This window comes from Lichenostomus cassidix, unplaced genomic scaffold, assembly GCF_008360975.1.
Source record: "Lichenostomus cassidix isolate B80296 unplaced genomic scaffold, HeHo_3.0 HiC_scaffold_37, whole genome shotgun sequence".
NCBI lineage: Eukaryota > Metazoa > Chordata > Aves > Passeriformes > Meliphagidae > Lichenostomus > Lichenostomus cassidix.
In genome coordinates, this window is record NW_028147279.1 from 1,143,517 (window position 1) to 1,211,282 (window position 67,766).

A 67,766-nucleotide genomic window follows, 5' to 3' on the forward strand; every position below is an offset into this window, starting at 1 on the left:
TTCTGGGCCACCTGTGTCACCTCCTGGGAAATCTCCTGGGCCACCTGTGTCCCTCCTGGGTCATCTCCCGAGTCACCTTTGTCCTTCCTGGGCCACCTGGGTGACTCCTCGGCCACCTGTGTCCCTCCTGGGCCACCTCTGTCCCTCCTGGGCCACCTGGGTCCCTCCTGGGCCACCTGGGTGACTCCTCGGCCACCTCTGTCCCTCCTGGGCCACCTCTGTCCCTCCTGGGCCACCTGGGTGACTCCTCGGCCACCTCTGTCCCTCCTGGGCCACCTGTGTCCCTCCTGGGCCACCTGGGGACCTCCTGGGCCACCTAAGGACCTCCAGGATATCTCTTGGGCCACCTGGGCACCTCCTGAGTCACCTGTGTCCTTCCTGGGTCATCTCCTGGGTCACCTGTGTCCCTCCTGGGCCTCCTGGGCACCTCCTGGACATCTCTTGGGTCATCTGGTCATCTCCCAAGTCACCTCTGTCCTTCCTGGGCCACCTGGTCACCTCCTGGTCACCCCGCTGTCCCCCCCTGTCCCCCCAGCCCTCCCGGCCATGTTGGCAGCTCTGTCCCTCCTGGGCCACCTGGACATCTCTTGTCCCCCCTGGTCACCTCCTGGTCACCCCGCTGTCCCCCCAGCCCACCCGGCCATGTCGGCAGCTCTGTCCCTCTTGGGCCACTTCTGTCCTTCCTGGGCCACCTGGGCACCTCCTGGGCCACCTCTGTCCCTCCTGGGTCACCTGGTCACCTCCTGGTCACTCCCCTGTCCCCCCAGCCCTCCCGGCCATGTCGGCAGCTCTGGTGCTGACCGTCTACATCCTGACCTTCACCGTGGGCTTCCCAGCCAACGTCTTCACTCTGGCCGTGCTGCTGGCCAAATCCCGCCGCCGGCCGGCCGCCAACGCGGCCACCAACCCCCCCGGCGCGGCCACCGCCGCCACGCTGACCACCACCGACCTGCTGCTGCTCAACCTGACGGCCGCCGACCTGCTGCTGCTGCTCTTCCTGCCCTTCAAGATGGCCGAGGCGGCGGCCGGCATGGTGTGGCCGCTGCCGGCCGCGCTGTGTCCGGTGGCCAATTTCTGCTTCTACACCAGCATGTACCTGAGCAGCCTCTTCCTGGCGGCGCTGGCCGTCCGGCGCTACCTGGGCGTGGCGTTCCCGCTGCGGCTGCAGGGCCGGCGCCGGCCGGGGCGCGTCCTGGCGCTCAGCGCGGTCATCTGGCTGGTGGCCGGAGGGCACTGCTCGGTGGTGTTTGTGGCCGAGTACCACGGCCGGGGGGACGGTGGGGACGGTGGTGGTCAGCGGGGTAATGACAGTGATGTCGTGGAGCCAAAGGTTGGCGGTGTTGAGCCCACTGACCACCAGAGCTTCAGCCTGGTTGACCCCAAGGTCAACCCCATTGACCACCAGACCTTCAGCCTGATTGACCCCATTGACCCTATTGACTACCAGAGCCTCAGCCTGGTTGACCCCAAGATCAACGCCGTTGACCCCGTTGACCACCAGGCCCTCAACCTGATTGACCCCATTGACCCCACTGACCACCAGAGCTTCAGCATGGTTGACCCCATTGACCCCACTGACCACCAGAGCTTCAGCATGGTTGACCCCATTGACCCCACTGACCACCAGAGCTTCAGCATGGTTGACCCCATTGACCACCAGGCCAACCCCATTGACCACCAGAGCCTCGACCTGGTCGACCCCATTGACCACCAGAGCCTCAGCCTGGTTGACCCCGAGGTCAACCCCATTGACCGCCAGACCTTCAGCCTGGTCGACCCCATTGACCACCAGAGCCTCAACATGATTGACCCTGAGGTCGACCTCGTTGACCCCCAGACCTTCAGCCTGATTGACCCCAAGGTCAACCCCATTGACCCTACTGACCTCAAGAGCCTCAACCTCCCCAGGACCCCTGACCCCAAAATCCCCAAGATCCCCAAAATCCCCAACTCCACTGACCACATTGACCCCAAAGCCAACCCCAACCTCCCCAGGACCCTCAAACGCAGAGCAGCCGAGACCCTCAGAGTCACTGACCACAAGTTCAACCCCAAAATCCCCAATCTCCCCAAGACCCTCAACATCGCTGACCCCAAGATCAACACCACTGACCATGATGACCCCAAGACCCCCAACTCCATTGACCCGAAGATCCCAAACTCCATGAACCCCAAAATCCCCAGAGCTGTTGACCCCAAAACCAACCCCATTGACCACGATGACCCCAAGACCCTCAGCCCCAAAATCCTCAAGACCCCCAGATCTGTTGACCCCAAAACCAACCCCACTGACCCCAAAACCAACCCCACTGACCATGATCACCACAAGACCACCAACCCCATTGGCCACGATGACCCCAAGACCCTCAACCCCAAAATCTCAAAGACCCCCAGAGCTGTTGACCCCAAAACCAACCCCACTGACCATGATGACCCCAAGACCCTCAACTCCATCAATCCCAAGACCCCAAACTCCATCAAACCCAAGATCCCCAGAGCTGTTGACCCCAAAACCAACCCCACTGACCATGATGACCTCAAAACCCCCAACTCCATCAACCCCAAGACCCTCAACCCCAAAATCCTCAAGACCCCCAGAGCTGTTGACCCCAAAACCCCAAACTCCACCAACCCCAAAATCCCCAGAGCTCTTGACCCCAAACCCAACTCCATTGACCCCAAAACCAACCCCATTAACCATGATGACCCCAAGACCCTCAACTCCATCAACCCCAAAACCAACCCCAACCTCTCCAAGACCCTCAACTCCATCAGCCCCAAAACCCCCAGAGCTGCTGACCCCAAAACCAACCCCATTGACCATGATGACCCCAAGACCCTCAGCCCCAAAATCCTCAAGACCCCCAGAGCTGTTGACTCCAAAACCAACCCCATTGACCCCAAAACCAACCCGAATGACCATGATCACCCCAAAACCCCCAACTCCATCAACCCCAAGACCCCCAGATCTGTTTACCCCAAAACCAACCCCAGTGACCCCAACACCAACCCCATTGACTCCAACACCAACCCCATTGACCCCAAAACCAACCCCACTGACCCCAAAACCAACCCCACTGACCATGATGACCCCAAAACCAACCCCATTGACCATGACGACCCCAAAACCCTCAACTCCATCAACCCCAAGACCTTCAACCCCAAAATCCCCAAAACCCCCAACCCCCTTGACCCCAAACCCCCCATCCCCCACCCCAAATCCCCCAAACCCCCTCCCCCTCCCCGCGGCCCCGCCCCCTCCCCTCCCCCTCCCCGCGGCCCCGCCCCGTTCCGCTGCTACGACGACTTCTCGGCGGCCCAGCTGCGCTTCGTGCTCCCGCTGCGCCTCGAGTTCCTCGTGGTGCTGTTCCTGCTGCCCTTCGGGGTGACCCTGCTCAGCTACGCCGCGCTGGTCCGAGCCCTGCTGGCCCGCCCCGCCCTCCCGCTGGCCCGGCGGCGCCGCGCCGTGGGGCTGGCCGTGGCCAGCGTGGCCATCTTCGGGCTCTGCTTCGCGCCCTACAACGTGTCGCACGCGGTGGGGTTCGCCGAGGGGCGCAGCCCGGCCTGGAGGGTGTACGCCACGCTGGCCGGCGTGCTCAACGCCGCCGTCGACCCCCTCGTGTTCTACTGGTCATCCCGAGCGGTCAGGGAGGCCGTGGGGGGCGTGGGGGAGGGGCTGAGGGGGGCGTGGGGGAGGTGGGGGTGGAGGGGGAGGGGGTGAGGGGGGAGGGGAGGAGTGGTGATGTCATTTTTGGGGTGGTGATGTCATCGTTGGGGAGGTGATGTCATGGTTGGGGTGGGGTTTGGGGTGGTGATGTCATTTTTTGGGGCTGTGATGTCATTGTTGGGGAGGTGATGTCATGGTTGGGGTGTGGTTTGCACTGGTGATGTCATCGTTGGGTGGAGTTTGGGGTGGTGATGTCATCATTGGGGAGGTGATGTCATGGTTGGGGTGTGGTTCGGGGTGGTGATGTCATTGCTGGGGCTGTGATGTCATTCTGGGAGCAGTGACGTCACGGTTGGGGCGGGGCTTTCGGGCAGTGATGTCACCATTAAAGTGTGTTTCGGGGCGGTGATGTCATCGTTGGGGTGGTGACGTCATGGTTGGGGTGTGGTTCGGGGTGATGATGTCATTGCTGGGGTGTGGTTTGGGGTGGTGACGTCATGGTTAGGGTGGGATTTGAGGTGGTGATGTCATTGCCGGGGTGGTGACGTCATTGTTAGCGTGGGGTTTGGGGTGGTGACATCATCATTGGCATGGTAATGTCATAGTTGACGTGGTGATGTCATCATTGGGGAGGTGATGTCATGGTTGGGATGCGATTTGGGGTGGTGATGTCATTGTTAGTGCGGGGTTTGGGGTGGTGACGTCATCTTTGGCATGGTGATGTCATCATTGGGGTGGTGATGTCATCGTTGGGGTGGTGATGTCATCATTGGGGTGGAATTTGGGGGGGTGACGTCATGATTATAGTGGAGCTCAGGGTGGTGACGTCATCATTGGGGAGGTGATGTCATTGTTGGGTGGGGGTTTGGGGTGATGACGTCATAATTGGGGTGGTGACGTCATTGTTTACGTGCTGATGTCATTGCAAGGGTGTGGTTTGGAACAGTGACGTCATCGTTGGGGTGGTGACGTCACAGTTGGGGTGGTGACGTCATCGTTGAGGCGCTGATGTCATTGCAAGGGTGTGTTTTGGATCAGTGACGTCATTGTTGGGGTGGTGACGTCATAGTTGGGGGTGGTATTTGGAGTGGTGACGTCATCATTGGCATGGTGATGTCACAGTTGGGATGGTGACGTCATCATTGGGTTTGGTTTGGGGTGGTGACGTCATGCTGGGAGCAGTGACGTCACGCTCGGGGGTGGGGTTTAGGGCAGAAGTCTAGTTGTCTAATAATTGTCTAATTGTCGAATTAATTTAATTAATTAATTGATTAAAACGAAAAAACAAATGAAACGAAAAAGAAAATATGTGAAATTTTAAAAATAAAAGTTCGATTTACTTTAAACAATTGAATTCATTTAAAAATTCATTTAATTTAACTAATTTAATAAATTTAACTCACTTATTAAATTAAATAAAATAAAATTAATTAAATAATTAAATTAATTAAATTAATTAAATTAATTTAATTAATTTAATTAATTTAATGAATTATTTAATTTAATTAATTTAGTTAAATTTATCTTTAAATTTTAATTTATTTAGCAAAACAAACCCAAAATCTCTCTCCGCAGCCTCTCCGGTCTCTCCGATCGCCTCGCTCCTATCGCGACATGCCGACAGCCCCTCCCCCTCCCCCTCCCCCTCCCTCCCCGCCGTTGCCATGGCGACAGTCCTCCAGCCCCGCCCCCCAAGATGGCGCCGCCCAGCCCGGCCGCTCCGCCCCGCGCCCTTGGCCTCTCGATGGTTCCGCGACCGGAGCGAACCAGCCAATGGCAGCGCGCCGGGGGCGGGGCCAACCCCGCGGGAACCAATCAGAGCGCGGGACACCCGGGGGGCGTGGCCGGAAATCCGCGCGGAGGCTCCAGCCAATGGGAGGAGAGCAGGGGAGGGAGCGGGAAGGGATCAGCCAATGGGAGGGCGCGGGGTGGGAGCGGCAGCCAATGGGGGCGAGGGGGCGTGGCCTGGGAAGGGGGCGTGGCCTGAGCTCGGCGCTCTCCGGCTGGCGCCGCGTGAGTGAGGCGTGGGGGGGGAGAGAGGATTTGGGGAAATTTGGGGAATTTTGGGGATTTTTTGGGGCAATTTGGGGATAATTTGGGGAATTTTGGGGAAATTTGGGAAGGATTTGGGGGATTTTGGGAAAGTGGGAATTTTTAGGGAGATTTTGGGGAAATTTCGGAGTGGATTTTTTAGATTTTGGGGTTAAAAAAGTGGGAAATTTCTGGAAGATTTTGGGGGAATTTGGGGTAAAAGCAGGAAATTTTGGGAGGGGGATTTGGGGGAATTTGGGGGGACAAGAGGAAATTTGGGGAGGATTTGGGGGGAATTTGGGGTTAAAAGTGGGAATTTGGGAAGGATTTTAGGGGAAATTTATGGAGGATTTAAGGGGAATTTGGGGAGGGGGATTTGGGGGCAAAGGTGAGAATTCGGGGAGATTTTTGGGGTCAAACGCAGGAATTTGGGGTGGATTTTTTGGGCTAACTTTAGGGTTAAAAGTGGAAATTTGGGGAGATTTTTGGGGCAATTGATGGAGGATTTTGGGGAATTTTTGGGGTCAAATGTGGGAATTTGGGGAGGATTTTTTGGGGGGAATTCGGGATTTTTGGGGGAAATTTGGGGTAAAAATTGGGATTTTGAGGAGGATATTTTGGGGGAATTTTGGGGTAAAAATCTGGAATTTGGGGAGGGGGATTTGCGGGAAATATGGGAATTTGGGGAGGATTTTGGGAGAATTTGGGGTCAAACACGGAATTTGGGGAGGGGATTTGGGGAGATTTTTGGGGAAATTCGGATTTTTGGGGGAATTTGGGGTCAAAATTGGGATTTTGGGAGGATTTTTGGGGTAAAAATTGGGATTTGGGGAAATTTCTGAGGATTTTGGGGGCAATTTTGGGGTCAAAATTGGGATTTTGGGAGGATTTTGGGGGAATTTATGGAGGATTTTTGGGGGGATTTGGGGTCAAAAGCAGGAATTTGGGGAGATTTTTGGGGGAATTTTGGGGTAAAAAGTGGGAATTTGGGGAGATTTTTGGGGTCAAATGCGGGAATTTGGGGAGGATTTTGGGGGAAATTTGAGGAGATTTTTAGGGGAAATTCGGGGTTAAAAGTGGGATTTTGGGGAGGATTTTTGGGGGAATTTTGGGGTAAAAATGAGAATTTGGAGAGGATTTCTTGGGGGAAATTTGGGATTTTTAATTTTGGGGTAAAAATGAGAATTTGGGGAGGATTTTGAGGAAATTTGGGATTTTGGGAATTTTTGGGGTAAATTTTGGGGGAAATTTGGGGAGATTTTGGGGTCAAAAGTGGGAATTTGGGGAGGATTTTTGGGGAAATTCAGGATTTTTGGGGGACTTGGGGAATTTTGGGGTAAAAGTGGGAATTTGGGGGCAATTTTGGATTTTGGGGAGGATTTTGGGGCAATTTCTGGGGATTTTTGGGGAATTTTGGGATTTTTGGGGTGAATTTGGGAGGATTTGGGGAATTTTGGGGATTTTTGGGGGAAAAATTGGGGATTTTTGGGGGAAATTTGGGATTTTGGGGGAATTTCGGGTTAAAAGTGGGAATTTGGGGAGATTCTTGGGGAATTTTGGGATTTTTGGGGGAATTTGGGGGAATTTTGGGGTAAAAGTGGGAATTTTGGGATGATTTTGGGGAATTTTGGGGTCAAGATTGGGATTTTGGGAGGATTTTTGGGGAAATTTGGGATTTTTGGGGGGAATTTTGGGGTCAAAAGTGGGAATTTGGGGAGGATTTTTGGGAATTTTGGGGTCAAAATTGGGATTTTGGGGAGGATTTTTTGGGGAAATTCAGGATTTTTGGGGAATTTGGGAGGGGGTTTGGGGAGGGGTCTCACCCCCTCCCCCTCTCTCTCTCACCCCGCCCCCCTCTCCCCCCGCAGCCCCTCCCCCACCGCCATGGGCAACGTCCTCGCTGCCGGATCTCCCCCTCCCCCCCCCGCCGCCCCTCCCCCCCTGCTGCCCCTCCCCCCCCCCGCCTTCGGGGGCTCCCAGCCCGTGGGGGGAGGGGCGGCCGCGACCCCCCGCGGCCCCGAGGGGGGAGGGGCGGGAGGGGGAGGGGCGGAGCAGCTGCCCAACCCGGGAGCCTTCGAGGAGTGTCACCGCAGGTGTAAAGGTGAGGCAGAAATGTCCCCAAAATGTCCCCAAAAATGTCCCCAAAATGTTCTGAAAATGTCCTGAAAATGGCCCGAAATGTCCCCAAAATGTCCTGAAATGTCCCCAAAATCTCCTAAAATGACCCCAAAATGTCCTGAAAATGTCCTGAAATGTCCTGAAAATGGCCTGAAAATGTCCAAAAATGTTCTGAAATGTCCTGAAAATGGCCTGAAATGTCCTGAAAATGTCTTGAAAATGACCCAAATGTCCCAAAATGTCCCAAAAATGTCCCAAAAATGTCCCCAAATGTCCTGAAAATGTCCTGAAATGACCCAAAATGTCCCCAAAATGTCCCAAAATGTCCCCAAAATGTCCTGAAAATGACCTGAAATGACCCCAAAATGTCCTGAAATGACCCCAAAATGTCCCCAAAATGTCCCCAAATGACCCCAAAATGTCTTAAAATGACCCCAAATGTCCCCAAATGTCTCCAAAAAGTCCCAAAATGTCCCCAAATGTCCCCAAAATGTCCTGAAATGACCCAAAATGTCCCCAAATGTCCTGAAAATGTCCTAAAAATGACCTGAAAATGTCCTGAAATGACCCCAAAATGTCCCAAAAATGTCCTGAAATGACCCAAAATGTCCCAAAATGTCCTGAAAATGTCCTGAAATGTCCTAAAATGACCCTAAATGTTCTGAAATGACCTGAAATGTCCCAAAATGTCCTGAAATGACCCAAAATGCCCTGAAATGACCCCAAAATGTCCCCAAATTCCACCCAAAATGTCCCCAAAATGTCCGAAAATGTCCTGAAAATGTCCTGAAATGTCCCCAAAATGTCCTGAAATGACCTAAAATGACCCGAAATAACCGGAATGACCTGAAATGACCCCAAAATGTCCTGAAATGACCCCAAAACCACCCCAAAATATCCCAAAATGACCTGAAATGACCCCAAAGTAGCCTGAAATGACCCCAAAAATATCCTCAAAATGTCTTGAAATGACCCCAAATATCCTGAAATATCCTGAAATGACCTGGAATGTCCTGAAATGACCCCAAAAATAACCCGAAATAACCCAAGATATCCTGAAATGACCCCAAAATAAACCAAAATCACCCAAAACACCCTGAAAATAACCCAAAACAACCCTGAAAATACCCCAAAATAGCCCCAAAATAACCTGGAATGACCTGAAATAACCCGAAATATCCTGAAATAACCCGAAGTGACCCCAAAATCCACCAGGAATGACCCCAAAATAACCCGAAAATACCTCAAAATCACCTGAAATGACCCAAAAATACCCCAAAATAACCCAAATGTAACCCAAAAATACCCTAAAATAACCTGAATTGACCCAAAATAACCGGAAATGACTCAGAATGACCCCAAAATAGCCTAAAATGACCCCAAAATGTCCTGAAATGACCTGAAAATACCCCAAAATGCCCCAAAATGCCCCAAAAATACCCTGAAATAACCCAAAATACCCTGAAAATAGCCCAAAATAACCCAAAATACCCCAAAATACCAAAACCCCCCAAATTCCCCCAGAATTCCCCCAATTTCCCCCAAATTACCCTAAATTCCCCCAAAATCCCCCAAATTTCCCCAAATTTCCCTAAAATCCACCAAATTTCCCTCAAATTCCCCCAAATTTCCCTGAATTTCCCTCAAATTCTCCCAAAATTCCCCCAAAATGTCCCCAAAACTCCCCCAAATTTCCCCAAATTTCCCAAAATTCCCCCAAATTTCCACCAAATTTCCCTCAAATTCCCCTAAATTCCGCAGATTTCCCCAAATTACCCAAAATTCCCCCAAATTGCCCTAAAATTCCCCCCCAAATTCCCCAAATTCCCCAATCCTCAAAATTCCCTCAAATTCCCCAAATTTCACCCAAATTACCCTACCCTCCCCAAAATCCCAAATCCCCAAAATTCCCTCTGAAATCCCCCAAAATCTTCAAATCCCCAAATTTCCAAAATTCACCCAAATTCCCCTAAATTTCCCAAATCCCCCAAATTCCCAAATTTCAAAATCCCCCAAAATTTCCCAAATTTCAAAATTACCCAAATTCCTACCAAATCCCCAAATTCCGCAGATTTCAAATTGCCCTAAAAATTCCCCAAATTCCCCCAAATTCCCCAAATTTCCCCCAAATTCTTCCAAAATTCCCCCAAATTACCCTACCCCCAAAATCCCAAATTTTCCCCAAATTTCCCAAAATTCCCCAATCCCCTAAATTCCCCCGAATTACCCTAAATTCCCCAGATTTCCCCAAATTACCCAAAATTCCCCCAAATTCCCTCAAAATTTCCCCAAATTTCCCTCAAATTCCCCCAAAAATCCCCCAAATTTCCCCTAAATTCCCCCAAAATTCCCTCAAATTTCCCCCAAATTTGGATTCCCAGAGCTGTTCCCAGTGCAGATGGAAGGAGTGAAGCTCACAGTGAATAAAGGACTCAGCAACCATTTCCAGGTGGGAAATTTGGGGAATTTGGGAAAATTTGGGGGAAATTTGGGGAAATTTGGGGGAAATTCAGAAAATTTGGGGAAAATTTGGGGGATTTGGGCGAGTTTGGGGGGAGAAATCCCCGGATTTGGGGGAGAAAATCCCAATTCTGGGGGGGAAAAATCCCAATTTTAGGGTAAAAATCCCAATTTTGGGGGGATTTGGGGAGGAAAATCTCAATTTTGGGGGATTTGGAGGGGAAAAAATCCCAATTTTTGGGGGATTTGGGGTGGAAAAAAATCCTAATTTGAAGGGAAAAAAATCCCAATTTTAGGGGAGAAAATCCCAATTTTGGGGGAAAAAAATCCCAATTTTGGGGGATCTGGGGAGGAAAATCTCAATGTTGGGATTGGGGAAAATCCTAATTTTGGGGATTTGGGGTGGAAAAAAATCCTAGTTTGGAAAAATCCCAATTTTAGGGGAGAAAATCCCAATTTTGAGGGATTTGGGGGGAAAAAATCCAAACTTTGGGGGGAAAAAAATCCCAATTTTGGGGGATTTGCAGAGGAAAAATCCCAGTTTTGGGGGAATTTTGGGAGAAAAATTCCCAATTTTTGGGAATTTTGGGATTGCAGGTGAACCACACATTTACCCTGAGCACTTTGGGAGAGAAATTTGGGGAAAAAATTCCCAATTTTGATGGATTTTGGTGGAAATTTTCCCAATTTTGGTGGAAATTTTCCTGATTTTGATGGATTTTTGGGAATTTTTTGGAAAATTTTGGAAAATTTTGGGAATTTTGGGAATTTTGGGATTGCAGGTGAACCACACCGTCGCCCTGAGCACTTTGGGGAGAAATTTGGGGAAAAAAATCTGAATTTTGATGGATTTTGGTGGAAATTTTCCCAATTTGGGTGGAAATTTCCCAATTTTGATGGAAATTTTCCCAAATTTTGGTGGAAATTTTCCTGATTTTTGGGAATTTTGGGGTTGCAGGTGAACCTCACAGTCGCCCTGAGCACTTTGGGAAGAAATTTGGGGAAAAAATTCCCAATTTTGATGAATTTGGGGATAAAAATTCCCAATTTTGATGGATTTGGGTGGAAATTTTCCCAATTTTGGTGGAAATTTTCCCAATTTTGGTGGAAATTTTCCCAATTTTGATGGATTTTTGGGAATTTTTTGGGAATTTTTGGGAATTTGGGGATTGCAGGTGAACCTCAGATTTACCCTGAGCACTTTGGGGGAGAAATTGGGGGAAAAAAATTCCCAATTTTGATGAATTTGGGGATAAAAATTCCCAATTTTGATGGATTTTGGTGGAAATTTTCCTGATTTCGATGGATTTTTGGGAAATTTTTTGGAATTTTTTTGGAATTTTTTTGGAATTTTTTTTAATTTTTGGGAATTTTGGGATTGCAGGTGAACCACACCGTCGCCCTGAGCACTTTGGGGGAGAAATTTGGGGGAAAAAATTCCCAATTTTGATGGATTTGGGTGGAAATTTTCCCAATTTCGATGGAAATTTTCCCAATTTTGATGGAAATTTTCCCAAATTTTGGTGGAAATTTTCCCAATTTTTGGGAATTTTGGGATTGCAGGTGAACCTCAGATTTACCCTGAGCACTTTGGGGGAGAAATTTGGGGGAAAAACTCCCAATTTTGATGGATTTGGGGGGAAAAATTCCCAATTTCGGTGGAATTTTTCCCAATTTCAATGGATTTTTGGGAATTTTTTTGGAATTTTTGGGAATTTTGGGGTTGCAGGTGAACCACACCGTGGCCCTGAGCACTTTGGGAGAGAAATTTGAGGAAAAAATTCCCAATTTTGATGGATTTTGGTGGAAATTTTCCCAATTTGGGTGGAAATTTTCCCAATTTCGGTGGAAATTTCCCAAATTTTGGTGGAAATTTTCCCGATTTTTGGGAATTTTTGGGAATTTTGGGGTTGCAGGTGAACCACACCGTCGCCCTGAGCACTTTGGGAGAGAAATTTGGGGAAAAAATTCCCAATTTTGATGGATTTGGGGGGAATTTTGGTGGAATTTTTCCTGATTTTGGTGGAATTTTTCCCAATTTCGATGGATTTTTGGGAATTTTTGGGAAATTTTGGGAATTTTGGGATTGCAGGTGAACCACACAGTCGCCCTGAGCACTTTGGGGGAGAAATTTGGGGAAAAAATTCCCAATTTTGATGGATTTTGGTGGAAATTTTCCCAATTTCGATGGAAATTTTCCCAATTTTGGTGGAAATTTTCCCTATTTTGATGGATTTTTGGGAATTTTTTGGGAGTTTTTGGGAATTTTGGGATTGCAGGTGAACCTCACATTCACCCTGAGCACTTTGGGGAGAAATTTGGGGAAAAAAATCTGAATTTTGATGGATTTTGGTGGAAATTTTCCCAATTTGGGTGGAATTTTTCCCAATTTCGGTGGAAATTTCCCAAATTTTGGTGGAAATTTTCCCAATTTTTGGGAAATTTTGGGAATTTTGGGGTTGCAGGTGAACCACACCGTGGCCCTGAGCACTTTGGGAGAGAAATTTGGGGAAAAAAATCTGAATTTTGATGGATTTTGGTGGAAATTTTCCCGATTTGGGTGGAATTTTTCCCAATTTTGATGGAAATTTCCCAAATTTCAGTGGAAATTTTCCCAATTTTTGGGAATTTTTGGGAATTTTGGGATTGCAGGTGAACCACACCGTGGCCCTGAGCACTTTGGGGGAGAAATTTGGGGAAAAAATTCTGAATTTTGATGGATTTGGGGGGAATTTTGGTGGAAATTTTCCCAATTTTGGTGGAATTTTTCCCAATTTCAATGGATTTTTGGGAATTTTTTGGGAAATTTTGGGAATTTTGGGGTTGCAGGTGAACCTCAGATTTACCCTGAACACTTTGGGGGAGAAATTTGGGGAAAAATTCTGAATTTTAATGGATTTGGGGGGAATGTGGGGAGAAAAATTCCCAATTTTGATGGATTTGGGGTGAATTTTTTGGAAATTTTCCCAATTTTGGTGGAAATTTTCCCAATTTCAATGAATTTTTGGGAATTTTTGGGAATTTTGGGATTCCAGGTGAACCTCACAGTCGCCCTGAGCACTTTGGGGGAGAAATTTGGGGAAAAAATTCCCAATTTTGATGGATTTTGGTGGAAATTTTCCCAATTTTGGTGGAATTTTTCCCAATTTCAATGGATTTTTGGGAATTTTTTGGGAATTTTTGGGAATTTTGGGGTTGCAGGTGAACCACACCGTGGCCCTGAGCACTTTGGGAGAATCCAATTATCATTTTGGGGCAACTTATGTGGGAACCAAACACCTGAGCCCCACCGAGGTGAGAAATTGGGGGGAAAATGGGAATTTTGGGGGATTTTGGGGAATTTTGGGGGATTTGGGACTGAGGGAATTTGGGGATTTTGGATTTGGGAATTTGGATTGGGGATTTGGGAAAATGGGAATTTTTGGGAATTTTGGGAATGGGATTTGGGATTGAAGGAATTTGGGGATTTTGGGAATTTGGGGATTTGGGGGATTTGGGATTTGGGAAAATGGGAATTTTGGGGAATTTTGGGGAATTTGAATTTGGAATTTGGGGGATTTGGGACTGAGGGAATTGGGGATTTTGGGATTGAGGGAATTTGGGGATTTTGGGGGATTTTGGGGGATTTGAGATCAAGAAAATTGGGGTTTTTGGAGAATTTGGGGGATTTGGGAAAATGGGAATTTTGGGGGCATTTGGGGGGATTTTGGGGAATTTGGGATTGAGAGAATTGGGGATTTTGGGAATTTGGGGGATTTGGGATTGAGGGAATTTGGGGATTTTGGGGAATAACGAGAATTGGGAATGGGGATTGGATCCCAAAATTCGGGATTTTTGGGGAATTGAGGATTTTGGGGAATACAGACTCAGATTCCTACCGATGGAAATTCGGGATTGGATCCCAAAATTTGGGATTTTTTGGGAATTAGGAATTTTGGGGAATTAGGAATTTTGGGAATTGTGGATTTGGGGGAATTTGGGATTGAGAAAATTGGGAATTTTTGGGAATTAGGAATTTGGGGAATTGTGGATTTGGGGCAATTTAGGATTGAGGAAATTGGGAATTTTTGGGTTTTAGGAATTGGGAATTTTGGGAATTCCCAAAATTTGGGGATTTTGGGGAATTGGGGATTTTGGGGAATGCAGAATCACAGTCCTGACAATGAAAAAATCAGGTTTGGATCCCAAAATTTGGGATTTTTTGGGAATTGAAGATTTTGGGGAATACAGACCCAGAATCCTACCAATGGAAACTTGGGATTGGATCCCGAAATTTAGGATTTTTTGGGAATTAGGAATTTTGGGGAATTAGGAATTTTGGGGAATTAGGAATTTTGGGAATTGTGGACTTGGGGGAATTTGGGATTGAGAAAATTGGGAATTTTTGGGAATTAGGAATTTTTGGGAATTAGGAATTTGGGGAATTAGGAATTTTGGGAATTGTGGATTTGGGGGAATAAAGAATCGAAATTCTGACAATGAAAAATCAGGTTTGGATCCCAAAATTCGGGATTTTTTGGGAATTGAGGATTTTGGGGAATACAGACCCAGAATCCTACCGATGGAAATTCGGGATTGGATCCCAAAATTTGGAATTTTTTGGGAATCCAGGCGTTCCCAGTGCTGGTTGGGGACATGGACAACAGCGGAAGCCTCAATGCTCAGGTGGTTCATCAGCTCACCGGCAGGATTCGCTCCAAGGTGGCTTTCCAGGTGAGAATTCCTGGAAATTTGGGGATTTTGGGGGAATTTGGGATTTTTGGGGATTTTTTGGGGGGATTTTTGGGATTTTGGGGGATTTTTTTTTTTTTGACATTTCCAAGGATTTTTTTTTAATTTTGAGGGGATTTTTTAGGATTTTCGGGGAATTTTTTGGGGATTTTTTTTTCGGTGGGGGGAAATTTTGGGAATTTTTTTGGAGGATATTTTGGGGGATTTTTTGACATTTCCAGGGATTTTTTTTTTTAAATTTTGCAGTATTTTGGGGAAATTTTTGGGGATTTTCTGGGAATTTTGGGGATTTTTGGGGAATTTTTTGGGGATTTTGGGGGGATTTCTGGGAATTTTGGGGATTTTCTGGGAATTTTTGGGGATTTTCTTGGGATTTTTGGGGATTTTTTGGGCGATTTTTTGGGGATTTTTGGGGATTATTTTGGATTTTTTGGGATTTTTGGGGATTATTTTGGATTTTTGGGGATTGGGGAGTTTTGGGTTAATTATTTTATTTTAGGAGGATTTTTGGGATTTTTGGGGATTTTTAGGGATTATTGGGGAATTTTGGGGGATTATTTTTGGATTTTTGGGGAGTTTTGGGGATTTTTTGGGAATTATTTTGGATTTTTGGGGATTTTTGGGGAGTTTTGGGGATTTTTTGGGAATTATTTTGGATTTTGGGGGATTTTTGGGGCATTTTCTGGGATTTTTGGGGGATTTTTGGGGATTTTCTTGGGATTTTTGGGGATTTTTTGGGGGAATTTTTGGGGATTTTTGGGGAATTATTTTGGATTTTTGTGGATTTTTGTGGATTTTTTGGGAATTTTGGATTTTGGGGGATTTTTGGGGATTTTCTTGGGATTTTTGGGGATTTTTTGGGCGATTTTTTGGGGATTTTTGTGGATTATTTTGGATTTTTGGGGATTTTTTTAGAATTATTTTGGATTTTTGGGGAATTATTTTGGATTTTTGGGGAGTTTTGGGGATTTTTGGGGATTTTTTGGCAATTATTTTGGGGGATTTTTGGGGATTTTGGGGATTTTTTGGGATTTTGGGGGATTTTTTTGATTTTTTTGGGATTTTTGGGATTTATGGATTTTGGGATTTTTGGGGGATTTTTGGGGGATATTTTTGGATTTTTTGGGGGATTTTGGGGATTTTTGGGGGTTTATTTTAGATTTTTGGGGATTTTTTGGGATTTTTTGGGATTTTTGGGGGATTGTTTTGGATTTTGGGAGATTTTTTTGATTTTTGGGATTTTTGGGGAATTATTTTTGAGTTTTGGGGATTTTTGAGGATTTTATTGAGATTATTTTGGATTTTTGGGGATTTTTTTTTGGATTTTGGGGAAATTTGGGGATTTTTTGGGGGATTTTTTTGGGATTTTTTGGGGATTTTTGGGGAATTATTTTGGATTTTTGGGGATTTTTGGGGACTTTTGGATTTCTGGGGCATTTTTGGGGAATTTTTTTTTGCATTTTTTGGCATTTCCAGGGTTTTTGTTTTAAGTTTTGGAGATTTTCTGGGAATTTTGGGGATTTTTTTTTTGCATTTTCAGGGATTTTTTTTTTTTTTTAATTTTGGGGATTTTTTGGGGAATTTTTGGCATTTTCTGGGAATTTTGGGGATTTTTTTTTTCTTTAAATATTTGGGGAATTTTCTGGGAACTTCCTGGGATTTTTTGGGGGTTTTTTTGGGGATTTTCTGAAAATTTTGGGGGATTGTTTTGGAATTTTCAGGAATGCGTTTTGGGGTTTGGATTGTGGGACTTTGGGATTTTTGGAATTTTTAGGATTTTTGGGGGATTTTTTTTGGGATTTTCAGGGAATTTTGGGGGGTTTGGGGGGATTTGGGGAATCAGAGATAGAATTTGGGATTTTTTTGGGAATTGGGGGATTTGGGGATTTTCTGGGATTGAGGGAATTTGGGATTGGGGGAAAAAAAAAGGGAGAAATCCCTAAATCAAGGAAGGAATCCCAAAAAAAGGAGGAAAATCCCAAAACAGGGATTCCCAAAAAAAAGGGGAAATCCTAGAAAAAGGGGAAAATCACAAAAAAAGGAGAAATCTCAAAAAAAGAGAGAATCCCAAAAATAGAGGAGAATCCCAAAAAAAAGGGAGAAATCCCTAAAAAAGGATTTAGGAAATCCCTAAAAGAAAGAATTTTTAAAAATCCCGAAAAAAATAATCCAAAAAAAGGAGGAAAATCCCAAAAAAACAAGAACTCCCAAAAAAAGAGAAGAACAACAAAAAAAGAACTGAATTCCCCAAAAAAATGAATCCCAAAAGAAAGGGAGAAATCCCTAAAAAAAGCATTTAGGAAATCCCTAAAAACAGGAATTAAAAAAAAAAAAAACCCTTAAAAAATGATTTAGAAAATCCCTGAAATAGGGATTGAAAAAAATTCCAGGAAAAATTCCAAAAAAAGTAGGAAAATCCCAAAAAATCCCCAAAATTCTGATTTTTCCCTACAGACTCAGCAGTCGAAGTTTGTCAATTGGCAGCTGGATGGAGAATATCGAGGAGGAGATTTCACTGCAGCTCTGACCCTCGGGAATCCGGATATCCTGCTGGGATCAGGTCAGAAAATTCCCTAAATTCCCAAAAATTCCACCCAAAAAAAATCAAAATCCAAAAAAAATCCGACTGAGAAACTCCAAAAACCCCCAAAAAGCCCAAAAAATCTCTCGGGAATCCGGATATCCTGCTGGGATCAGGTCAGGAATAACCAAAATTCCCTGAATTCCCAAAATTCCACCCAAAAATCAAAAAAATCAACCCAAAAATCCCAAAATCCAAAAAAAATCCAACTGAAAAACTCCAAAAAACCCAAAAACCATCAAAAAAAGCCCAAAAAACCTCTCGGGAATCCGGATATCCTGCTGGGATCAGGTCAGGAAATCCCAAAATTCCCTGAATTCCCAAAATTCCACCCAAAAATCTAAAAAATTCCACCCAAAAATCAAAAAAAATCAACCCAAAAATCCCAAAATCCAAAAAAATCCAACTGAGAAACTCCAAAAAACCCAAAAAACATCAAAAAAAGCCCAAAAAACCTCTTGGGAATCCGGATATGCTGCTGGGATCAGGTCAGGAAATCCCAAAATTCCCTGAATTCCCAAAATTCCACCCAAAAATCAAAAAAAATCAACCCAAAAATCCCAAAATCCAAAAAAATCCAACTGAGAAACTCCAAAAACACCCGAAAAAGCCCCAAAACCTCTTGGGAATCCAGATATCCTGCTGGGATCAGGTCAGGAATTTGTGCCCAAAAGTCCCAAAATTCAGGAAAAATCCAAAAAAATCAACCCAAAAATCCCAAAATCCAAAAAAATCTGACTGAGAAACCCAAAAAAACCCCAAAAAAACCCCAAAAAAGCCCCAAAAACCTCTCAAGAATCCAGATATCCTGCTGGGATCAGGTCAGGAAATCCCAAAATTCCCTAAATTCCACCCAAAAAACCCAAAATAAAAAAAAAATCACCCAAAAATCTCAAAATCCAAAAAAAATCTGACTGAGATACTCCAAAAATCCCAAAAAACCCTCAAAAAACCCAAAAAAATCTCAAAAAATCTTGGGAATCCCGATATCCTGCTGGGATCAGGTCGGGAAATTCCCAAAATTCCACCCAAAAATCCCAAAATTCAGGAAAAATCCAACTGAGAATCCCCAAAATCCCCCAAATCCACCCAAATTTTCCCAAATTCCCCAAATTTTAGGGATCCTGGTGGCTCAGAGGAGTCTGTGGGGATTCAGGAATTCCCGAATTTTCCCAAAATTCCCAAAAATTCCCAAAATTCCCAAATTTCCAGGGATCCTGGTGGCCTGGGGGCATTTTGGAACATCCAAAATTCCATTTTTTTCCCAAAATTCCCAATTTTTCCCCAATTTCAGTTATCCTGGTGGCCTGGGGAGGTCTGTGGGGATTCAGAAATTCCCAAATTTTCCCAAAATTCCCAAAAATTCCCCAAAATTCCCAAATTTTCCCCAAAATTCCCAAATTTCCAGGGATCCTGGTGGCCTGGATGGATTTTAAGAGCTCCTGAAATCCCAAATTTTCCCAAATTTCCCAAATTTTAGAGATCCTGGTGGCTCAGAGGAGTTTGTGGGGATTCAGGAATTCCCAAATTTTCCCAAAATTCCCAAAATTCCCAAAAATTCCCAAATTTTCCAGGGATCCTGGTGGCCTGGGGGCATTTTGGAACATCCAAAATTCCATATTTTTCCCAAAATTCCCAATTTTTCCCCAATTTCAGGGATCCTGGTACCCTGGGGAGTTCTGTGGGAATTCAGAAATTCCCGAATTTTCCCAAAATTCCCAAAAATTCCCAAATTTCAGGGATCCTGGTGACTCAGAGGGGTTCGTAGGGATTCAGGAATTCCCAAATTTTCCCAAAATTCCCAATTTTTCCCCAATTTTTAGAGATCTTGGTGGCTCAGAGGAGTTTGTGGGGATTCGGGAATTCCCAAATTTTCCCAAATTTTCCCAAAATTCCCAAATTTTCCCCAAAATTCCCTAATTTCCAGGGATCCTGGTGGCCTGGATGGATTTTAAGAGCTCCTGAAATCCCAAATTTTCCCAAATTTCCCAAATTTTAGGGATCCTGGTGGCTCAGAGGAGTCTGTGGGGATTCGGGAATTCCCAAATTTTCCCAAAATTCCCAATTTTTTCCCAATTTTCCAGGGATCCTGGTGGCCTGGGGGCATTTTGGAACACCCTAAATTCCATATTTTTCCCAAAATTCCCAATTTTTCCCCAATTTCTAGAGATCCTGGTGGCTCAGAGGGCTCTGTGGATATTCAGAAATTCCCAAATTTTCCCAAAAATTCCCAAATTTTCCCCAATTCCAGGGATCCTGGTGGCTCACTACCTGCAGAGTGTGACTCCCAGTTTGGCTCTGGGAGGTGAACTGGTTTACCATCGGCGGCCTGGGGAGGAGGGAGCAGTGCTCAGCCTGGCGGGCAGGTACACAGGTGAGACACCCCAAAATAGCCCCAAAAATATCCCAAAAGTATCCTGAAAATCATCCTGAAATTCTACCCAAAATTCCCAAAAAATTCCAGTGAAAAATTCCAAAAAAATCCCATAAAAAACAAAAAAAATCCCTAAAAAAACCCATAAAAAAACCAAAAAAATCCCCAAAAAACCACCCAAAAATCCCCAAAAATTCCAGTGAAAAATCCCCAAAAATCCCAAAAAAATCCCCAAAAAAACACCCAAAAATTTCAATGAAAAGTCCCCAAAAAATCCCATAAAAACTGAAAAAATCCCAAAACAGAGGAAGGAGCAGTGCTCAGCCTGGCGGGCAGGTACACAGGTGAGACACCCCAAAATAGCCCCAAAATATCCCAAAAATTACCCCAAAAATACCCCAAAAATCTCACCCAAAAATCCTGAAAAAATTCCCAAAAAATCCTGTAAAATACAAAAAAAATCCTAAAAAAATCCATAAAAATCCCAAAAAAGAGGAGGGAGCAGTGCTCAGCCTGGCGGGCAGGTACACAGGTGAGACACCCCAAAATAGCCCCAAAAATATCCCAAAAACACCCTGAAAATACCCCAAAAATCCCCAAAAAAATCCAGTGAAAAATCCAAAAAAAATCCCCATAAAATACAAAAAAAATCACCCAAAAACCCCAAAAAAGAGGAAGGAGCAGTGCTCAGCCTGGCCGGCAGGTACACGGGTGAGACACCCCAAAATAGCCCAAAAAACACCCCAAAAATACCCCAAAAATCCCACCAGGTGACCCCAAAATCCGAATTTCCGCAGCTCCGTCGTGGATCGCCACAGTGACCTTGGGGCAGGCAGGAGCTCACGTGACTTACTACCATCGGGCCAGCGAGCAGGTAAGGGGAGCTCACCTGGGCAGCCAAAATATCCCAAAAAATTATATGGGGAGCTAAAATATCCCAAAAAATTATATGGGGAGAGCAGAAATCCCAAAAAAATTATCTGGGGAGACAAAAAAACTCACTTGGGAAGACAAAAAATCCCAAAAAAATCACCTGGGGAGACAAAATGTCCCAAAAAAATCACCTGGGGAGACAAAAAATCTCAAAAAATCACCTGGGGAGACAAAAAAACACATCTGGGGAGCCAAAACATCCCAAAAAATCACCTGGGGAGACAAAATATCCCAAAAAATCATCTGAGGAGACCAAAAAAATCCCAAAAAAATCACCTGGGGAGACAAAAAAACTCACCTGGGGAGACAAAATATCCCAAAAAAATCATCTGGGGAGACAGAAAACTTACATGGGGAGCCAAAAACATCCCAAAAACTCACCTGGGGAGACAAAAAATCCCAAAAAATCACCTGGGGAGCCAAAATATCCCAAAAAATTACCTCGGAAAACAAAAAAACACACCTGGGGAGGCAAAATATCCCAAAAAATCACCTGGGGAGACAAAAAAACTCACCTGGGGAGACAAAATATCCCAAAAAAATCATCTGGGGAGACAGAAAACTTACATGGGGAGCCAAAAAAATCCCAAAAACTCACCTGGGAGCCAAAAAATCCCAAAAAATCACCTGGGAGCCAAAATATCCCAAAAAAATCAGACAAAAAAACACACCTGGGGAGGCAAAATATCCCAAAAAATCACCTGGGGAGACAAAAAAACTTACATGGGGAGACAAAATATCCCAAAAACTCACCTGGGGAGCCAAAATATCCCAAAAAAATCATCTGGGGAGACAAAAAATCCCAAAAAATCATCTGGGGAGCTAAAATATCCCAAAAAATCACCTGGGGAGACAAAAAAACTCACCTGGGGAGACAAAATATCCCAAAAAAATCATCTGGGGAGACAGAAAACTTACATGGGGAACCAAAAAAATCCCAAAAACTCACCTGGGAAACCCAAAAAACCCCAAAAACTCACCTGGGAACCCAAAAATCCCCAAAAATTATCTGGGGAGACAAAAAAACACACCTGGGGAGGCAAAATATCCCAAAAAATCACCTGGGGAGACAAAAAAACTCACCTGGGGAGACAAAATATCCCAAAAAAATCATCTGGGGAGACAGAAAACTTACATGGGGAGCCAAAAACATCCCAAAAACTCACCTGGGGAGACAAAAAATCCCAAAAAATCACCTGGGGAGCCAAAATATCCCAAAAAATTATCTGGGGAGACAAAAAAACACACCTGGGGAGGCAAAATATCCCAAAAAATCACCTGGGGAGACAAAAAAACTTACATGGGGAGACAAAATATCCCAAAAACTCACCTGGGGAGCCAAAATATCCCAAAAAATCACCTGGGGAGACAAAAAATCCCAAAAAATCATCTGGGGAGCTAAAATATCCCAAAAAATCACCTGGGGAGACAAAATATCCCCAAAAAACTCACCTGGGGAGAGCAGAAATCCCAAAAAAATTATCTGGGGAGCCAAAATATGCCAAAAAACTCACCTGGGGAGACAAAAAAAACCCCGAAAAATCACCTGGGGAGCCAAAAACACACCTGGGGAGACAAAAAAACTCACCTGGGGAGCCAAAAAATCCCCAAAAAATCACCTGGGGAAACAAAAAAACTTACATGGGGAGACAAAAAATCCCAAAAACTCACCTGGGGAGAGCAGAAATCCCAAAAAAATTATCTGGGGAGACAAAAAAATCCCAAAAAAATCATCTGGGGAGACAAAAAAACTCACCTGGGGAGACAAAAAATCCCAAAAAATTATCTGGGGAGACAAAAAAACCCCGAAAAATCATCTGGGGAGCCAAAAAATCCCAAAAAATCACCTGGGAAGACAAAAAAACACACCTGGGGAGCCAAAAACATCCCAAAAACTCACCTGGGGAGACAAAAAATCCCAAAAAATCACCTGGGGAGACAAAAAATCCCAAAAACTCACCTGGGGAGACAAAATATCCCAAAAAATCATCTGGGGAGACAAAATATCCCAAAAAAATCATCTGGGGAGCCAAAAAAATCCCCAAAAAATTATCTGGGGAGACAAAAAAACACACCTGGGGAGCCAAAAAATCCCAAAAAAATCATGTGGGGAGACAAAAAAACTCACCTGGGGAGACAAAATATCCCAAAAACTCACCTGGGGAGACAAAATATCCCAAAAAAATCATCTGGGGAGCCAAAATATCCCAAAAAATCACCTGGGGAGACAAAAAATCCCAAAAAATCATCTGGGGAGCTAAAATATCCCAAAAAATCACCTGGGGAGACAAAATATCCCCAAAAAACTCACCTGGGGAGAGCAGAAATCCCAAAAAAATTATCTGGGGAGACAAAATATCCCAAAAACTCACCTGGGGAGACAAAAAATCCCAAAAAACTCACCTGGGGAGACAAAATATCCCAAAAAATCACCTGGGGAGAGCAGAAATCCCAAAAAAATTATCTGGGGAGCCAAAATATGCCAAAAAACTCACCTGGGGAGACAAAAAAAACCCCGAAAAATCACCTGGGGAGCCAAAAACACACCTGGGGAGACAAAAAAACTCACCTGGGGAGCCAAAAAATCCCCAAAAAATCACCTGGGGAGACAAAAAAACTTACATGGGGAGACAAAAAATCCCAAAAACTCACCTGGGGAGAGCAGAAATCCCAAAAAAATTATCTGGGGAGACAAAAAAATCCCAAAAAAATCATCTGGGGAGACAAAAAAACTCACCTGGGGAGAACAAAAATCACCTGGGGAGCCCAGAAATGTGAGAAAGACCCCAAGAATTGATTAAAAATCAAAAAAAAATCAGAAAAAATTGATAAAAAACTGGGAAAAATCCCAAAAAACTGGGGGAAAATAAAAAAAAATGGGGAAAAATCCAAAAAAATTGGGGAAAAATCCCAAAAAATTAGGGAAAAAAATCCCAAAAAATCGGGGCAAAAAACCCCAAAAATCAGGAAAAGGAAATTGGGGAAAAATCCCCAAAAATGGGGAAAAATTAATAAAAATTGGGGAAAAAAAAAAAAAAATTAGGGAAAAATCCCCAAAAAATTGGAGGAAAATCTGGAAAAATCAGGGAAAAATCTCCCAAATTTGGGGAGGGTCTGAGGCCAGCTGTGCTCCAGCTGCAGGTGGGGTGGGTTTGGGATCCCAAAAATGGGGAAAATACTAAAGATTAGGAGAAAAAACGCAAAAAATCAGGGAAAAATCCCCAAAAAAATCAGAAAAAAATCCCAAAAAATTGGGGAAAAAACCCCCAAAAATGAGGAAAAAAATTTTTTAAAATCGCGGAAAAATCCCAAAAATGGGGAAAAATTAATAAAAAATCAGGAAAAATCCCAAAAAATCGGGGGAAAATCGGGAAAAATCCCCAAAATTCGGGAAAAATCCCCAAAAATTTGGGAAAAATCCCAAAAATGTGGGGAGGGTCTGAGGCCAGCTGTGCTCCAGCTGCAGGTGGGGTGAGTTTGGGATCCCAAAAATGGGGAAAATCACGAAAAATTGATAAAAAATCAGGAAAAATCAATAAAAAATCAGGAAAAATCCTAAAAAATTGGGGAAAAATCCCCCAAAAAATCAGGAAAAAATCCCAAAAAATCGGGGAAAAATCCCCTAAAAATGAGGAAAAATTTTTTAAAAATCGGGAAAAAATCCCAAAAAATGGGGAAAAATTAATAAAAAATCAGGGAAAAATCCTAAAAAATCAGGGAAAAATCCCCAAAAAAATCAGGAAAAAATCCCAAAAAATCAGGGGAAAAAAAACCCCAAAAATGAGGAAAAAAATTTTTAAAAATCGGGAAAAAATCCCAAAAATTGGGGAAAAATTAATAAAAAATGGGGGAAAATCCCAAAAAATCCAGAAAAAATCCTAAAAAATCAGGAAAAAATCCTAATAAATCAGGGAAAAATCCCCAAAAATCAGGGAAAAATCCCTAAAAAATTGGGAAAAATCCCAAAAATGTGGGGAGGGTCTGAGGCCAGCTGTGCTCCAGCTGCAGGTGGGGGTGGATTTGGGATCCCGAAAATGGGGAAAATGACGGAAATTAAGGGAAAAATCAGTAAAAAATGCCCAAAAATCAGGAAAAAATCCCAAAAAGGCAGGAAAAACCTCCCAAAAAATAAGGAAAAAATCCCAAAAAATCAGGGGAAAAAAAACCCCAAAAATGATGAAAAAATTTTTAAAAAATCGGGAAAAAATCCCAAAAAATGGGAAAAAATTAATAAAAAATCAGGAAAAAATCCTAATAAATCAGGGAAAAATCCCAAAAAATCAGGGAAAAATCCCAAAAAATCAGGGAAAAATCCCCAAAAATTGGGAAAAATCCCCAAAATTTTGGGAAGGTCTGAGGCCAGCTGTGCTCCAGCTGCAGGTGGGGGTGGAGTTCGAGGCCAGCACCAGGCTGCAGGACTCCAGTGTGGCTTTTGGCTACCAGCTGGAGTTGCCCAGAGGGAATCTTCTGTTTCGAGGTGAGAAAAACCCCCAAAAATGCCCAAAATGAACCCGAAATTTTGGGGGTGGGGAATGGGGAGGGGGTCCTGAAAAAATGGGGGGAGAAAATCCCAAAAATTGGGGGAAAATGGGGGGGAAAAATTGGGGAGAAATCTCTGAAAATTGGGGAAATGGGGGAAAAATAGGGGAGAAATCCCAAAAATTGGGGGGGGAAAAATTGGGGAGAAATCCTGAAAACTGGGGGAAATTGGAGAAATCCCAAAAAATGGGAAAAATACGGAAATTGGAGGAAAAAACTGGGGAAGAAATCCCAAAAATTGGGGGAAAATTGGAGGAAAGGGGGGAAAAAAATGGGGGAAAAATATGGGAAATGGGGGAAAAAATTGGGGGAGAAATCCCTAAAAAATGGGGGGAAAATTGGGGGAGAAATCCCAAAAATTGGGGGAGAAATCCCAAAAATTGGGGGGAAATTGGGGGAGAAATCCTCCAAAAATGGGAAAAAAATGTGGGAAATGTGGAAGAAAAAACTGGAGGAGAAATCTCAAAAATTGGGGAGAAAATTGGGGGAGAAATCCCAAAAAAACGGGGAAAAAATACAAGAAATGGGGGGAAAAACTGGAGGAGAAATCCCAAAAATTGGGGGGAAAACTGGGGAAGAAATCCTGAAAAAATGGGGGGAAAACTGGGGGAAAAAATCCCAAAAATTGGGGGGAAAATTGGAGGAAAGGGGGCAAAAAATTGGGGGAAAAATATGGGAAATGGGGGAAAAATTGAAGGAGAAATCCCAAAAATTGGGGAGAAAACTGGGGGAGAAATCCTGAAAAAATGGGAGGAAAATTGGGGGGAAAATTTGGGGAGAAATCCCAAAAAAACAGGGAAAAATCCCTAAAACATAGGGCGGAAATTAGGGGAGAAATCCCAAAAATTGGGGGAAAATTGGGGGAGAAATCCCAAAAATTGGGGGGAAAAATACGGGAAAGGAGGGAAAATAATGAAGGAGAAATCCCAAAAAACTGGGGGAGAAATCCCAAAAAAATGGGGGAAAAATTGGGGGAGAAATCCCAAAAAATGGGAATGTCCCTAATGTCCCCGATGACCCTAAATGTCACCAGTGTCCCCAATATCCTCAACATCCCCAATGTCCCCAATCCCAATAATGTCCCCAATGTCCCCCAATGACCCTAAATGTCTCCAATCCCATTAATGTCTGCAATGTCCCCAATATCCCCAATGTCCCCAATCCCAATAACGTCCCCAATGTCCCCCATGTCCCCAATGACCCTAAATGTCCCCAATCCCATTGATGTCCCCAATGTCCTCAGTGTCCCCAATCCCATTAATGCCCCCAATCCCAATAACGTCCCCAGTGTCTCCAATCCCATTAATGTGTCCCCAGTATCCCCGATGTCCCCAGTGACCCTAAATGTCCCCAATCGCATTAATGTCCCCAGTGTCCCCAATGTCCCTAATCCCATTAATGTCCCAATGTCCCCAATGTCCCCAATGTCTCCAATGACCCTAAATGTCCCCAATCCCAATAATGTCCCCAGTGTCCCCAATGTCCCCAATCCCATTAATGTCCCTGATGTCCCCAATGTCCCCAATGTCTTCAATGTCCCCAATGTCCCCAATGACCCTAAATGTCCCCAAATGTCCCCAATGTCCCCAGTGTCCCCCAATCCCCCCAATATCTCCAATGTCCCCAAATGTCCCCAATGTCCCCAAATGTCCCCAATGTCCCCAATGTCCCCACTGTCCCTAATCCCATTGATGTCCCCAATGTCCCCAACATCCCCAATCCCACTAATGTCCCCAATGTCCCCAGTGTCCCCAATCCCATTGATGTCCCCAATGACCCTAAATGACCCCAAATGTCCCCAAATGTCCCCAGTGTCCCCCAATCCCCCCAATATCTCCAATGTCCCCAAATGTCCCCGCTGTCCCCGCAGGCTCCCTGGACAGCTCCTGGCAGGTCGGCGCAGTGCTGGAGAAGAAGCTGCCGCCCCTCCCCCTCACCCTGGCGCTGGGAGCTTTTCTGAACCACAGGAAGGACAAGTTCCACTGCGGCTTCGGCCTCACCATCGGCTGAGGGACATCATCATCATCGTCATTGTCATTGACCTTCATCATCATTGTCATTGTTATTGTCATTGATCGTCATTGACCTTCATTGTTATCATTATCATCGTTATCGTCATCGACATCCATCATTCTGAACCACAGGAAGGACAAGTTCCACTGCGGCTTCGGCCTCACCATCGGCTGACCTTCATCATCATCATCGTCATCATTGTCATTGTCATTGACCTTCATCATCATTGTCATTGTCATTGATCATCATTGTCATCGTTATCGTCATTGACATCCATCATTCTGAACCACAGGAAGGACAAGTTCCACTGCGGCTTTGGCCTCACCATCGGCTGAGGGACATCATCATCATCCTCATTGTCATTGTCATTGTCATTGATTGTCATTGTCATTGTCACTGACCTTCATCATCATCATCGTCATCATTGTTATCATTGATCATCATTGGACATCATTGTCATTGACATCCATCATTCTGAACCACAGGAAGGACAAGTTCCACTGCGGCTTCGGCCTCACCATCGGCTGACCTTCATCATCCTCATCGTCATTGTCACTGACCTTCATCGTCATTGATTGTCATTGTCATTGTCATTGATCATCATTGTTATCATCATTATTATCATCGTTATCGTCATTGACATTCATCATTCTGAACCACAGGAAGGACAAGTTCCACTGCGGCTTCGGCCTCACCATCAGCTGAGGGACATCATCATCATCGTCATTGTCATTGTCATTGTCATCGTCATTGATCATCATTGTCATTGTTATCGTTATCATCGTCATCATTATCGTCATTGTCATTCATCATTCTGAACCACAGGAAGGACAAGTTCCACTGCGGCTTTGGCCTCACCATCGGCTGACCTTCATCATCCTCATCGTCATTGTCATTGTCACTGACCTTCATCGTCATCATCGTCACTGACCTTCATCATCGTCATCATCATCATTGTCATCATTGTCATCATTATTATTGTCTTCGTTATCATCATTGACCTTCATCATCGTCATCATCGTCATTGACCTTCATCATCATCATCATCGTCATTGACCTTCATCATCATCCTCATCATCGTCATTGACCTTCATCATCATCATCATCATCAGGATGGGGAATCTTCATCATCATCATCATCATCATCAAGACGGAGAACCTTCATCATCGTTGACCTTCATCCTCATCCTCCTCACCAGGGGACGTGAAGCCTTCATCCTCCTCATCCTCCTCATCCTCATCCTCAGGGGTGTGAAGCCTTCATCCTCCTCATCCTCATCCTCAGGGGTGTGAAGCCTTCATCCTCCTCCTCCTCCTCAGGGGGTGTGAAGCCTTCATCCTCCTCATCCTCCTCCTCATCCTCCTCCTCTTGGCCTTCGGCCTCACTGGTTTCGGTTTCTTCATCCTCCTCCTCCTCAGGGGAAGTGAAGCCTTCATCCTCCTCCTCCTCCTCCTCAGGGGTGTGAAGCCTTCATCATCATCCTCCTCCTCCTCAGGGGGTGTGAAGCCTTCATCCTCCTCCTCATCCTCTTGGCCTTCGGCCTCACCGGTTTCGGTTTCTTCATCCTCCTCCTCCTCAGGGGGTGTGAAGCCTTCATCCTCCTCCTCCTCATCCTCAGGGGTGTGAAGCCTTCATCATCATCCTCCTCCTCATCCTCCTCCTCCTCCTCCTCCTCCTCTTGGCCTTCGGCCTCACCGGTTTCGGTTTCTTCCTCCTCCTCATCCTCAGGGGTGTGAAGCCTTCATCCTCATCCTCCTCCTCCTCAGGGGGTGTGAAGCCTTCATCCTCCTCCTCCTCCTCCTCCTCCTCCTCCTCTTGGCCTTCGGCCTCACCGGTGTCGGTTTCGGTTTCCTCCTCCTCCTCCTCCTCATCATCGGTTTCTTCATCATCTTCATCCTCATCTTCCTCATCCTCATCTTCCTCCTCCCCTCCCCCCCCAGCTGCCGGCAGCCCCTCCCCCACCCAGCCGCCATTTTGGGGGCGTGGCCTCCCCGCCCCTCCCCCACCCCCCAAAAATTGTACATTTCGGAGGAAAAAAACCCCAAAAAATGAGAAATTTGGGGTTTTCCTTCCCTAATAAAGGAAGAGGGATCGGGATTTGGGGTGTCGGCTCTGGTTTTGGGGGGAAAAACAGGAATTTTGGGGAAAAATATGAATTTTGGGGGAAAACAGGAATTTTGGGAAAAACAGGAATTTTGGGGAAACCACTAAATTTGGGGTAAAATGTGAATTTGGGGGGAAAAACATGAATTTGGGGGAAAAACCATGAATTTGGGGGAACAACACAAATTTTGGGGGAAAACAGGAATTTTGGGAAAGCATGAATTTTGGGGGAAAAACATGAATTTTGGGGGAAACCCACAAATTGGGGAAAAACACTAATTTGGGGGAAAACCATAAATTTGGGGGAAAACATGAATTTGGGGAAAAAAACGTGAGTTTTGGGGGAAAACAAATTTTGGGGAAAACAGAATTTTGGAGGAAAAACAGGAATTTGGGGGAAAAAGCCCACAAAATTGGGGGAAAAGCATGAATTTTGGGAAAAACATTAATTTGGGGGGGAAAACACAAATTTTGGGGGAAAACATGAATTTTGGGGTAAAAACATGAATTTTGGGGGAAAACCATAAATTTGGGGGAAAACCATGAACTTGGGGGAAAAACCACAGATTTTTTGGGGAAAACATGAATTTTGGGGGAGAACACGAATTTTGGGGGAAAAACATGAATTTTGGGGGAAAACATGAATTTTTGGTGGAAAACAAATTTTGGGGGAAAATATGAATTTTGGGGAAAATGTGAATTTTGGGGAAAATGAATTTAGGTAAAATATAAATTTTGAGGGGAAAACACGAAATTTGGGGGGAAAAATGAATTTTGGGGGAAAAACATGAATTTGGGGGGTAAAACAAATTTTGGGGTAAAAATGTGAATTTTGGAGGGAAAAATATGATTTTTTTGGGCAAAAACATGAATTTTGGGGGGAAAACATGAATTTGTGGTGGAAAAACAAATTTTGGGGTAAAAATGTGAATTTTGGGGGGGAAAATATTATTTTTTTGGGCAAAACCATGAATTTTGGGGGGAAAAACAGGAATTTTGGGAGGAAAAACATGAATTTGGGGGAAAAACAGGAATTTTGGGGAAAAACCCCACAAATTTTGGGGGGAAAAACATGAATTTTGGGGAAAAACATTAATTTTGGGGGGAAAAACACAAATTTTGGGGGAAACCCAGTAATTTTGGGGGAAAACCCACAAATTTTGGGGGAAAAACATGAATTTTGGGGAAAAAAACACAAATTTTGGGGGAAAAACATGAATTTTGGGGGAAAAACCACAAATTTTGGGGGAAAAACATGAATTTTGGGGAAAAAAACATGAATTTTGGGGGGAGAAATGCGAATTTTGGGGGAAAAACCCACAAATTTTGGGGGAAAAACATGAATTTTGGGGAAAAAAATATGAATTTTGGGGGGAAAAACACAAATTTTTGGGGGAAAACATGAATTTCTCCCCAAATTTTTTTGGGGGGAAATCACAGACTTTTGGGAAAATCAGATTTTTGGGTTTTCACCCAAAATTTTTGGGTTTTTTTTTTAATCAGAGATTTTTGGAGATTCACACGAATTTTGAAGAAATGAAAGATTTTTTGGATTTTCACCCCAATTTTTTTGTTTTGGAAAAACAGATTTTTGGGGTTTCATCCCCAAATTTTTTTTTTTAATTTGGAAAATCACAGATTTTTGGGATTTCAGCCCAATTTTTTTTTTTTTTGCAAATCACACATTAGAGCTTCACCTCGAATTTTTTTTAATCAGAATTTTTTTTCCCCAATTTTTTAAATCACAAATTTTTTATTTTCAATCACAATTTTTTTCCCAAATTTTTTTAATCACAAATATTTTTCCCTTTTTTTTAATTGCATTTTTTAATTGCAATTTTTTTTGAATTGCAATTTTTTCCCAAATTTTTAATCAGAAATTTTTTTATCACAAATTTTTTTTCCCCAAATTTTTTTTCCCCAATTTTTTAATCACAAATTTTTTTTTCAATCAAAATTTTTTTCCCCCAAATTTTTTTTAATCACAAATTATTTTCCCCAATTTTTTTTAATCACAAATTCTTTTTTCAATCACAAATTTTTTCCCAAAATTTTTTTTAATCACAATTTTTTCCCAATTTTATCACAATTTTTTTTTTTTTTTTCAATCACAATTTTTTTTCCCCAAATTTTTTTTTAATCACAAATTTTTTTTCCCCAATTTTTTTTAATCACGAATTATTTTTCCCCAATTTTTTTAAATCACAAATTCTTTTTTCAATCACAAATTTTTTCCCCAAAATTTTTTTTATCACAATTTTTCCCCAAATTTTTTTTGTCACAATTTTTTTTTCCCCAAACTTTTTAATCACAAATTTTTTCCCAATTTTTTTTTAAATCACATTTTTTTCCCCAAATTTTTTTTTTATTAGAAAATTTTTCCCCAAATTTTTTTCCCAATTTTTTTCCCAATTTTTTAAATCACAAATTTTTTTCCCCAAATTTTTTTTAATCATAAAATTTTTTCCCCAGATTTTTTCCCCAAATTTTTTCCCCAATTTTTTTTTAAATCAAAAATTTTTTCCCCTTTTTTTAATCACAGATTTTTTTCTCCATTTTTTCCCCAAATTTTTTTTAACATATTTTTTCCCCAAAATTTTTTATCACATTTTTTTTCCCCCATTTTTTCTAAAATCACAAATTTCTTTTTCCCCCAAATTTTTGTTTTTAATCACAATTTTTTTTCCCCAATTTTTTTAATCACAATTTTTTCCCCAAATTTTTTCCCCAAATTTTTTAATCACAATTTTTTATTCCAAATTTTTTCCCCAATTTTTTTAAATCACAAAATCTTTTTTCCCCAAATTTTTTAAAATTTAAAATTTAAATTTAAAAATTTAAATTTAAAATTTAAAATAAAAATTTAAAATAAATTTAAAATAAAAATTTAAAATTTAAAAATTTTTTAAAAATAATTTTTTTTTTTCCCTAACATTTTTTAATCACATTTTTTCCCCATTTTTTTTAAATCACAATTTTTTTCCCCAAATTTTTTTTTAATCACAATTTTTTTAATCACAATTTTTTTGTCCCCCCAATTTTTTTAATCACAATTTTTTTTTAATCACAAATTTTTTTCCCCAAATTCTTTTTTTCCCCAAATTTTTTTAATCACAAATTTTTTTCCCCAAATTTTTTCCCCAATTTTTTTTAATCACAATTTTTCCCCCATTTTTTAAACATAATCTTTTTCCCCCCAATTTTTTTTATCCCATTTTTTCCCCATTTTTTTAAATCACATTTTTTCCCCATTTTTTTTTTTAAATCATAGATTTTTTCCCCAAATTTTTTTTTAATCACAAATTTTTTCCCCCAATTTTTTTTTTTTTAATCACAATTTTTTTTTTCTGGAAATCACATATTTTTGATCTTCACCCCTAATTTTTTTTTTAAATCACAATTTTTTCCCCAAATTTGATTTTAATCACAAATTTTTTTCCCCAATTTTTTTTTAATCACAAATTTTTTTTAATCACAAATTTTTTTATCATTTTTTCCCCAATTTTTTTTTTTTAATCACAATTTTTTTTTCACCCCAATTTTTTTTTTAATCACAATTTTTTAATCACATTTTTTCCCCCCAAATTGTTTTTTTATTCACAATTTTTTTATCACAAATATTTTTTTTAATCACAATTTTCTTTAATCACAATTTTTTTAATCACAATTTTTTTCCTCAAAATTTTATTTTTTTAATCACAATTTTTTTTAATCACAATTTTTTTAATCACAATTTTTTTCCTCAAAATTTTATTTTTTTATCACAATTTTTTTTCCTTTTTTTCTTCTTTTTTTTTTTTTCCCCAAAATCACAGATTTTAGGACGATTTTTCCCCATTTTTTTTTTTTTTTTTAAATCCCAAATTTTTGGGAGATTCCGGATTTTCCCTCCCCTCCCCTCCCCCTCCTTTCCCTTCCCCGCCCCTCCCCCACCGGCCACGTTGTGTCCCAAAGTCCAGCGGCGTGGCAGGGTGGGGGGGGGGCGGCCGGGAGGGGGAGGGGACAGGGCGAGACACCTGGGGGACGATTTGGGGACAATTTTGGGACAATTTGGGGACATTTTTGGGGCAATTTGGGGACAATTTTGGGGAATTTGGGGGAGTTGGGGACAATTCAGGGGAATTGGGGACAATTTTGGGGAGTTGGGGACAATTTGGGGAACATTTTGGGGACAATTTTGGGGCAATTGGGGGAGTTGGGGACAATTTGGGACATTTTGGGACAATTTTGGGGCAATTAGGGAATTGGGGACAATTTGGGACATTTTGGGGCAATTTGGGGGAGTTGGGGACAATTTGGGGACAATTCAGGGGTTGGGGACAATTTGGGGGAGTTGGGGACAATTTTGGGGACAATTGGGGACATTTTGGGGACAATTTTGGGGAGAATTTTGGGGCAATTTGGGGGAGTTGGGGACAATTTGGGACATTTTGGGGAAAATTCAGGGGGTTAGGGACAATTTTGGGAACATTTTGGGGACAATTTTGGGGACAATTCAGGGGAATTGGGGATAATTTTGGGGACAATTTTGGGGCAATTTGGGGGAGTTGGGGGCAATTTGGGACATTTTGGGGACAATTTAGGGACATTTTGGGGACAATTTTGGGGCAATTTTGGGGTAATTTGGGAGAGTTGGGGACAATTTGGGGACAATTCAGGGGAATTGGGGACATTTTGGGGCAATTTGGGGACAATTTTGGGGCAGTTTGGGGGAGTTGGGGACAATTTTGGGGAGTTGGGGGCAATTTGGGACATTTTGGGGACAATTTTGGGGCAATTTTGGGGAGTTGGGGACAATTTGGGGACAATTCAGGGGAATTGGGGACAATTTTGGGGACAATTTGGGACAATTTGGGTCAATTTGGGGACATTTTGGGGACAATTTTGGGGCAGTTTGGGGACAATTTGGGGACAATTCAGGGGAATTGGGGACAATTCAGGGACAATTTTGGGGCAATTTTGATGACAATTTGGGTACAATTTGGGGACAATTTGGGGACAACTTTGGGACAATTTTGGGGACAATTTGGGGACAATTTTGGAACAATTTTAGTAACAATTTTAGTGACAATTTGGGGACAATTTGAGGACAACTTTTGGGACAATTTTAGTGACAATTTGGGGACAATTTGGAGACAATTTAGTGACAATTTTGGGGACAATTTGATGACAATTTAGTGACAACTTTGGGGACAATTTGGTGACATTTCTCCCCCCCAAGCTCTCACCCCTCCCCCTCCCCCAATTTTTGGCGGGAAATCCCCCAAACTCCTCCCCTCCCCCACCTTTTGTCCCCAAAACCCAGTGGGGGAGGGGCGGGGAGGGTGGGGGAGGGGCGGTGGGGGAGGGGCGGGCGAAGGTCACTCTTGCCCCTCCCCCCTTTGCCCCTCCCCCCCTTGGCCCCTCCCCCCCCTTAGGGTATTTAGGGATTCCCGCCGGAGGGGGAAGGGCAGGAGGGAGTGCAGGTGAGGGGGGAGGGGAGGGAGGGACAGCTTGGGGACAGTTTGGGGACAATTCGGGGGACAATTTGGGGGCAATTGGGGGACATTGGGGACAATTTGGGGGACAGTTTGGGAACAGTTGGGGACAATTGGGGGACATTTTGGGGGCAATCGAGGGGCTTGGGGACAATTTGGGGGCAATTTGGGGACAATTTCTGGACATTTTGGGGACATCTGGGGACAATTCCGGAGGGTTGGGGACAATATGGGGACAATGCAGGGGGCTTGGAGACATTTGGGGACAATTTGGGGACAATTCAAGGGGTTGGGAACGATCTTGGGACATTTTGGGGACAATTCGGGGACAGTTGGGGACATTTTGGGGGCAATCGAGGGGCTTGGGGACAATTTGGGGACAATTCAAGGAGTTGGGGACAATTTCTGGACATTTTGGGGACAATTCAAGGGGCTTGGGGACAATTCGGGGACAAATCGAGGAGTTGGGGACAATCTTGGGACAATTTGGGGGCAATTGGGGGACAATTTGGGAGGCTTGGGACAATTCAGGGGGCTTGGAGACATTTGGGGACAATTTGGGGACAATTCAAGGGGTTGGGAACGATCTTGGGACATTTTGGGGACAATTCGGGGACAGTTGGGGACATTTTGGGGGCAATCGAGGGGCTTGGGGACAATTTGGGGACAATTCCGGAGGGTTGGAGACACTTTAGGGACATTTTGGGGACAATTCAAGGGGCTTGGGGACAATTTGGGGACAATTCGGGGACAATTTGGGGACATTGGGGGACATTTTGGGGACAATTTGGGGACATTTGGGGACAATTTCTGGACATTTTGGGGACATCTGGGGACAATTCCGGAGGGTTGGGGACAATTTGGGGACAATTTGGGGACAATTTCTGGACATTTTGGGGACAATTCGGGGGGCTTGGGGACAATTTGGGGACAATTCAGGGGGCTAGGGGACATTTGGGGACAATTTGGGGACATTTGGGGACAATTCAAGGGGCTTGGGGACAATTCGGGGACAAACCGAGGAGTTGGGGACAATCTTGGGACAATTTGGGGACAATTTGGGAGGCTTGGGGACAATTCAGGGGGCTTGGGGACATTTGGGGACATTTGGGGACAATTCAAGGGGTTGGGAATGATCTTGGGACAATTTGGGGACAATTCGGGGGCTTGGGGACAATTTGGGGACAATTCAAGGGGTTGGGGACAATCTGGGGACAATTTGGGGACATTTTGGGGACAGTTTGAGGGCAATTCGGGGGGGTTGGAGACATTTGGGGACAATTTGGGACGTTTGGGGACAATTTGGGGACAACTGGGGGACAATCGGGGGACAATTTGGAAGGCTTGGGGACAATTCAGGGGGCTTGGGGACATTTGGGGACAATCGGGGACAATTGGGGTACAATTTGGGGACATTTTGGGGACATCTTGGGGACAATTCGAGGACATTTAGGGACATTTGGGGACATTGGGGACAATTGGGGGCAATTTTGGGACATCTTGGGGACAATTTGGGGACATTTGGGACATCTTGGGGACATTTTGGGACATTTGGGGACATTTTGGGAAATTTGGGGACATTTTGGGGACATTTTGGGGACATTTTGGGGACATTTGGGGACATTTTGGGGACATTTGGGGACATTCCAGGTGTCACCATGAAGCTCTGGGTGGCGCTGGTGGCAGCGGCACTGCTGGCAGGTGAGTGACGTCATCGGAAAATTTTGGGGAATTTTTGGGGAAAATTTGGGGAATTTTTGGGAGAAATTTGGGGAATTTTTGACAAATTTTGGGGAAAATTTGGGGAAAATTTTGAGGAATTTTTTGGGAATTTTGGGGGAAATTTGAGGAATTTTTGGGGAATTTTTGGGGCATTTTGGGGGAATTTCGGAGGAAATTTTGAGGAAATTTGGGGAAAAATTGGGGGAAATTTGGGAAAATTATTGAGGAAATTTTGAGGAATTTTGGGGGAAATTTGGGGGACTTTTTGAGGAATTTTTTAGGAAATTTGGGGGAATTTTGGAGGAAATTTTGGGGGAATTTTTGAGGAACTTTTGGGGAAAATTTGGGGAATTTTTTGGGGAAATTTTGGGGAATTTTGGGGGATTTTTGGAGGAAATTTGGGGGAATTTTGGAAGAAATTTTGAGGAAATTTGGGGGAAATTTGGGGAATTTTTTGGGGAAATTTTGGGGAATTTTGGGGGATTTTTTGAGGATTTTTGGGAGAATTTGGGGGAAATTTTGAGGAATTTTGGGGGAAAATTTGAGGAATTTTTGGGGAATTTTTGAGGAATTTTGGGGGAATTTTTGAGGCATTTTTTGGGAATTTTGGAGGAAATTTTGGGGGAAAATTTGAGGAATTTTTGAGGAATTTTCGGGAAATTTGGGGGAAATTTTTGAGGAATTTTTGAGGAAATTTCGAGGAAATTTGGGGAAAATTTGGGGGAAATTTGGGGGAATTTTGGAGGAAATTTTGAGGAATTTTGGGGGAATTTGAGAGAAATTTTGGGGGAAATGTGGGGGAATTTCTGAGGAAACTTTGAGGAATTTTGGGGAAATTTTGAGGAATTCTGGGGGAATTTTGGAGGAATTTCGGGGGAATTTTTGATGAATTTTCGGGGAAATTTGGGGGAATTTTTGGATCGACTTCGCTGGAAATCTGGGAAAATTTTGGAGGAAATTTGGGGAAATTTTGAGGAATTTTGAGGGAATTTTGGGGAAAACTTGGGAGAATTTTTGAGCAATTTTGGAGCAATTTTGGGTGGAAATCCAGTGCAATTTTTCCCCATTTTTCCCGCACCCCAAACCCGATTTTTGGGTTTAATTTCCCATTTTTTCTCTCGCAGTCTGTGGGGCAGAACTCGCTCCCCCCACGCCCACTCCCCCCGCGCTGCCCTCGAGGGTCTGGGGGCTGCTGGGGGTCCTGGGGGGAGCGGCTGAGAATGTCACCGAGAGGCTGAGGGACAGCGCCCTGGCACAGCGACTCAGGTGAGCGAAATTTGGGGGGAAAAACCTAAAAAAATTGGGGGGAAAAGGCTGAAAATTGGGGGGAAAAAATTGAAAAAATCGGGAGGGAAAATCCAAGAAATTGGGGGAAAAAACCCAAAAATTGGGGCAGAAAAACCCAAAAATCAGGGTGGAAAAACCCAAAAAATCGGGGCAGGAAAGGCAAAAAAAATGGGGGGAAAAAACCCCAAAATTTGGGGGAAAAAACCCAAAAATCGGGGAGAAAAAGGGTGAAAAATTGAGGGGGAAAACCCCAAAAATTGAGGCGAAAAAGGTAAAAAATCGGTAAGTAAAAAGCCAAAAACTGGGGCGGAAAAGGCAAAAAAAACGGGGTGAAAAAACCCAGAAATCGGGTCAGAAAAACCCAAATATCGGGGCAAAGAACCCAAAAATCAGGGCTGAAAAGGCAAAAAAAATCGGGGGAAAAACCCCAAAAATCAGGGCAGAAAAGGGTGAAAAATTGAGGGGAAAAACCCAAAATTTGGGGCAGAAAATGTCACCGAGAGGCTGAGGGACAGCGCCCTGGCACAGCGCCTCAGGTGAGTCATTTTTTGGGGAAAATCCTAAAAAAATTGGGAGAAAAACAAAAAAAAATTGGGGGCGAAAATGGCAAAAATTGGGGGAAAAATTGAAAAAATCGGGAGGGAAAAATCGAAAATAATGGGTAGGGAAAACCCAAAAAATTGGGAGGGAAAACCCAAAACAATGGGGGTGGGAAAGCTGAAAATTGAGGGGAAAAACCCCAAAAATCGGGGGAGGAAAGGCCAGAAGTTGAGGGGAAAAAACCCAAAAATCAGGGTGGAAAAACCCAAAAATTGGGGCAGAAAAGGGCGAAAAATTGAGGGGAAAAAACCCCAAAAATCGAGGTGAGAAAACCCAAAAATTGGGGCAGAAAAGGCAAAAATATCGGGGAAAGAACCCAAAAATTGGGGCAGAAAAACCCAAAAAAACGAGGTGGAAAATGGCGAAAATAGAGGTGGAAAAGGGCGAAAAATTGAGGGGAAAAAACCCAAAAATTGGGGGAGAAAAGGCCAGAAATTGAGGGGAAAAAACCCAAAAATTTGGGGCTGAGAATGTCACCGAGAGGCTGAGGGACAGCGGCCTGGCACAGCGACTCAGGTGGGTGACATTTGGGGGGAAAAACCTAAAAAAATTGGGAGGAAAAGGGTGAAAAATTGAGGGGAAAAATCCCAAAAATCGGGGTGGAAAACCCCAAAAAACTGGGGCAGAAAAACCCAAAAATCAGGGCAGAAAAGGCAAAAAATTGAGAGGGAAATGGTAAAAAATTGAGGGGAAAAATCCCAAAAATGGGGGCGGAAAACCCCAAAAAATTGGGGCAGAAAACCCCAAAAATCAGAGCAGAAAAGGCAAAAAATTGAGGTGGAAAAGCCCCAAAAATTGAGGAGAAAAAGGTAAAAAAATCGGTAAGTAAAAAGCCAAAAACTGGGGCGGAAAAGGCAAAAAAAATGGGGTGAAAAAACCCAGAAATCGGGTCAGAAAAACCCAAATATCGGGGCAAAAAACCCAAAAATCAGGGCTGAAAAGGCAAAAAAAATCGGGGGAAAAACCCCAAAAATCAGGGCAGAAAAGGGTGAAAAATTGAGGGGAAAAACCCCAAAATTTGGGGCAGAGAATGTCACCGAGAGGCTGAGGGACAGCGCCCTGGCACAGCGACTCAGGTGAGTCAGTTTTGGGGGAAAATCCTAAAAAAATTGGGAGAAAAACAAAAAAAAATTGGGGCGAAAATGGCAAAAATTGGGGGAAAAATTGAAAAAAATCGGGAGGGAAAAAGCGAAAATAATGGGTAGGGAAAACCCAAAAAATTGGGAGGGAAAACCCAAAACAATGGGGGTGGGAAAGCTGAAAATTGAGGGGGAAAAACCCAAAAATCGGGGGAGGAAAGGCCAGAAGTTGAGGGGAAAAAAACCAAAAATCAGGGTGGAAAAACCCAAAAATTGGGATGTAAAAGGGTGAAAAATTGAGGGGAAAAAACCCCAAAAATCGAGGTGAGAAAACCCAAAAATTGGGGCAGAAAAGGCAAAAATATCGGGGAAAGAACCCAAAAATTGGGGCGGAAAAACCCAAAAAAACGAGGTGGAAAACGGCGAAAATAGAGGTGGAAAAGGGCGAAAAATTGAGGGGAAAAACCCAAAAATTGGGGCAGAAAATGCCACCGAGAGGCTGAGGGACAGCGCCCTGGCACAGCGACTCAGGTGAGCGAAATTTGGGGGAAAATTTGGGGGGGAAAACCCAAAAATTAGGTGTAAAATCTGGGGGGAAAAACTCAAAAATCGGGGGAGGAAAGGCCAGAATTTGAGGGGAAAAAACCCAAAAATCAGGGTGGAAAAACCAAAAAATTGGGATGTAAAAGGGTGAAAAATTGAGGGGGAAAAAACCCAAAAATTGGGGCAGAAAAGGGCAAAAAATTGGGGGAAAAACCCCAAAAATTTGGGGAAAAAATCCCAAAAATTGGGGCGGAAAAGGACGAAAATTGGGGTGGAAAAGGCAAAAAAATTGGGGCAGAAAACCCCAAAAATTTGGGGAAAAAATCCCAAAAATTGGGGCAGAATAGGCAAAAAAATTGGGGGAAAAACCCCAAAAATTTGGGGAAAAAACCCAAAAATTTGGGCAGAAAAGAACGAAAATTGGGGTGGAAAAGGCAAAAAATTGAGGTGGAAAAACCCCAAAAATTGAGGAGAAAAAGGTAAAAAATCGGTAAGTAAAAAGCCAAAAACTGGGGCGGGAAAGGCAAAAAAAATGGGGCGAAAAACCCAAAAATCAGGGCAAAAAAGGGTGAAAATTTGGGGGGAAAAGGCAGAAAATTGAAGGGGAAAAGTCCAAAAATTTGGAGGAGGAAAATAGAAAAAATCGGTAGGGAAAACCCCAAAAATCAGGACGGGAAATGACAAAAAATTGAGGAGAAAAACCCCAAAAACTGAGGAGGAAAAACCCAAAAATCAGGGGAAAAACCCCAAAAATTGGGGCTGAAAAGGGAAAAAAATTGGGGCAAAAAACCCAAAAATTGGGGCTGAAAAGGGTGAAAAGTTGAGGGGAAAAACCCCAAAATCGAGGTGGAAAAACCCAAAAATTGGGGCAGAAAAGGACAAAAATTGGGGTGGAAAAGGCAAAAAATTGAAGGGGAAAAACCTGAAAAATTGGAGGAGGAAAATGGAAAAAATCGGTAGGGAAAACCCCAAAAATCGGAAAAAACCCAAAAAATTGGGAGGAAAAGGCTGAAAATTGGGGGGAAAAAATTGAAAAAATCGGGAGGGAAAACCCCAAAAAAATGGGGGGAAAAAACCCAAAAATTGGGGTGGAAAAGGCTGAAAATTGAGGGGAAAAAAATCCCAAAAATTGGGGCAGAATAGGCAAAAAAATCGGGGGAAAAACCCCAAAAATTTGGGAAAAAAACCCAAAAATTGGGGCAGAAAAGGGTGAAAATTGAGGGGAAAATTGAAAAAATTGGGAGGGAAAACCCAAAAAATTGATTGATTGATTGATTGATTGATACCCAAACTGACCCCATATTGATTGATTGATTGATTGATACCCAAACTGATCCCATATTGATTGATTGATTGATACCCAAACTGATCCCATATTGATTGATTGATTGATACCCAAACTGATCCCATATTGATTGATTGATTGATACCCAAACTGACCCCATATTGATTGATTGATTGATACCCAAACTGATCCCATATTGATTGATTGATTGATTGATACCCAAACTGATCGATATTGATTGATTGATTGATACCCAAACTGATCCCATATTGATTGATTGATTGATACCCAAACTGATCCCATATTGATTGATTGATTGATACCCAAACTGATCCCATATTGATTGATTGATTGATTGATACCCAAACTGATCCCATATTGATTGATTGATTGATTGATACCCAAACTGATCCCATATTGATTGATTGATTGATACCCAAACTGATCCCATATTGATTGATATCCAAACCGATCCCATATTGATTGATTGATTGATTGATACCCAAACTGATCCCATATTGATTGATTGATTCCCAAACTGACCCCATATTGATTGATTGATTGATTGATACCCAAACTGATCCCATATTGATTGATTGATTGATTGATACCCAAACTGATCCCATATTGATTGATTGATTGATTGATACCCAAACTGACCCCATAGGGATTGATTGATTGATTGATACCCAAACTGATCCCATATTGATTGATTGATTGATACCCAAACTGATCCCATATTGATTGATTGATTGATTGATACCCAAACTGATCCCATATTGACTGATTGATTGATACCCAAACTGATCCCATATTGATTGATTGATTGATTGATACCCAAACTGATCCCATATTGATTGATTGATTGATTGATACCCAAACTGACCCCATAGGGATTGATTGATTGATACCCAAACTGATCCCATATTGATTGATTGATTGATTGATACCCAAACTGATCCCATATTGATTGATTGATTGATTGATACCCAAACTGATCCCATATTGATTGATTGATTGATACCCAAACTGATCCCATATTGATTGATTGATTGATTGATACCCAAACCGATCCCATATTGATTGATTGATTGATTGATACCCAAACCGATCCCATATTGATTGATTGATTGATTGATACCCAAACTGACCCCATATTGATTGATTGATTGATACCCAAACTGATCCCATATTGATTGATTGATTGATTGATACCCAAACTGATCCCATAGGGATTGATTGATTGATAACTGACCCCATATTGATTGATTGATTGATACCCAAACTGATCCCATATTGATTGATTGATTGATTGATACCCAAACTGATCCCATATTGATTGATTGATTGATACCCAAACTGATCCCATATTGATTGATTGATTGATACCCAAACTGATCCCATATTGATTGATTGATTGATTGATACCCAAACTGATCCCATATTGATTGATTGATTGATTGATACCCAAACTGATCCCATATTGATTGATTGATTGATACCCAAACTGATCCCATATTGATTGATTGATTGATACCCAAACCGATCCCATATTGGATTATTGATTGATACCCAAACAGACCCCATATTGATTGGATTGATTGATACCCAAACTGATCCCATATTGATTGATTGATTGATTGATACCCAAACTGATCCCATATTGATTGATTGATTGATTGATACCCAAACTGACCCCATAGGGATTGATTGATTGATTGATACCCAAACTGATCCCATATTGATTGATTGATTGATACCCAAACTGATCCCATATTGATTGATTGATTGATACCCAAACTGATCCCATATTGATTGATTGATTGATTGATACCCAAACTGATCCCATATTGATTGATTGATTGATTGATACCCAAACTGACCCCATATTGATTGATTGATTCCCAAACTGACCCCATATTGATTGATTGATTGATACCCAAACTGATCCCATATTGATTGATTGATTGATTGATACCCAAACTGATCCCATATTGATTGATTGATTGATTGATACCCAAACTGATCCCATATTGATTGATTGATTGATACCCAAACTGATCCCATATTGATTGATATCCAAACCGATCCCATATTGATTGATTGATTGATTGATACCCAAACTGATCCCATATTGATTGATTGATCGATTGATACCCAAACTGATCCCATATTGATTGATTGATTGATAACTGACCCCATATTGATTGATTGATTGATACCCAAACCGATCCCATATTGATTGATTGATTGATACCCAAACTGATCCCATATTGATTGATTGATTGATTGATACCCAAACTGATCCCATATTGATTGATTGATTGATACCCAAACTGATCCCATATTGATTGATATCCAAACCGATCCCATATTGATTGATTGATTGATTGATACCCAAACTGATCCCATATTGATTGATTGATCGATTGATACCCAAACTGATCCCATATTGATTGATTGATTGATAACTGACCCCATATTGATTGATTGATTGATACCCAAACCGATCCCATATTGATTGATTGATTGATACCCAAACTGATCCCATAGGGACACAATAGGGACTCATAGAGATTCCAAAATCCTCAAATTGACCCAAAATCCCCATTTTTTCCCCCAGGAAGGAGCTGCAGGAAGAGGCTTGGACCTCCCATAGGAATTGATTGATTGATTGATTGATTGATCGATCGATTGATTGATACCCAAATTGACCCCATAGGGACACACAGGGACACAATAGGGACTCTATAGGGATTCAGGGATCCCCAAACTGACCCAAAATCCCCATTTTTCCCCCAGAAACAGCTCCGGGAGCTGCGGGAGGAGACTATAGGGATTCCATAGGAATTCAAAAATACCCAAAATCCCATTTTTCCCCCAGAAACAGCTCCGGGAGCTGCGGGACGAGGCTCAGAGCTCCCATAGGGATACAATAAGGACACAAATTGACCCAAAATCCCATTTTTCCCCCAGAAACAGCTCCGGGAGCTGCGGGAAGAGGCTATAGTGATTCCATAGGAACACAATAAGGACACAAATTGACCAAAATCCCGGCTTTTCCCCCAGAAACAGCTCCGGGAGCTGCGGGAGCTGCGGGAAGAGGCTCGGAGCTCCCATAGGGACACAATAAGGACACAAATTGACCCAAAATCCCCATTTTTCCCCCAGAAACACGCTCCGGGAGCTGCGGGAGGAGACTATAGGGATTCCATAGGAACCCATAGTGATTCCAAACTCCCCAAACTGACCCAAAATCCCCATTTTTCCCCCAGAAACACGCTCCGGGAGCTGCGGGAGCTGCGGGAGGAGGCTATAGGGATTCCATAGGAATTCAAAAATACCCAAAATCCCGGTTTTTCCCCCAGAAACACCCTCCGTGAACTCCGGGAGCTGCGGGAAGAGTCTATAGGGATTCTGTAGGGATTCCAAACTCCCCAAACTGACCCAAAATCCCGGTTTTCCCCCCAGAAACACGCTCCGTGAGCTGCGGGAGCTGCGGGAAGAGGCTCAGAGCTCCCATAGGGATACAATGAGGACACAAACTGACCCCATAGTGATTCCAAACTCCCCAAATTGACCAAAATCCCCATTTTTCCCCCCAGAAACAGCTCCGGGAGCTCCAGGAGGAGACTATAGGGATTCTATAGGGACACATAGTGATTCTATAGGGACTCATAGGGACTCTATAGGAACCCATAGGGATTCAGGGATTCCCAAACTGACCAAAATCCCCATTTTTCCCCCAGAAACACGCTCCGTGAGCTCCGGGAGCTGCGGGAGGAGGCTCAGAGCTCCCATAGGGATACAATAAGGACACAAATTGACCAAAATCCCCATTTTTCCCCCCAGAAACAGCTCCGGGAGCTGCTATAGGGATTCTATAGGAATTCCAAACTCCCCAAACTGACCCAAAATCTCCATTTTTCCCCCAGAAACGAGCTCCGGGAGCTGCGGGAGCTGCGGGAAGAGGCTCAGAGCTCCCATAGGGACACAATAAGAACACAAATTGACCCAAAATCCACATTTTTTCCCCCAGAAACAGCTCCGGGAGCTGCTATAGGGATTCTATAGGGATTCCATACTCCCCAAACTGACCCAAAATCCCCATTTTTCCCCCAGAAACACCCTCCGGGAGCTGCGGGAAGAAGCTCGAAGCTCCCATAGGGACACATAGGAACCCACAGGGATTCCAAACTCCCCAAATTGACCAAAATCCCGTTTTTTCCCCCAGAAACAGCTCCGGGAGCTGCTATAGGGATTCTATAGTGATTCCAAACTCCCCAAATTGACCAAAATCCCGGTTTTTCCCCCAGAAACACCCTCCGTGAACTCCGGGAGCTGCGGGAGGAGGCTCAGAGCTCCCATAGGAATTCCGAACTCCCCAAATTGACCAAAATCCCCATTTTTCCCCCAGAAACACGCTCCGTGAGCTGCGGGAGCTGCGGGAGGAGGCTCAGAGCCGCGCTGCCGAGTACGCGGCCGAGGCTCGGGCGCTGCTGGAGCTGAGCGCCGCCGATCTCCGCAGCCGCGGAGCTTCGTTCGCCCGGAAGCTCCGGAAAAGGCTGAGCCGAGACTCGGAGGAGCTGAAGAAGCGATGGGAAGGAGGAGTGGAGGCGATCCGAGCGATCTGGGCAGCGCCGGAGAGCGGCGGGGCTGAGGGGGATTGAGGGAGAAACCCCCGGGAGAGACCCCAGGGAAAAAATGGGAGAATAAAGAGTGAGAAAATGTGAGCAAAATGGGGCTGGAGTGGAAAAAAATGGGGTGAAAAGTCCCGAAAAAGGGAACGGAATGACTTGAAAAGGGGTGAAAAGTCCCAAAAAAGGTGTGAAAAGTTTCGAAAAACGGGTGAAAAGTCCCGAAAAAGGGATGGGAGAGTCCTAAAAGGGATCGGAGTGCCTTAAAAAGGGGTGAGAAGTCCCAAAAAACGGGTGAAAAGTCCCAAAAAAGGGGTGAAAAGTCCCGAAAAACGGGTGAAAAGTCCCAAAAAAGGGGTGAAAAGTCCCAAAAAACGGGTGAAAAGTCCCGAAAAACGGGTGAAAAGTCCCAAAAAAGGGGTGAAAAGTCCCAAAAAACGGGTGAAAAGTCCCGAAGAAGGGATGGGAATTCCCAAAAAGGGATCGGAGTGCCTTAAAAAGGGGTGAAAAGTCCCGAAAAAGGTGTAAAAAGTCCAGAAAAAGGTGTGAAAAGTTTCAAAAAACGGGTGAAAAGTCCCGAAAAAGGGATCGGAGAGTCCTAAAAGGGATCGGAGCGACTTAAAAAGGGGTGAAAAGTCCCGAAAAATGGGTGAAAAGTCCCAAAAAATGGGTGAAAAGTCCCAAAAAATGGGTGAAAAGTCCCGAAAAACGGGTGAAAAGTCCCAAAAAAGGGATGGGAATTCCCAAAAAGGGATCGAAATTCCCAAAAAGGATCGGAACAGCCCGGAGGAGTGGAGGCGATCCGAGCGATCTGGGCAGCGCCGGAGAGCGGCGGGGCTGAGGGGGATTGAGGGAGAAACCCGCCGGGGAAAAAAAAGGAGAATAAAGAGTGAGAAAATGTGAGCAAAATGGGGCTGGAGTGGAAAAAAATGGGGTTGGAGGGACTTGAAAACGGGTGAAAAGTCCCAAAAAAGGGATCGGAATTCCCAAAAAGGGATCGGAATTCCCAAAAAGGGATCGGAATTCCCAAAAAAGGGATCGGAACGCCTTAAAAAGGGGTGAAAAGTCCCGAAAAATGGGTGAAAAGTCCCGAAAAACGGGTGAAAAGTCCCAAAAAAGGGGTGAAAAGTCCCAAAAAGGGATCGGAATTCCCAAAAAGGGATGGGAATTCCCAAAAAGGATCGGAACAGCCCGGAGGAGTGGAGGCGATCCGAGCGATCTGGGCAGCGCCGGAGAGCGGCGGGGCTGAGGGGGATTGAGGGAGAGACCCGCCGGGGAAAAAAAAGGAGAATAAAGAGTGAGAAAATGTGAGCAAAATGGGGCTGGAGTGGAAAAAAATGGGGTGAAAAGTCCCGAAAAAGGGAACGGAATGACTTGAAAAGGGGTGAAAAGTCCCAAAAAAGGTGTGAAAAGTTTCGAAAAACGGGTGAAAAGTCCCGAAAAAGGGATCGGAGAGTCCTAAAAGGGATCGGAGTGCCTTAAAAAGGGGTGAAAAGTCCCAAAAAATGGGTGAAAAGTCCCGAAAAACGGGTGAAAAGTCCCGAAAAACGGGTGAAAAGTCCCAAAAAAGGGATGGGAATTCCCAAAAAGGGATCGGAGCGACTTAAAAGGGGTGAAAAGTCCAGAAAAAGGGGTGAAAAGTTCCTAAAAAGGGGTGAAAATTTCCTAAAAAGGGGTGAAAATTCCAGAAAAAGGGGTGAAAAGTCCCAAAAAAGGGATGGGAATTCCCAAAAAGGCATCGGAGCGACTTAAAAAGGGGTGAAAAGTCCCGAAAAAGGTGTAAAAAGTCCAGAAAAGGGTGTGAAAAGTTTCGAAAAACGGGATCGGAGAGTCCTAAAAGGGATCGGAGTGCCTTAAAAAGGGGTGAAAAGTCCCGAAAAATGGATGGGAATTCCCAAAAAGGGATCGGAGCGACTAAAAATGGGGTGAAAAGTCCCGAAAAAGGGATGGGAATTCCCAAAAAAAGGGATCGGAGAGACTTAAACAGGGGTGAAAAGTCCCAAAAATGGGGCGAAAAGTCCCAAAAAAGGGATCGGAATTTCCAAAAAGGGATCGGAGCGACTTAAAAGGGGTGAAAAGTCCAGAAAAAGGAGTGAAAATTTCCTAAAAAGGAGTGAAAATTTCCTAAAAAGGGGTGAAAAGTCCCGAAGAAGGGATGGGAATTCCCAAAAAGGGATCGGAGTGCCTTAAAAAGGGGTGAAAAGTCCCGAAAAAGGTGTAAAAAGTCCAGAAAAAGGTGTGAAAAGTTTCAAAAAACGGGTGAAAAGTCCCGAAAAAGGGATCGGAGAGTCCTAAAAGGGATCGGAGCGACTTAAAAAGGGGTGAAAAGTCCCGAAAAATGGGTGAAAAGTCCCAAAAAAGGGGTGAAAAGTCCCAAAAAAGGGATGGAATTTCCCAAAAAGGGATCAGAAGAGCCCGGAGGAGTGGAGGCGATCCGAGCGATCTGGGCAGCGCCGGAGAGCGGCGGGGCTGAGGGGGATTGAGGGGAGAGACCCCCGGGAGAGACCCCAGGGAAAAAAAAGGAGAATAAAGTGTGAGAAAATGTGAGCAAAATGGGGCTGGAGTGGAAAAAAATGGGGTTGGAGGGACTTGAAAAGGGGTGAAAAGTCCCGAAAAAGGGATGAAAAGTCCCAAAAAGGGATCGGAGAGACTTTAAAAGGGGTGAAAAGTTCCGAAAAATGGATGAAAAGTCCCAAAAAATGGGTGAAAAGTCCTGGAAAGGGGATGGGAGAGTCCCGAAATGGGGAAGGAGGGTCCTAAAAGGGATCGGAGCGCCTAAAAATGGGGTGAAAAGTCCCGAAAAAGGGATGGGAATTCCCAAAAAGCGATCGGAGAGACTTAAAATGGGGTGAAAAGTCCCCAGAAAGGTGTGAAAAGTCCCGAAGAAGGGATGGGAATTCCCAAAAAGGGATCGGAGCGACTTAAAAAGGGGTGAAAAGTCCCAAAAAATGGATGAAAAGTCCCAAAAAAGGGGTGAAAAGTCCCAAAAAGGGGATCAGAGAGTCCCGAAATTGGGGAGGAGCCGTAAAAAAGGGGTGAAAAGTCCTCTAAAATGGATCAGAGTGTCCCGAAATGGGATGGGAATTCCCAAAAAAGGGATCGGAATGTCCCGAAATGGGGAAGGAGGATCCTAAAAGGGATCGGAGCGAGTGAAAAAGGGGTGAAAAGTCCCAAAAAATGGGTGAAAAGTCCCAAAAAATGGGTGAAAAGTCCCAAAAAATGGGTGAAAAGTCCCGAAAAAGGGATCGGAGAGTCCTAAAAGGGATCAGGGCGCCTTAAAAAGGGGTGAAAAGTCCCCAAAAAGGTGTGAAAAGTCCCAAAAATGGGATCAAAATTCCCAAAAAAAAGGGATCGGAGCGCCTTAAAAAGGGGTGGGAACTCCCGAAATGGGATGGGAGTGTCCCGAAATCGGGGAGGAGCCCAAAAAATGGGGTGAAAAGTCCCGAAAAAGGTGTGAAAGGTTTCGAAAAAGGGATGAAAAGTCCCAAAAAGGGATGAAAAGTCCCCAAAAAGGGGGGAAAAGTCCCCAAAAAGGAGTCGGAGAGTCCCGAAATGGGGAAGGAGAGACTTAAAAAGAGGTGAAAAGTCCCTAAAAAGGGGTGAAAAGTCCCGAAAAAGGGACGAAAAGTCCCAAAAAGGGGTGAAAAGTCCCGAAAAATGGGTGAAAAGTCCCCAAAACGGGATGGGAGTGTCCCGAAATGGGGGAGGAGCCTAAAAAATGGGGTGAAAAGTCCCGAAAAAGGGATGGGAATTCCCAAAAAAGGGATCGGAGAGTCCCCAAAAGGGATCGGGGAGCCCCAAAAAATGCGGGTGGGATTTGGGGAGGGTCGTTTGGGGGGATTGGGGGTCCATGGGGGGAGAATTTGGGGATTTGGGGATCCTTTGGGGAAGATTTTGGGGAAAAATTTGGGGTCCTTGGGGTAAAAATTTGGGGATTTGGGGTCCATTGGGGTAGAATTTGGGGGTCTTGGGGTAAAATTTTGGGGATTTGGAGTCCATTTGGGGAAGAATTTGGGGTCTATTTGGGGAGATTCTGGGGGATTTGGGATCTATTTGGGTAAAAATTTGGGGATTTGGAGTCCATTGGGAGAGGATTTGGGGTGCTTAGGGTTAAAAAATTGGGGATTTAGGGTCTATTTGTGGAGATTTTGGGGGATTTGGGGCGATTTTGGGGTAAATTTGGGTAAAAATTTGGGGATTTAGGGTTCTTAAAGTACAAAATTTGGGGATTTGGGGTCTATTTTGGGACATTTTGTGAGCTTTGGGGTCCTTCGGGCAAAAAATTTGGGGATTTCGGGTCAATTTGGGGAGATTTTGGGTTCATTTGGGTAAAATTTGAGGGTCTGGGGTGATTTTGGGGAGAATTTGGAGATTTGGGTAAAAATTTGGGGATTTGGGGTCCATTTGGGTAAAAATTTGGGGATTTGGGGTTCATTTGGGTAAAAATTTGGGGATTTGGGGTCCATTTGGGTAAAAATTTGGGGAGATTTTGGGGGGATTTGCGTAAAAATTTGGGGATTTGGAGTCCATTTGGGGAGATTTTGGGGGATTTGGGGTCCATTTGGGGCGATTTTGGGTAAAACTTTTGGGAATTGGGGTCCATTTTGGGGTAAATTTGGGGGATTTGGGGTCCATTTTTGGTCCATTTGGGGTAAAACTTTGGGGATTTGGGGTCGTTTTTGGAGATTTTGGGGGATTTTGGGTAAAACTTTAGGGATTTGGGGTCAATTTTGGGGCAATTTTGGGTCCATTTGAGTAAAAACGGGGGGATTTTGGGGGCGACTTTGGGAGATTTTAGGGGATTTGGGGTACATTTGGGGATTTTGGATCCATTTGGGGAGATTTTGGGGGATTTTGGGTAAAAATTTGGGGATTTTGGATCTATTTGGGGAGATTTTGGGGGATTTTGGGTAAAAATTTGGGGATTTTGGGTCCATTTGGGTCCATTTGGGGAGATTTTGGGTAAAAATTTGGGGATTTGGGGATCCATTTGGGGAGATTTTGGGGGATTTTGGGTAAAAATTTGGGGATTTTGGATCCATTTGGGGGATTTTGGGTAAAACTTCGGGGATTTGGGGTCGATTTTGGGTCCATTTGGGTAAAACTTTGGGGATTTTGGGTCGATTTTGAGGCAATTTTGGGTTCATTTTCGATGAAAATTTGGGGATTTGGGGTCGATTTTGGGGTAAATTTGGCGGGAAAAGCCCCATCGATCCAGCAGCTCGCCCCTCCCCCCCTTTCCCCTCCCCCCGCCCCTCCCCCCCTGTTTACCTGGACTTTGCCCCCTCCCCAAACCGCCCCTCCCCCACCCGGCGCCGCCCCCAAAAAATCCCATAAATTGGGGGGCGAGGGGGGGAGGGGCGAGGAGAGCCCGAGAGAGGTGAGGGGGAGTGGGGGGAGGGGAATTTGGGGGATTTTGGGGAGAATTTTGGGGGATTTTGGGGAGAATTTGGGGTTTTTTTGGGGATTTTGGGGAGGAATTTTGGCAATTTGGGGGATTTTGGGGCAATTTTGGGGAATTTGGGGAGGAGATTTGGGGAATTTTGGGGAATTTGGGAGTAATTTTGGCAATTTGGGGGATTTGGGGAGGAATTTGGGGGATTTGGGAGGAATTTGGGAGAATTTGGGGTTTTTTGGGGATTTTGGGGGATTTTGGGGAATTTGGGGAGGAATTTTGGGGAGGAATTTTTGGCAATTTGGGGGATTTGGGGAGGGGGCTTGGGGGATTTGGGGGATTTGGGGAGGGAATTTGGGGGAATTTAGATTTTGGGGAATTTTGGGGCAATTTTGGGGCAATTTGGGGAGTAATTTTGGCAATTTGGGGAGGGGGCTTGGGGGATTTGGGGGAGAATTTGGGGGAATTTGGGCTTTTGGGGATTTTGGGGATTTTGGGGAATTTGGGGAGGAATTTTGGCAAATTTGGGGAATTTGGGGGAATTTGGGGGATTTTGGGGAATTTTGGGGAATTTGGGGAAAATTTGGGGGAAATTTGGGCAATTTAGGGGAAATTTGGGAGAAATTTGGGGGATTTTGGGGAATTTGGGGAAATTTTGAGGAATTTTGGGGGATTTTGGGGAAAATTTGGGGGAATTTAGGGAAAATTTGGAGAAATTTGGAGAAATTTGGGGAAATTTTGGGGGAAATTTGGGGAATTTAGGGGAAATTTGGGGAATTTGAGGGGAAATTTGAGGGAAAAATTGGGGAATTTGGGGAATTTTGGGGATTTAAGGGATTTTTGGGAAAAATTTGGGGATTTTGGGAATTTGGGGGAAAATTTGAAGGAAATTTGGGGAATTGGGGGAAATTTTGAGGGAAATTCAGGAGTTTTGAGGAATTTTGGGGAATTTGGGGGAAATTTGGGGAATTTGGGGGAAATTTTGGGAAATTTGGGGAATTTGGGATTTTGGGGAAAATTTGGGGAATTTGGGGAAATTGGGGAATTTGGGGGGAATTTGGGAAGGGGGCGGGGAGAATTTGGGGGAATTTGATAATTTGGGGAATTTGGGGAAATTTGGGGAATTTTTGGGAATTTTTTGGGGGAATTTTGGGGAAATTTTTGGGGAAATTTGGGAATTTTGGGGAATTTGGGGAAATTTTGGGGAATTTTGGGGGAATTTTGGGGATTTTGGGAATTTGGGGGAATTTGGGGAATTTTTGGGGATTTTGGGAGAATTTGGGGTGGAATTTTGGGGAATTTTGGGATTATTTGGGGGGAATTTGGGGAATTTTGGGGTAATTTGGGGGAATTTTGGGGTTGGTGATTAGCTTTTGGGAGAATTTGGGGTGATTTTGGGAAATTTTGGGATAATTTGGGAAATTTTGGGGTAATTTGGGAGGAATTTTGGGGGGATTGATTGATTTTGGGATAATTTGGGTGAAATTTGGGGTGATTTTGGGATCATTTAGGGAATTTTGGGATAATTTGGGGAATTTAGGGATAATTAGGGATAATTTGGGGTAACTTGGGGAGGGGCTTTTGGGTACAATTTGGGGGTATTTTGGGATAATTAGGATAATTTGGGGAGGTGGTTTGGGGATAATTTGGGGATAATTTGGGGATAATAATTTGGGTATAATTAGGATAATTTGGGGAGGGGGTTTTGGGGTAATTTGGGGATAATTTGGGGAGGGGGTTTTGTGATAATTAGGGTAATTTGGGGAGGGGGGTTTGGGGTAATTTGGGATAATTTGGGTAATTTGGGGAGGGGGTTTGGGGTAATTTGGGTACAATTTGGGGTATTTTGGCTAATTTGACGAGGGGGTTTGGGCAATTTGGGGATAATTTGGGGCTAATTAGGGATAATTAGGATAATTTGGGGAGGGGGTTGGGGGATAATTTGGGGATAATTTGGGGAGGGGGTTTGGGATAATTAGGATAATTTGGGGATAATTTGGGGAGGGGGTTTGGGATAATTTGGGGGTATTTTGGGGATGGGTTTGGGGCTAATTAAGGATAATGAGGCTAATTAGGGTCTGGGGTCTCTCGCAGCTCCCAGCATGGCTGCAGCTCCTCCTGAGCTCATGGGAGCTTCGCTGCTGCTGCTGCTGCTGCTGGGCTCGGGTGAGACCCCAGACCCAATTAATGAGAGACCCAATTAATTAGAGATCCCAGACCCAATTAATGAGAGACCCAATTAATGAGAGACCCCAGACCCAATTAATGAGAGACCCCATTAATTAGAGACCCCAGAGAGACCCCAGAGAGACCCCAGACCCAATTAATGAGAGACCCAGACCCAATTAGAGACCCCAGACCCAATTAATGAGAGACCCCATTAATTAGAGACCCCAGAGAGACCCCAGACCCAATTAATGAGAGACCCAATTGATTAGAGACCCCAGACCCAAATTAGAGACCCCAGACCCAATTAATTAGAGACCCCAGACCCAATGAGAGACCCCAGACCCAATTGGGGACCCAATTAGAGACCCCAAACCCAAATAGAGACCCAATTCCAGAGACTCCAGACCCAATTCCTGACCCCAGACCCAATTCCAGAGACCCAATTCGAGACCCCAGACCCATTTTGAGACCCCAGACCCAAATAATCACCCGAGAGAGACCCCAGACCCAATTGGGGACCCCAGAGAGACCCCAGAGAGACCCCAGACCCAATTAATGAGAGACCCCATTAATTAGAGACCCCAGACCCAATTAACCACCCCAGAGAGACCCCAGACCCAATTAGGGACCCCAGACCCAATTAGGAAGACCCCAGACCCAATTAGAGACCCCAGAGAGACCCCAGATCCAATTGGGGACCCAATTCGAGACCCCAGACCCAAATAACCACCCAAATAGAGAGACCCCAGACCCAATTAGAGACCCCAGAGAGACCCCAGACCCAAATTAGAGACCCAATTAGGGACCCAATTAGAGACCCCAGACCCAACTAGAGGCCCAATTAGGGAGACCCCAGACCCAATTCCAGACCCCAGACCCAAATAACCACCCAATTAGGGAGACCCCAGACCAAATTCCTGACCCCAGACCCAGTTAGAGACCCAATTAGGGAGACCCCAGACCCAATTAGGGACCCCAGAGTGACCCCAGACCCAAATAGAGACCCCAGACCCGAATCAATTCTGAGACCCGAATAGAGACCTGAATAGAGACCCCAGACCCAATTCCAGACCCCAGACCCAATTAGAGACCCAATTCCAGACCCCAGAGAGACCCCTGACCCAATTCCAGACTCCAGACCCCTGAGAGACCCCAGACCCAATTAGAGACCCAATTCCGGAGACCCCAGACCCAAATAACCACCCCAGAGAGACCCCAGACCCCATTCCAGAGACCCCAGACCCAATTAGAGACCCAATTCCAGACCCCAGACCCAATTGGGGACCCAATTAGAGACCCCAGACCCAATTCCTGATCCCAGACCCAATTAGAGACCCAATTCCAGAGACCCCAGACCCAATTCGGGGAGATTTCCCCTTTTTGGGGTACCCTGAACACCCCAAAATCCCTCCAAATCTCACCTCAAAAGTCCTCAAAATCCCCCAAAATCCCTCCAAATCTCACCCCAAAACCCCAAAATCTCATCCGAAAACCCCAAATTTCCCCCAAAATTCCCCAAAATCCCCCAAATCTCACCCCAAAACCCCAAAATCTCCCCCAAATCTCACCCCAAATCCCCCCAAAGTCCCCAAAATTTCACCCCAAAACTCCAAAAATCTCCAAAATCCCCCAAAATCTCCCCAAACCCCCAAATCTTACCCCAAAATCCCCCATTTCCCCAAATCTCCCCAAACCCCAAAATCTCACCCAAATCCCCCAACCCTCCAAAATCCCCAATATTCCCCAAAATCCCCAAAATCTCACCCCAAAACCTCAAATCCCTTAAAATTTCCCCAAAATCCACCCAGTTCCCCAAAATTCCTCAATTCCCTCAAATCCCCCAAAATTCCCAATATCTCTCCCAAAATCCCCCAAATCTCCCCAAACCCCCAAATCTCACCCCAATCCCCCAAATCCCCCAAATCTCACCCAAAATCCCCCAAATCTCAGCCCAAATTCCACAAATCTCACCCCACAACCCCAAATCTACCCCAAAATTCCCCAAAACCCCAAATCCCCCAAATCTCACCCCAAATTCCCCCAAATCTCACCCCAATCCCCCAAAATCCCCCAAATCTCAGCCCAAAACCCCCAAATCTACCCCAAAATTCCCCAAACCCCAAAATTCCCCAAAACCCCAAAAATCCCCAAATCTCACCCCAAAACCCCCCAAATCTCACCCCAATCCCCCAAAATCCCCAAAATTTCACCCCAAAACCCCAAAATCTCCCAAATCTCCCCGAAAATCCCCCAATTTCACCCAAAAATCCCCCAAATCTCACCCCAATCCCCCAAATCTCCCCCAAAATCCCCCCAAATCTCACCCAAAAATCCCCAAATCTCACCCCAAATCCCCAAATCTCCCCCAAAATCCCCAAAATTTCACCCCAAAAACCCCAAAATCTCCCCAAATCTCACCCCGAAAATCCCCCAAATCTCCCCCAAACCCCCAATTTCACCCCAAAATCCCCAAATTTCACCCCAAATCCCCCAAATCTCACCCCAATCCCCCAAATCCTCAAATTTCACCCCAAATCTCACCCCAAAATCCCCCAAAACCTCACCCAATCCCCCAAATTTCACCCCAAATCCCCCAAATTTCCCCCAAATCTCTCTCCTCCCCACCGCGCCCCCCCCTCGCCGCCCCCTCCCCCCTCGGGCCCGCTGGGCCACCTGCGGGGCTACCTGGGCCAGGTGAGCTCAGCGGCTGGGAGCCTCCTGGGGGGGATCGACCTGCCGAAAACACAGCAGAGGATCCGGTGAGGAATCCCGAAAAATACCCCAAAAATTCCCCAAAAATCGCCCCAAAAATATCCCAAAAATTCCCCTTAAATCGCCCAAAAAAATCCCAAAAATTCCCCAAAAATATCCCTAAATCACCCCAAAAAAACCCCAAAAATATCCCTAAATCACCCCAAAAATATCCCTAAAATCAGCCCTAAATCACCCCAAAAAATTAAATTATCCCCAAAAAAAAATCCCTAAAATCACTCAAAAAATGCAGCAGAGGATCCGGTGAGAAACCCCAAAAAAACCCCAAAAATCACCCCAAAAATATCCCAAAAATTCCCTAAAAATCACCCCAAAAAATATCCCTAAATCACCCCAAAAATCACCCCAAAAAATTAAATTATCCCAAAAAAAAAATCCCTAAATCACCTGAAAAACACAGCAGAGGATCCGGTGAGGAACCCCAAAAAAACCCCAAAAAATTCCCCAAAAATCACCCCAAAAATATCCCAAAAATTCCCTAAAAATCACCCCAAAAAATATCCCTAAAATCAGCCCTAAATCACCCCAAAAATTAAATTATCCCAAAAAAAAAAGTCCCTAAAATCACCCGAAAAACGCAGCAGAGGATCCGGTGAGGAACCCCCAAAAAAAACCCCAAAAATTCCCCAAAAATCACCCCAAAAATTCCCTAAAAATCACCCCAAAAAATATCCCTAAATCACCCCAAAAATCACCCTAAATCACCCCAAAAATGCAACAGAGGATCCGGTGAGGAACCCCGAAAAAAACCCCAAAAATTCCCCTTAAATCGCCCCAAAAATATCCCAAAAATTCCCCAAAAAATATCCCTAAATCACCACAAAAATCACCCCAAAAAATTAAATTATCCCAAAAAAAAATCCCTAAATCACCCAAAAAACGCAGCAGAGGATCCGGTGAGGAACCCCAAAAAAAAAACCCCAAAAATAGAAATCATCTACCAAAAAAAACCCCCAAAAATTCCCCCTAAATCACCCCCAAAATCACCCTAAATCACCCCAAAAACGCAGCGCAGGATCCGGTGAGGAACCCCAAAAATATCTCGGAATTACCCCAAAAAATATCCCCAAATCACCCCAAAAAATATCCCCAAATCACCCCAAAAAATCCCCAAAAATCACCCCAAAAAATAATGATTCCCAAAAAAAATATCCCCAAAAATTCCCCTTAAATATCCCCAAAAAATCACCCTAAATCACCCCAAAAAATGCAGCAGAGGATCCGGTAAGGAACCCCAAAAATATTCCTAAATGACCCCCAAAATATCCCGAAATCACCCCAAAAAATAAACCTAAAAATTCCCCAAAAATCACCCCAAAAAAATGAATCATTCCCCCAAAAAATTCCCCAAAAATCACCCCAAAAAGGCAGCAGAGGATCCGGTGAGGAAACCCAAAAAATAATGATTCACCCCAAAAAAAACCCAAAAATACCCTTAAATAACCCAAAAAATCCTCTCCCCAAATCCCCCAAAATCGGGATTTTACCTCCCCAAAGCCCCTAAAATTGGGGGTTTTTTTCCCCAAAATTGGGTTTTTTCTCCCCAAAATTGTAGATTTTCTCCCCAAATTTGGGGGTTTTCTCCCCAAAATCGGGGCTTTTCTCCCCAAAATTGGGTTTTTTTCTCCCCAAACCCCCCAAAATGACCCCAAAATCAGGGATTTTATCTCCCCAAATCCCCCCAAATTGGCTTTTTTCTCCCCAAAACTGGGAATTTTCTCCACAAAATCGGGGATTTTCTCCCAAAATTTGGGACTTTTCTCTCCAAAACTGGGGTTTATCTCCCCAAAATTAGGGATTTTCTCCCCAAAATCGGAGATTTTCTCCCCAAAACTGGAGTTTTTCTCCCCAAATTTTGGTTTTTCTCCCCAAAATCGGGGTTTTTCTCCCCAAACCCCCCAAATTTGGGGTTTTTTCTCCCCAAATTTGGGGTTTTTCTCCCCAAAACTGTTGTTTTTCTCCCCAAAATTGTAAATTTTCTCCCCAATTTTGGGGATTTTCTCCCCAAAATCGGGTTTTTCTCCCCAAAATTGGAGTTTTTCTTCCCAAAATTGGAGATTTTCTCCCCAATATTGGGATTCTTCATCCCAAATATGGGTTTTTTCTCCCCAAACTGACCCCCAAATCCCCCAAAATCAGGGGTTTCTCCCCCAAAATCAGGGTTTTTCTCCCCAAAATCGGAGTTTTTCTGTCCAAAATTAGGGTTTTTCTCCCCAAAATTGGAGATTTTCTCCCCAAAATTGGGATTCTTCATCCCAAATTTGGTTTTTTTCTCCCCAAACTGACCCCAAAATCAGAGTTTTTCTCCTCAAAACTGGGGGTTTTCTCCCCAAATTCGGGGTTTTTCTCCCCAAAATTGGGATTCTTCATCCTAAATTTGGGTTTTCTCTCCCCAAACCCCCCAAATTTGGGTTTTTTCTCCCCAAACTGGGTTTTTTTCTCCCCAAATCTGGGTTTTTTCTCCCCAAACTGGGTTTTTTTCTCCCCAAATTTGGGTTTTTTCTCCCCAAAACTGGGGGTTTTCTCCCCAGATTTGGGTTTTTTCTCCCCAAACTGACCCCAAAATCAGAGTTTTTCTCCCCAATACTGGGGTTTTTCTTCCCAAAATCGGGGGTTTTTCTCCCCAAATTTGGGGGTTTTCTCCCCAAAACTGGTGTTTTTCTCCCCAAATTCGGGGTTTTTCTCCCCAAAATTGGGATTCTTCATCCCAAATTTGGGATTTTTCTCCCCAAAATTGTAAATTTTCTCCCCAATTTTGGCGTTTTTCTCCCCAAAATCAGGGATTTCTCCCCAAAATCGGGGGTTTTTCTCCCCAAATTCGGGGCTTTTCTCGCCAAAATTGGGATTCTTCATCCCAAATTTGGGATTTTTCTCCCCGAACTGGTGTTTTTCTCCCCAAAATTGTACATTTTCTTCCCAAAATCGGGGTTTTTCTCCCCAAAATCGGGGTTTTTCTCCCCAAATTCGGGGTTTTTCCTCCCCAAAATTGGGATTCTTCATCCCAAATATGGGTTTTTTCTCCCCAAACTGACCCCCAAATCCCCCAAAATCAGGGGTTTCTCCCCCAAAATCAGGGTTTTTCTCCCCAAAATCGGGGGCTTTTCTCCCCAAATTCGGGGTTTTTTCTCCCCAAAATTGGGATTCTTCATCCCAAATTTGGTTTTTTTCCCCTCAAACTGACCCCGAATCCCCCCAGGACGGCGTACGAGCAAGGGGCAGCGGCTGTGGTCACTTACACCGGGATCCTGACTGACCAGCTCTACCACTGGTGGCAGGGGGAGGAGTGACCCCAGAAAAACCCCAAAAATAGGGGAAATTACCCCAAAATCGCCATCCTCGGTGTGGGGGTGAGGCGTCCCTAATAAAGGAAAAAAAATGGGGACTTTGGTGTTGATGGGAAATGGGGGGAAAATGGGAGAAAATGGGGAAGAAATGGGGAAAAATGGGGAAAATGGGGTGGGAAAGGGGGAAAAATGGGAAAAATGGGGGAGAAATGGGGAAAAAATGTAAAAATGGGGTGAAAAATGGGGTAAAAATGAGGAAAATGAGGTGGGAAATGGGAGAAAAATGGGGAAGAAATGGGGAAAAATGGGGTGGGAAAAGGGGAACAAATGGGGAAAAAGGTAAAAATGGGGTGAGAAATGAGGAAAAATGAGTGAAAAATGGGAAAAAATGGGGGAAAATGGGGGAAATGGGGGAAAAATGGGGGGAAATGGGGAAAAGGATAAAAATCGGGTGGGAAATGTGGAAAAAATGGGGGGAAGGGTAAAAATGGAGTGGGAAATGGGGGAAAAAGGTAAAAATGGAGTGGGAAATGGGGAAAAAATGGGGAAAAAAGGTAAAAATGGAGTGAGAAATGGGGGAAAATGGGGAAAAATGTGGAAAAATGAGAAAAATGGGGTGAGAAATGTGGGAAAATGGGAAAAAATGGGGGGAAATGGGGGAAAATGGGGAAAACATGAGAGTAAAAAAGGGAGAAAAATGTGAGGGAAAAAGGCAAAAAATATGAGGGGGAAAAGAGAAAAAATGTGAGTAAAAAGGAGGGGTAAACATGAGGGGAAAAAGGATGAAAATGAGAGTAAAAAAAGAAGGAAAACGTGAGGGGAAAAGGCAAAAAATGTGAGGGGAAAAAAGGAGGAAAATGTGAGGGGGAAAGGAAGGAAAATGTGAGTAAAAAGGGTGGAAACTTGAGGGGAAAAGGCAGAAAATTAGAGTAAAAAAGGCAGAAAAACATGAGGGGAAAAGGCAAAAAAACATGAGGGGAAAACGGTGGGAAAGGTGAGAGTAAAAGGCAAAAACATGAGGGGAAAAGGGAAGAAAATGAGAGTAAAAAAGGGAGAAAAACGTGAGGGGGAAAAGGGAGGAAAATATGAGGGGAAAAGGGGGTGAAAAAAGAGTAAAAAAGATGGAAAACGTGAGGGGAAAAGGCAAAAAAAAAGTTAAAAGGGGAGAAAACTTGAGGGGAAAAGGGAAGAAAATGAGAGTAAAAAAGGGAGAAAAACGTGAGGGAAAAAGGCAATAAACATGAGGGGGAAAAGGAAGGAAAATGCGAGTCAAAAGGGGGGGGAAACTTAAGGGGAAAAGGGAAGAAAATGAGAGTAAAAAAGGCAGAAAAACCTGAGGCGAAAATGGCGGTGAAACGTGACGGGAAAATGGCGGGAAAGGAAAAGGGCGGGAAACAGGAGGGAGATGAAGGAGGACTGTCAATCAGAGGCTCAGCCAATCATCGCGCGGCTACATACATGTGCTAGCCAACCAGGCGCGGGCACGTGACAGGAGGCAGCCAATCAGCGCCGAGCGCGGGCTCGGCTTTGCAAATGGCGGCTTGAGGGTGAGGGGAGGAATGGCGGCGCGCGGAGAGACAAAAAAAAAACCCACTTAAAATACCAAAAAACCTCTTAAAATGCCCCGAAATCCCCAAAAATTCATTCAAAACCACACAGCGAACCCTTCCGAACGCTCCGGAGGACACGGAATTCTCCCCAAATCCGCCAAATCCTTCAAATCAGCCCAAAAACTCTGAGATGCCACAAAAAACCCCGAAATTTCCCCAAAAAACCCCGAAATTCCCTCCAAAAACCCAGAAATTTCCTCCAAAAAACCCCGAAATCCTTAAAATTCCCCTGAAAAAACAGCCACGACACCCAGGATCCTCCTCAATCTCCCAAAAAAAACCCCAAGATTTTCATTTGAAAAAACCCCAAACCTCCGAGTTTTGGCACCACCAACCCCCGGTGAGTTTTTGAGGGGTAAAAAGGCATTTTTGAGGGTAAAAAAAGCAATTTTTGAGGGGAAAAAAGGAAGTTTTGAGGGGAAATTAAGCAATTTTTGAGGGAAAAGGCAATTTTTGAGGGTAAAAAAGCAATTTTTTTTTAGGGAAGAGAGGGATTTTTGAGGAGCAAAGCGATTTTTGAGGGGGAAAAGGCGATTTTTGAGAGGAAAGGGCATTTTTGAGGGAAAAAAGGGCATTTTTGAGGGGGAAAAAGTCATTTTTGAGTGGAAAAAGCAATTTTTGAGGGGGAAAAAGCGATTTTTGAGGGGGAAAAAGTGATTTTTTTGGGGAAAAGGGCAATTTTGAGGGGAAAAATGGGATTTATGAGGGGAAAAAAGCAATTTTTGAGTGTGAAAAAGCAATTTTTGAGGGGAAAAAAGGGATTTTTGAGTGTAAAAAAGCAATTTTTGAAGGGAAAAAGGCATTTTTGGGGTAAAAAAGCGATTTTTTTGGGGGAAAAAACCAAAATGAAACCACTTTGGTGCAAATTCCCCTTTTTTTTGCCAATTTCTCCCGGATTTTGGGGAAAATTGAGGGATTTGGGATTGAAAAACAGCGAGGTTGGTAAAATTCTCATTTTTCCACCAAAATTTTCGAAACTGAGGAATTCCTTGAGGGGTTTTGGGTTGAAAAAGGTCGGAATTGGTGCAAATTTCTCATTTTTTCCTGGATTTTTAGGTAATTTCTGAGGGATTTGGGGTTTGAAACTCCCAAAAACACACCTGGGGATCCCCAAAACACACCTGGGGATCCCAAAAAACACACCTGGGGATCCCAAAATCACACCTGGAAATCCCAAAAACACACCTGGAAATCCCAAAAACACACCTGGGGATCCCCAAACCTCACCTGGGGATTCCCAAAAACCCACCTGGGGATCCCCAAAACCACCTGATTTCACCCAAACCTCACCTGAAACCCCCCAAACTCACCTGAGCCCCACCTGAACCCTCCCCAAACCTCCCGATTTCACCCCAAAAATCACACGAAGACTTTAAAAAAACCACATTTTAATAGGGAGGGGACAGGTAATAAATAGGTGGGGCTGGGGGCTCTCAGGTGTATCTCAGGTGTGTCCAGGTGTGTCTGGGTTGCTCTCAGGTGTGTCCAAGTGTATGTCAGGTGTATCTCAGGTCTGTCCAGGTGGCTCTCAGGTGTATTCAGGTGTGTCTGGAGGTTCTCAGGTGTGTCCAGGTTGCTCTCAGGTGTGTCTAAGTGTGTCCAGGTGTATGTCGGGTGTATGTCGGGTGTATCTCAGGTGTATCTCAGGTGTATCTCAGGTGTGCCCAGGTGTGTCCAGGTTGCTCTCAGGTGTATCTCGGGTGCATTCAGGTGTATCCAGGTTGCTCTCAGGTGTGTCCAGTTGCTCTCAGGTGTGCCCAGGTGTGCGCAGGTGTGTCCAGGTTGCTCTCAGGTGTATCTAGGTGGCTCTCAGGTGTGCCCAAGTGTGTCTAGGTGTATGTCAGGTGTATCTCAGGTGTGTCTGGGGTCTCTCAGGTGTATTCAGGTGGCTCTCAGGTGTGTCCAGGTGTCTCCAGGTGTGCCCAGGTGTATCCAGGGGCTCTCAGCTGTGTCCAGGTGTGTCTAGGTTGCTCTCAGGTGTGTCCAGGTGTATCCAGATGGCTCTCAGGTGTATCTCAGGTGTATCCAGGTGTCTCTCAGGTGTGCCCAGGTGTGCTCTCAGGTGCGGCAGCAGAAGCCGCAGCCCCGATTCCGGCAGCAGTTGCAGCAGAAGGAGCAGAGCGGGAAGTGAGGGCTGTGCCGGCGGATCCTCGGCCAGGTGTGCTGCAGGTGAGCGACGCCAGGGGCAGGGGGGCTGGGAGCCAGGTGGGGGGTACCTGGAGATCCCAAATCCCAGGTGGGGGGTACCTGGAAACCACAAAATCCACATTTTGGTCACCTGGAAATCCCAAATTCCAGGTTTGGATCACCTGGAGAACCCAAATTCCAGGTGTGGGGTGGTTCAAAGACCCCAAATCCCAGGTGTGGGTCACCTGGATCCCCCCAGATTCCAGGTTTGAGTCACCTGGAGAACCCCAGATTCCAGGTGTGGGACACCTGGATTCCCCAAATTCCAGATTTGGGTCACCTGGATCCCCCAAATTCCAAGTGTGGAGTACATGGAGATCCCAAATCCCAGGTGTGAGTCACCTGGAGATCCCAAATTCTAGGTTTTTGTCACCTGGAGATCCCAAATTCCAGGTGGGGGGCACCTGGAACCCCCAAATCCCAGGCGTGGATCACCTGGATCCCCCAAATTCCAGGCGTGGATCACCTGGATCCCCCAAATTCCAGGCGTGGGGTACCTGGAGAACCCCAAATCCTAGGTCTGGGTCACTCGAAACACCTGGATCCCCCAAATCCCAGGTGTGGGGCACCTGGAACACCCAAATTCCAGGTGTTGGGCACCTGGAACACCCAAATCCCAGGTGTGGGACACCTGGAGAACCCCAAAATCCAGATTTTGGTCACCTGGAAACCCCAAATTCCAGGTTTAGATCACCTGGAAACCCCCAAATCCCAGATTTTGGTCACCTGGATCCCCAAATCCCAGGTTTGGGTCACCTGCCCACCTGGCTGGTCACTCACCTGCCCATCCCCCGGCACGGCCTGAGGCTTTGGCTCCAGCGGCGACTCGGTGGCTACCTGGGGAGGGAGGGAGGGGCTGAGCACACCTGGGAGCCCCAAAAACACACCTGGGAGCCCCAAAAACACACCTGGGAGCCCCAAAAACACACCTGGGAATCGCCAAAAATACACCTGGGAATCCCCAAAACACACCTGAGATCCCCAAAAACACACCTGGGAGCCCTGAAACACACCTGGGAATTCCTGAAATAGACCTGGGAACACCTGAAACACACCTGGGGAATCCCCAAAGCCACCTGGGAACCCCTGAAACACACCTGGGACTTCCCGAAACACACCTGGGAGCCCCAAAAACACACGTGGGGACTCCTGAAATATACTTGGGGAATCCCCAAAACCACCTGGGAACTCCTGAAATATACCTGGGAACTCCCAAAACCACACCTAGGAATCCCCAAATCCAGGTGAGACTCACCTGGCCCAGGTGTGAATCCCCCCAGTCCCGGGGTAAATCCCCCAAATCCCATCCCAGGTGTGCTGCTCACCTGTCCCAGGTGTAAATCCCCCCAAATCCAAGGTGTGAATCCCCCAAATCCAGGTGTGCCGCTCACCTGTCCCAGCTATAAATCCCCCAATCCAGGTGTGAATCCCCCAAATCCCAGGTGAGATTCACCTGTTCCAGGTATGAATCCCCCAAATCCCAGGTGTGAATCCCCCCCAATCCCGGGCTAAACCCCCAATCCAGGTGTGCCTCTCACCTGTCCCAGGTGTGAATCCCTCACTCCCAGGTGTGAATCTCCCCAATCCAGGTGTAAACCCCCAATCCAGGTGTGCAGCTTACCTGTCCCAGGTGTAAATCCCCCAAATCGTAGCTATAAATCCCCCCAATCCCAGGCTAAACCCCCAATCCAGGTGCGCCGCTCACCTGTCCCAGGTGTGAATTCCCCAAATCCCAGGTGAGACTCACCTGTCCCAGGTGTGCCCCACCTGGCCCCGCCCCCCCCGCGGGGTTCAGCAGCAGGACGGCGACCAGCAGGAGGGGGAGGGGCAGCACCTGCAGGCTCCTCATGGCTACCTGGCGGGCTGGAAGCACCTGAGCCCCTTTTATCCCCCCCAGGCCCCTCCCCCCCGAGGCCACGCCCCCCGCCCCGCCCCCCCGCCCCCCCCCGCCCCTTTCCCGGCTGCGATTTGGGTGGAAAAAAGCCAAGTTTGGGATTTCCGGGATTTTCCCGCGAATGGGGGGGGTGGGGGAGGGGGGATTCCATGTTCAGGTGTGTCCAGGGGGATCCAGGTGTGGCCAGGACCCCCTAAAAGTGACCCAGGTGTGTCCAGAGGGGTCACTCAGGTGTGTCCAGGGGGATCCAGGTGTGGCCAGGGGGATCCAGGTGTGGCCAGGGGGGTCACTCAGGTGTGTCCAGGGGGGCTCAGGTGTGTCCAGGACCCACCAGAAGTGACCCAGGTGTGGCCAGGGGGGTCACTCAGGTGTGGCCAGGGGGATCCAGGTGTGTCCAGAGGGGATCCAGGTGTGGCCAGAACCCCCCAAAAGTGACCCAGATGTGTCCAGGGGGGCCACTCAGGTGTGTCCAGGGGGATCCAGGTGTGGCCAGGGGGGATCCAGGTGTGTCCAGGACCCACCAGAAGTGACCCAGGTGTGTCCAGGGGGGATCCAGGTGTGGCCAGGGGGGATCCAGGTGTGTCCAAGACCCCCCAAAAGTGACCCAGATGTGTCCAGAGGGGTCACTCAGGTGTGTCCGGGGGGGCTCAGGTGTGTCCAGGGGGGTCACTCAGGTGTGTCCAGGGGGGTCACTCAGGTGTGTTCAAGGGGTGGTCAAGGGTCCAGGACCCCCCAAAAGTGACCCAGGTGTGTCCAGGGGGGTCACTCAGGTGTGTCCAGGGGGGCTCAGGTGTGTCCAGGAACCCCCAAAAGTGACTCAGGTGTGTCCAGGGGGGATCCAGGTGTGTCCAGAACCCCCCAAAAGTGACCCAGATGAGTCCAGGGGGGTCACTCAGGTGTGTTCAAGGGGTGGTCAAGGGTCCAGGACCCCCCAAAAGTGACTCAGGTGTGTCCAGGGGGATCCAGGTGTGTCCAGAACCCCCCAAAAGTGATCCAGGTGTGTCTGGGAGGGTCACTCCGATATTTGGATGTCTCTCAGGTGTTTTGGGGTCACTCAGGTGTGTCCGGGGGGGTCACTTGGCTATTCGGGGGTCACCCAGGTGTGTCCGGGGGGGTCACTCCGATATTTGGATGTTCCTCAGGTATTTTGGGGTCACCCAGGTGTGTCCGGGGGGTCACTCAGTTGTGTCCGGGGGGGTCACTCAGGTATTTGGGTGTCACTCAGGTATTCAGGGGTCACTCAGGTATTTGGGGGTCACTCGGCTATTCGGGGGTCACTCCGATATTTGGATGTCCATCAGATACTTTGGGGTCACTCAGGTGTGTCCAGGACCCCCTAAAAGTGACCCAGGTGTGTCCAGGGGGATCCAGGTGTGTCCAGAGGGGCTCAGGTGTGTCCAGGGGGATCACTCCGATATTTGGGTGTCACTCAGATCCTTTGGGGTCACTCAGGTGTGTCCAGGACCCCCCAAAAGTGACCCAGGTGTGTCCGGGGGGTCACTCAGTTGTGTCCGGGGGGTCACTCAGGTATTTGGGGGTCACTCGGATGGTCGCGGTCACTCGGCTATTCGGGGGTCACTCCGATATTTGGATGTCCCTCAGGTATTTTGGGGTCACTCAGGTGTGTCCAGGACCCCCTAAAAGTGACCCAGGTGTGGCCAGGGGGATCCAGGGGTGTCACTCAGGTGTGTCCAGAGGGGCTCAGGTGTGTCCGGGGAGGGTCACTCAGGTATTTTGGGGTCACCAAGGTGTGTCTAGGGGGGTCACCCAGGTATTCGGGTGTCACTCTGATACTTGGATGTCCCTCAGATCCTTTGGGGTCACTCAGGTGTGTCCAGGGGGGCTCAGGTATGTCCAGGAGCCCCTAAAAAGTGACCCAGGTGTGTCCAGGGGGTCCCTCAGGTGTGTCCAGGGGGTCACTCGGGTGTTTGGGTGTCACTCAGGTGTTTTGGGGTCACTCAGGTGTGTCCAGAACCCCCAAAAGTGACTCAGGTATTTTGGGGTCACCCAGGTGTGTCCGAGGGTCACTCAGGTGTGTCCAGGGGGTCACTCGGGTGTTTTGGGGTCACTCAGGTGTGTCCAGAACCCCCAAAAGTGACTCAGGTATTTTGGGGTCACCCAGGTGTGTCCGGGGGGGTCACTCAGGTATTCAGGGGTCACTCAGCTATTTGGGGTCACCAAGGTGTGTCCGGGGGGGTCACTCCGATATTCGGGTGTCACTCAGGTATTCAGGGGTCACTCGGATGGCCGGGGTCACTCGGGTGTCCCCGCTGT

The 67,766-nt window shown here is 45.1% G+C and overlaps 6 protein-coding genes and 4 long non-coding RNA genes across 13 annotated transcripts; 7 read left to right on the forward strand and 3 right to left on the reverse strand.

The window, feature by feature from the left end:
• Window positions 1–717: 717 nt before the first annotated feature.
• Window positions 718–3,721, forward strand: LOC146423553 (uncharacterized). Its single transcript, XM_085044641.1, has 2 exons — window positions 718–2,602; window positions 3,269–3,721. The coding sequence occupies exons 1-2, from the start codon at window positions 779–781 to the stop codon at window positions 3,719–3,721; spliced, it is 2,277 nt and encodes a 758-aa protein (XP_084900767.1). The 5' UTR covers window positions 718–778.
• A 1,879-nt stretch (window positions 3,722–5,600) lies between these two features.
• Window positions 5,601–27,646, forward strand: TOMM40 (translocase of outer mitochondrial membrane 40). Of its 2 annotated transcripts, XM_085044725.1 has the most exons (10): window positions 5,601–5,680; window positions 7,567–7,799; window positions 10,198–10,265; window positions 13,478–13,570; window positions 14,888–14,989; window positions 17,462–17,567; window positions 19,840–19,962; window positions 20,760–20,836; window positions 25,270–25,372; window positions 27,305–27,646. In XM_085044725.1, exons 2-10 carry the CDS (start codon window positions 7,583–7,585, stop codon window positions 27,442–27,444), a joined length of 1,029 nt encoding a protein of 342 aa, XP_084900851.1. In that variant the 5' UTR covers window positions 5,601–5,680; window positions 7,567–7,582; the 3' UTR covers window positions 27,445–27,646. The 2 variants fall into 2 exon arrangements, with proteins under 2 accessions (XP_084900851.1, XP_084900853.1); XM_085044727.1 differs by lacking the exons at window positions 25,270–25,372; window positions 27,305–27,646 and adding an exon at window positions 24,898–24,946.
• A 240-nt stretch (window positions 27,647–27,886) lies between these two features.
• LOC146423555 (uncharacterized) lies at window positions 27,887–36,455 on the reverse strand. The gene is made up of 4 exons (XM_085044642.1): window positions 36,432–36,455; window positions 28,477–29,521; window positions 28,158–28,316; window positions 27,887–28,002 (listed from the first exon to the last, which is right to left on the reverse strand). Exons 1-2 carry the CDS (start codon window positions 36,453–36,455, stop codon window positions 29,063–29,065), a joined length of 483 nt encoding a protein of 160 aa, XP_084900768.1. The 3' UTR covers window positions 27,887–28,002; window positions 28,158–28,316; window positions 28,477–29,062.
• Window positions 36,456–36,619: 164 nt separating this feature from the next.
• Window positions 36,620–46,231, forward strand: LOC146423556 (uncharacterized). The gene is made up of 3 exons (XM_085044734.1): window positions 36,620–36,729; window positions 37,875–38,016; window positions 45,962–46,231. Exons 1-3 carry the CDS (start codon window positions 36,687–36,689, stop codon window positions 46,212–46,214), a joined length of 438 nt encoding a protein of 145 aa, XP_084900860.1. The 5' UTR covers window positions 36,620–36,686; the 3' UTR covers window positions 46,215–46,231.
• LOC146423557 (uncharacterized) lies at window positions 38,030–38,938 on the forward strand. The gene is made up of 2 exons (XR_014847521.1): window positions 38,030–38,366; window positions 38,811–38,938. It is a non-coding gene; the product is annotated as an uncharacterized LOC146423557 (long non-coding RNA).
• LOC146423558 (uncharacterized) lies at window positions 44,284–45,143 on the reverse strand. The gene is made up of 3 exons (XR_014847516.1): window positions 45,085–45,143; window positions 44,766–45,053; window positions 44,284–44,374 (listed from the first exon to the last, which is right to left on the reverse strand). It is a non-coding gene; the product is annotated as an uncharacterized LOC146423558 (long non-coding RNA).
• Window positions 46,232–51,494: 5,263 nt separating the features above from the next.
• APOC2 (apolipoprotein C2) lies at window positions 51,495–59,897 on the forward strand. The gene is made up of 4 exons (XM_085044643.1): window positions 51,495–51,561; window positions 53,671–53,778; window positions 56,363–56,504; window positions 59,714–59,897. Exons 2-4 carry the CDS (start codon window positions 53,679–53,681, stop codon window positions 59,802–59,804), a joined length of 333 nt encoding a protein of 110 aa, XP_084900769.1. The 5' UTR covers window positions 51,495–51,561; window positions 53,671–53,678; the 3' UTR covers window positions 59,805–59,897.
• Window positions 59,898–62,787: 2,890 nt separating this feature from the next.
• LOC146423560 (uncharacterized) lies at window positions 62,788–64,318 on the forward strand. The gene is made up of 6 exons (XR_014847506.1): window positions 62,788–62,869; window positions 63,245–63,317; window positions 63,358–63,740; window positions 63,868–63,898; window positions 64,117–64,187; window positions 64,251–64,318. It is a non-coding gene; the product is annotated as an uncharacterized LOC146423560 (long non-coding RNA).
• On the reverse strand, window positions 63,470–65,481 carry HAMP (hepcidin antimicrobial peptide). Of its 2 annotated transcripts, none has more exons than XM_085044737.1 (3): window positions 65,346–65,481; window positions 64,379–64,435; window positions 63,470–63,574 (listed from the first exon to the last, which is right to left on the reverse strand). In XM_085044737.1, exons 1-3 carry the CDS (start codon window positions 65,445–65,447, stop codon window positions 63,470–63,472), a joined length of 264 nt encoding a protein of 87 aa, XP_084900863.1. In that variant the 5' UTR covers window positions 65,448–65,481. The 2 variants fall into 2 exon arrangements, with proteins under 2 accessions (XP_084900863.1, XP_084900862.1); XM_085044736.1 differs by having other exon boundaries at window positions 63,470–63,658.
• Window positions 64,873–65,399, forward strand: LOC146423562 (uncharacterized). 2 transcript variants are annotated; one of them, XR_014847518.1, is made up of 3 exons: window positions 64,873–64,910; window positions 65,124–65,166; window positions 65,313–65,399. It is a non-coding gene; the product is annotated as an uncharacterized LOC146423562 (long non-coding RNA). The 2 variants fall into 2 exon arrangements; XR_014847517.1 differs by lacking the exon at window positions 64,873–64,910 and adding an exon at window positions 64,960–65,040 and having other exon boundaries at window positions 65,083–65,166.
• Window positions 65,482–67,766: the final 2,285 nt, after the last annotated feature.

Bases quoted from the DNA above. Each gene is read 5' to 3' on its own strand.
- LOC146423553 (XM_085044641.1), top strand. From the start codon at position 779: ATGTCGGCAGCTCTGGTGCTGACCGTCTACATCCTGACCTTCACCGTG. The intron at 2,603-3,268 runs GTTGACCCCAAA...CCCTCCCCTCCC, and splicing joins TCCTCAAGACCCCCAGAGCT to CCTCCCCGCGGCCCCGCCCC.
- TOMM40 (XM_085044725.1), top strand. From the start codon at position 7,583: ATGGGCAACGTCCTCGCTGCCGGATCTCCCCCTCCCCCCCCCGCCGCC. The intron at 10,266-13,477 runs GTGGGAAATTTG...TTGGGGTTGCAG, and splicing joins GACTCAGCAACCATTTCCAG to GTGAACCACACCGTGGCCCT. The intron at 13,571-14,887 runs GTGAGAAATTGG...TTGGGAATCCAG, and splicing joins AACACCTGAGCCCCACCGAG to GCGTTCCCAGTGCTGGTTGG.
- LOC146423555 (XM_085044642.1), bottom strand. From the start codon at position 36,455: ATGTCCCCAAAATGTCCCCAAATT. The intron at 29,522-36,431 runs GTACCCCAATTG...TTCCTTTATTAG, and splicing joins CCCCAAAATGTCCCCAAATT to GGAAGGAAAACCCCAAATTT.
- LOC146423556 (XM_085044734.1), top strand. From the start codon at position 36,687: ATGAAGCTCTGGGTGGCGCTGGTGGCAGCGGCACTGCTGGCAG. The intron at 36,730-37,874 runs GTGAGTGACGTC...TTTCTCTCGCAG, and splicing joins GGCAGCGGCACTGCTGGCAG to TCTGTGGGGCAGAACTCGCT. The intron at 38,017-45,961 runs GTGAGCGAAATT...TTTTTCCCCCAG, and splicing joins GCCCTGGCACAGCGACTCAG to AAACACGCTCCGTGAGCTGC.
- APOC2 (XM_085044643.1), top strand. From the start codon at position 53,679: ATGGCTGCAGCTCCTCCTGAGCTCATGGGAGCTTCGCTGCTGCTGCTG. The intron at 53,779-56,362 runs AATTAGAGATCC...CAAATCTCTCTC, and splicing joins AATTAATGAGAGACCCAATT to CTCCCCACCGCGCCCCCCCC. The intron at 56,505-59,713 runs GTGAGGAATCCC...GAATCCCCCCAG, and splicing joins AAAACACAGCAGAGGATCCG to GACGGCGTACGAGCAAGGGG.
- HAMP (XM_085044736.1), bottom strand. From the start codon at position 65,447: ATGAGGAGCCTGCAGGTGCTGCCCCTCCCCCTCCTGCTGGTCGCCGTC. The intron at 64,436-65,345 runs GTGAGTCTCACC...CTCCCTCCCCAG, and splicing joins GTGGGGCACACCTGGGACAG to GTAGCCACCGAGTCGCCGCT. The intron at 63,659-64,378 runs GTGAGTGACCAG...TGTGGTTTCCAG, and splicing joins CCGTGCCGGGGGATGGGCAG to GTACCCCCCACCTGGGATTT.